Genomic DNA, 72,089 nt, shown 5'->3' on the forward strand with positions numbered 1-72,089 from the left:
CAGTGATCTGTGTGAGTCTTGGTTTTTAATTCTCTCTCTTTCTAGAATATCTCTCTATATAGAGTATCTCCGTATATAGAATATCTCTATCTATCTATCTATCTATCTATCTATCTATCTATCTATCTATCTATCTATCTAGAGAGGCTTGCTCTGTCACCCAGGCTGGAGTGCAGTGGTACGATCTCTGCTCACTGCAACCTCCGTCTCCCAGGTTCAAGTGATTCTCTTGTCTCAGCCTCTTGAGTATCTGGGACTGCAGGTAGCTAGGACTACAGGCACGTGCCATCACGCCTGGATAATTTTTGTGTTTTTAGTAGAGACAGGGTTTCACCATGTTGTCCAGGCTGGTCTTGAACTCCTGACCTCAGGCGATCTGCCTACCTCAGTCTCCCAAAGTGTTGGGATTACAGGCATGAGCCACTGTGCCCAGCCTTAGGTTTTTAATTCTCTCAGGCATATGCTGAGAAAGTAGTGATGTGGGCAACATTAAGTCAGATCCTATCACTTTCTTGTGATGGATCCCATCACGCTTGAATAAAATTCAAGCTGCCCCCATGCCTGGGCTTCTCCTGCCCGACTACCTTCATTCCCCCACCCTCTCCTCTTTTTCCTCTACTCCAGCCACCTGGCCTCCCTGCTGCCCCCACAGCCATGCACATGCCTACCTCTGGGCCTTTGCACTGGCTGTTCTCTCTGCCTGTAAACCAGCTGGCCTCAAGTTCCCAAGGGGCTGAGCCTCCCGCTTTAATTCAGGTCTCTGTTCAAATGTCACCTTCCCAGAGAAATCCTCCCTGACATCCTTGTTCAAAGCAGTAAGGCTTCCACCCAACGATGCCCCATCCCCTTGTCTTTAGCTACCCTCCCCCTTTCCCTCCCTTCCTCCCTCCCTCCCTCCCTCCCTCCTTTCCTTCCTTCCTTCCTTCCTTCCTTCCTTCCTTCCTTCCTTCCTTCCTTCCTTCCTTCCTTCCTTCATTTCTTTCTTTTATTTGAGATGGGGTCTCACTCTGTTGCCCTGGCTGGACTGCAGTGGCACAGTCATAGCTCACTGCATCTTCCTCTACCTCCTGGGCTCAAACAATCCTTCCATCTCAGCCTCCCACTAGTTGGAACTACAGACACACTGAAGCTCTTTTCTTCCTGGCACTCCCTTCCATCTGAAGGTGTCATTTACGTATTTGTTTTTCTGTGTATTGTCTGTCTCACCCCCTAGAATGTCAGCATCGGGTGAATCCTTGCATCTCCAGGCCTGGCCCAATGCCTGGCCTGAGGGACCCACTCATTAAATATTAGGATGAACTGTTTTAATTTGTTGATATTTGACTGGTTTTGATCTTTAAAAATGGCAATTTCAAGTGTTCCTACCTAATCTTGAACGAATACATGAATGAACGAACAAACGCATTTTTCTTCTCTGTGCCTCTGCCCTCTTGGCTACAAGGTGGGGTCAGTGATCGCAGGATGAAAGCCCCGGGGTAACAGGAATGTCAGACCCAGGGGCAGGGACTAGAGGCCAGCCCCCCAGCGTGGCTGCTGCTGCCCCTCTGTGCCAGAGAAGGGGGCGGCCGGGCGTCTGGGAGGCCCTGCGGCTGGAGATACGGGCATGATGAATGGATGGTGGAATAGGTCCTAGGAGGAGAGGGAATGGATGGGAATGACACTATTTAGCTGAGGAATGACCTCCTGACACTCTTCAAATAAATGCGGGCTTGTTATAGAGATGGGGAGGCAGCTGCCACCGCCGCCGCCTGTGATTCTGGTATACAAGAACAAAACAGACTGGCAGTGCGTGTGCATGCGTGTGTGTGTGTCAGGGTGTGTGGGTGTGTGTATGAATCTGTGTGCATGTGAGGCTGTGTGTCTGTGTCAATCTGTGTGTGAATGCTTTGATCTATGTGTGTCTCTGTTTGTCTCCTTTGTATGTCTGTGTACGTGTGTCTGTGTGTTCTTTATGTGGATGTGGAAGAATGTTGTAAGGGTGTCTGTGTGTGTGTGTGTGTCTATCTTTATGTGTACGTGTGTGTGTCTGATTGTCTGTCTGGCTTTCTGAGTCTGTTTATCTGTGTTTGTTTGTGTGTATGTTTATATTCATGTGTCTGTCTTTGTGTGTGCCTGTCTTTGTATGTGTATATCTGTGTGTCTCTGTGTGTGTCTCTGTGTGTGCCTGTCTGTCTCTGTGTGTGTGTCTGTCTGTATTTGTGTGTGCCTGTGTATCTGTCTTTGGCGTGCCTGAACATCAGAGCCACGTGGATTCATGAAGGAAGCTTCCCTGCACCTCCAGAGCTGTCCACTTTCCATTTAAGTTCCAACCATGAAACCTTCACTGGCTGAGCATCTGCTATGCACCAGGCACTGCACTCGGAGAGTAAAACCAGAAACAGAGCACCTGGGGGTAAAGAACTCACTGTGCCCCTTGGATTCAGGCGAACACATAAAGGGAATGATGGGCAGTAATTAACCACTAACTGGGTGTCTCAAGAACTTCCTGTGGCTGTTTGAAAATCTCATTTCCGCTTCTATGAAGTGAGTTACTACCATTATTTCCACTTTGTATAGGGAGAAGCTGAGGCACAGAGAGGGCAAGTCACTTGTCCAAGGACACACAGCAAGTTGGTGAGATGGGGAATTGGTTAACCTCTAGGACTCAAGTTCTTTTTTATTTACACTGGAGACCTTTATTGATTGACAGTAAAAGCAATCATTTGGGAGAATTAATTTTTTTCCCTAATTTCCAAGCATCTCCTGGTTTTAAAGGACAGTTAAAAAATACTCCAACCTACCCCTATGTCAGGTCATACTAAGTCACCCATCCCGAGGGCTGCCTGGGTGCCCACTACTCACAGACAGGAGGGATGAGAGACCAGAGGGCTGGGGAGGCCAGGGGAAGGGCCCCAGCGTACCACTGCCCAGGCAGCATCTCTAACAGGTGATGCTGGGGAGGAGTGCCAGGTGGAACATGTCAAGAAGGCCCTTTGAGAAGGATGACCAGACCTGACCAAGTGCTTAGGCCAGGGGGATTTAATCAGGTGCAGGCAGGAGCTCAGGAGGATGAGCAAAGGGCCTTGTCTCTCACAGTATGGTCCGAGGACAACCTCCACCAGTGTCACCTGGGATACGGGTTAAAGATGCAAATTCCTGCTGTAGGCCTACAGAAGCAACTTCTACAGAAGCAGTTTATCTCGACGTAGGACCCATGAATCTGAATCTTTTTAAAGGGCTTCAGATAATTCTCTCCCTCTCTCTCTCTCTCTCTCTCTTTTTTTTTTTTTTTGAGAGAGTCTTACTCTATTGTCCATGTTGGAGTGCAGTGGCGGCATCTCAGCTAACTGCAACCTCCGCCTCCTGGGTTCAAGCAATTCTCCCGCTTCAGCCTCCTAAGTAGCTGGGATTACAGGCATGCGCCACCATGCCCAGCTAATTTTTGTATTTTTAGTAGAGGCAGGGTTTCACCATGTTGGCTGGCCTCAAGCAATCTGCCTGCCTCAGCCTTCCAAAGTGCTGGGATTACAGGCGTGAGCCACCGCACCTGGCCTTCAGATGATTCTTACACTCACTTGTGTTTCAAAACCACACACATTTGGGTTGCAAGGTGAACCTGGAGGGGAGTAGGTAGTGCCAGATCACAGATAGCCTTGAACATTGTGCTACACTTGGACTTTGTTCTAACGGCCATAGGGAGCCATCAGAGGTGTTTGAGCAGGGGAGGAACTGGTTTATTTCTCCGGTGGCACAGTGAAGGCTGATTGTAAGGAAATAAGATAACAGGCAGAGAGAACTGATATAAGACATTGTATAATAACCCACATAAGAAATAGTAAGGCCTGAATTTGGGCAGGGAAGTCTGGGGAAGGAGCAGAATGTCACTAAGCAGCTTATTTGTGACATTGACGAAGTTGTGGAATGTCCTCCTTGCATAGAGGCCAGGCTGGGGGGCAAACGTCTTGACATTCCAATGTAGAGCTCTCTTCTAGGTTTAGATTTATGCTCTGAATTTCAGCAAACCAGAGAAGGCTTCCTGGAGGAGGTGATGTCACCACCAGACCTCAGTGAGTGGCAAACCCAGGGAGAAAAGAAATGGGATTCGGGGAGAAATGGTCTAGTGTTCAAAGCCACTCCATCCTAAGGGGCTTCCTGCATCCAGGGCATTGCTGATTTCTCCACAGAGAGTTCCAGGGACCCCTCCTGGGTGTGTGTCCTCCATCAAGACGTGGAGAAAGTTGATTAGTGTGGGAGGCAGCCAGGACTGGCGTTTCTAATTAACACGCAGGCAGGGAGAATGCCTCTTCTTCCAGAATCTGTATTCAGCTGATTGAATATCAGGGCTGGGGCTAAACTATGAATCGTGTGTCAAAAAATAAAGCCTGCGCTCTCAGCTCGTTAAAGGAACAGCATCCCATTTTCAGTCCTCTGCTTCTCCAACAGTCTGCCTGGACAGGGAGGAGGACCCATGCGATGGAGACCCCTGGAGCTGGGTGTGGGGCCTGGGGGCGGCTCCAGGCAGGGATGAGAAGGGAGAGGCATTTGGGGGATGGAGAGATCAGGCTCGTATGGAGAAACCCCAGAGGAGGATGGAGGAGAACCCCAGATGGGTTTTTGGGAGCTACTAGGTTCAGAAGGAGAAGGAAAAGAAACAGGCCATAAAAAGAAAAAGGCAGCTTGCTATGGCAGGGGAGAGAGAGAGGGGCGAGCAAACACAGGTTCATTAATCTGTAGTTCGTCTGCCTTTTCTGTTAGGAGGATGAACTTGATGAGTTAATTAAGTCGCAGTCTGTAAAACCAGTTTATTTGCATAGCAAACTCCTGGGCCAGTGTGCTGTGAGTTGAGTGTGTACCAGCAGACAATTCGGGGGAAATTACAGCCTCATTAATATGCTAATCTGGTTGCAGGCCTGGAACGGAGTTTTGGGTTGGTGGTGCTCGGGGGTGGTGGGTGTTTGGTTGCTTAGCAACCCTTTTCTCCAGGTAACCCTTCTCTGGCTTGCCCTTGATATCCCCAAAGGATTGCAATGTGGAAGACGAGGTAAGCAGGGAAAGCATTCTGTTGTCACAGAACAGTGAGCAAAATAAAAGGCAAACACACACACACATTCACACGCACAGCCACATTATGCCGGTGTCTCTACAAACAGACTCGGGGAGGGGGCAGGGGAGGCTGTGTGGGTGCAATAGACAGACACCAACATGCAAAAGCACAGTGTGTGGAGTCTGTGGCAATAGACACAGAGATGGTAACACCCTCCTACACACACACACACGCACATATACTTGCGTGTGCATGCAAACACAATTGGTGCACAGGTTTTGTTTAACAAATAAACCTGCACAATGGGATACTCAGCCTCTGCAATAATGCATACTGTTTGTACTATTCCCCATCACACACACACACACACACACACACACACACTCAGAACCTGTGTGTGAAATCTTTCCCAATAACACAATAGATACAAACGCGCTCAACATAGTCATATGCAGATTATGTAAATGATTAATAATCAACTGTAAAATGCAGAGACAAACACACATACACACTGCACAGAGCTTGCACAAATAGGCTCTGGAGAAAATGACAGGTAGGTGTGTGCATATGTGGACACACGGAAACATACATGCACCATATATGACACTGATGCAAATAGATATTGGGTGTAGTATGCGTGGACGTAGACACAATGCATGACAAGGTCTAGCAAGAGTCACTGGGTTCGACTCAACACACACACAGAGGCATGCAGCAGAGAGCTCACAGTTTCAGAGTACCTATCCCTTTTCCCTCTCCCTTGTTTCTTCTGGACTAAGCCTAGTTTTTATATTGCACATTCCTGCTGCCTCTCCACATTCCCAGGCTCAGTGACTGCCCCCATCCATGCTTTGCCCAACCCTTTGTCCCTGCCTTACCCACTTAGTTGCAGCACTATCTTGTCAGGCTCATGCGTATCTGACAGGCAGCACCAAAGATAGCCAAGTTTCCCCAGAAAGATCAATGTATGGGACTCAAGGGTGTTAACGCCCTTACCCTGCCATAAAAAAAGAACCACGCCCAGACGGTCTTACAGGTGAGTTATATAAATGTTAAGAAGCAGATAATTCTTATATTAGACTGTTCCAGAAAAAAGAAAACAAAAGGAAAGCTGTCCTACTCACAATTTTAACAATAAGCCTAGGCAACCGAATACAAGAAAAGAATCACCAGTAAGTGCAGAAATGTTTATGAAAACCTCAATGACTCACTATGGTATTCCTATCCAACTGGTAAAAATCAGAACATTCGGGCATATAATACCAAGAGCTGGTGAGGAAATGGAGAAATAAGTGTCCTGATGTGTGCTGTGGGGTATTGCCTGGAGCAGCCAGTCTGAGGAGTGGTTAGCCAGTATTTTACGATGTTAAATATTTGCAGACAGCATGCTCCAGAAATTCAATTCTTGGGTAGGAACCTCAGAGAAACTCTCAGGTACATAAGGAAACATGCATGAAACATGCATGTTCATTGCAGCAGTGTTCATACTGGCAAACAGGCAAACTGATGGTCCATCATTAGGCGAATGGATAAAGAAAACAAGGTAAAGAGAGGTGTGCAAGATCGTGCGGCAGCAGAAAGATCAAACTAGAGCTACACATAACACCATGGGTGACCACAAAAATATGATATGTGGAAAAGTGTGGAATAGAATAAAACTTGTAAAATCAATATCATTTGTGTAAATTAAAAACAATAATACTGTTTTATCAACAGTTGACTGGATGGACAAATTGCATACAGTGGAGTCCTACACAGAAATTAAAAGGAACACGGTGTTGATTTGGGTAGTGACACCGGTGAATCTCAAGAGCTTCATGCCAAGTGAAAGAAACCAGACCCCAAAGAGTCCCTATGATAGGATTCCATTTATAGGAATGTTGAGAATAGGCAAAACTGATCTACGGGACGGGAAACACATCAAAGGCTCCCTGGATTGGGGAGTGGGGGTGGGGGAGTTGACTCCAAAGAGATTCGAGGAAACTTTTTTCTGGGGTGTTGGAAATGTTCTATATCTTGATTGTGGAGGTTACATGAGTGTATACATTTATCAAAACATATCAAGCTGTACACTTAGAACAGATGCATCATTTGGATATAAATTAGTCTCAATAAAGTTTATTTAAAACAATTATTTTGTTGTAAATAATGAGATATAAGATAATACTATAAAAATTTTAATGATGGCTAACTCTATATCTATCATATGTAATCTATTCTCTCTAATCCATCAATCATCTATAATATATAATCTATCAATCACCTATAATCCATCGTCAATCTGTAGTGAGACCCCATCTGTATGAAAAATAAAAAAACTAGTCCATTGTGGTGGCACATGGCTGTAGCCCCAGTCACTTGGGAGGCTGAGGTGGGAGGAGCACTTGGGCCTAGGAGTTTGAGGCTGTAGTGAGCTATGATCTCATCACTACACTCCAGCTGGGATGACAGAGTGAGACTCTGTAAAATAAAATACAATACAATAAAATAAATCTATCTATCATCTATGATCCACCTTTCTCTCATCTATCTATCATCTATGTATCATCTATAACCTACCTATCTGACACACATAAGTGCCTGCAGTGGGAAGGAAAATGAAATTGTGAATGGGCAATTGTGTTAGATTGGATCATTGATCATCATTCCCAGCCCTTCTCTCCCTCCTTGTTATAGAATTATACTTCTCCACCTTTGCCAAGTCTTCAGTGTGTGTGTGGGGTAGTTCCCTGCCCCTTCCTTGACCTTGGACTTGGCCAACTGACTTTTGGCCAAAGGAATGTTAAAGGATGTGACACAACCAGAGGTTTTCAATGTGCTTGTGGAGTTTGCCTTGCTCTCTTAGCTTTTATGATCCGTCATGATAAGCTCATGCCCCATGCCCCAGGCAGCTGATTCCCCTTTAGTCTGGGCCCCGTGGAGCAGATCCGGGCCCTCTAGGAATCCTGGAGCTGAGGTGACCCAGCTGGGCCAGTTCAGATCATCCAAACCACAGCCAACCCACAGACTCACATGTGTGAAAAAAAACCAGGCAAACATGTTTATTGTTGTAAGTCTCTGGGGTTTTGAGGTTGTTCTGCAGCACCATTGCAGTAAAAGCTGACTAATACAAGAATAAAGGGAAAAATAATACTAGAATAAAAAGCAAAAGAGGAGCCTTGCCTGAATAAATGACAATAGCACGTGCTATGAGTTGAGGAGAGAATTATCTTTTTTTTTTTTTTTGGTGAGACGGAGATTTACTCTTGTTGCCCAGGCTGGAGTGCAATGGCGCCATCTCGGCTCACTGTATCCTCCGCCTCTCAGGTTCAAGTGATTCTCCTGCCTCAGCCTCCTGAGTAGCTAGGATTACAGGCATGTGTCACCATGCCCGGCTAATTTTGTGTTTTTAGTAGAGACGTGTTTTCACTGTGTTGCCCAGGCTGATCTCGAACTCCTGACCTCAGGTAATCCGCCCGCCTCAGCCTCCCAAAGTGCTAGGATTATAGCCGTGAGCCACTGCACCCGGCCGAGGAGAGAATTATCTTAATTCCAGCACCTAGGGTTAGAAAGGAACCAACCCACCCACTCACAAACTCCCTATGCATCTGCAGGGCACCTTACACATGCCTGTAATCCCAGCTATTTGGGAGGCTGAAGCAGGAGAAAAGCTTGAACCCAAGAGATGGTGGTTGCAGTGAGCACCACACATTCCAGCCTGGGCAACAGAAGAGTCACAAATAATAATAATAATAATAATAATAATAATACAGCCACGAACAAGTCTGCCCTCATGGGCAGAGCTTCTGTTCTAAGAAGAGAAACGGTCAATATACAAATAATGTATACAAAAAATGTTGGCAGAACAACCAGGCCCAGATTCCGACTTTCCTTATCTGAAACTGGGGAAACTCCACCTTCCTTCCTTCATCCTGGAGTGCTTAATTTTAGAATCTCCTACGGTCAGAAAGGAATTTAATTTACCTGCATTGCTCTGGTCTCCCGAAGTGACTCTGCAGTTTCTAAAAACTGCTCCTTCACACTCTCAGGGCCTGTGCCAAGGTTGTTCCTCCTGCCCAAAACACCATTCCTGTGGCTGAACTCTATTTACCCCTCAAGACTCAGATCAAATGGGCACTCAGAAGATGTTCGTTATGGTAACTTTCTGCACATGCTAGGCTTGTACTCTGCTAAGTGCTTCCCATAAATCATCTCACTTTATCTTCATAAGAACCTCATAAGATAGGTACTATTGCTGTCTCCATTTTACAGATGAGAAACTGAGGCTCAGAGAGGTTCAGCAACTTGCCCTTGGTCACACAGCTATCCAGCGATAAAAATCTATGAGTTTGGCTGGGCACGGTGGCTCATGTCTATAATCCTAGGACTTTGGGAGGCCAAGGCGGGCCGATCACGAGGTCAGGAGTTCAAGACCAGCCTGACTAACATGGTGAAACCCCGTCTCGACTAAAAATACAAAAATTAGCCAGATATGGGGGCACGTGCCTGTAATCCCAGTTACTCAGGAGGCAGGAGAATCGCTTGAACCCAGGAGGCGGAGGTTGCAGTGAGCCGAGATCACGCTACTGCACTCCAGCGTGGGTGACAGAGCGAGACTCTGTCTCAAAAAAATAAATAAATAAAAAATAAAAATAAAAAAAATCTATGAGTCTGATGCCAAAACTTTGGTCCAAAATCAAAAAACTTTGATCCTAGATGTTTTTTAGGATGTCCCTCTGTTGGGTGTCTCTGCTCTGCCAAGAGGCAGCAGGAATAAGGGAGATTGTTCTGTGATGGAAGCCTTAATGTGCTTGAACCTGAAAACATCACCTTGGGGAAGGGCTTCGTCCCTTAAGAAATTATAAATATTTCATTTTCCCTCTTCTCTCCCGCCTTGTCAGCCCCGAGATGGAGTTATCGATGGGGCCTGGGTGATGGACGGATTGGCGGGGTTCTGTATTGATGAGTTAATAGATTGGTGGCTCTTTTTTCCATTCTCTGAAAAAAAGAAGTCTTGACAGCTGTTTTCGCTGTCGTGGGGGTGGGTGGAGGCTGCCGCGGAAGGTGATAGAAAGTAAGGTCTGAGTTGGGGGCGGCATCATCAGATCAACCCTGTCAGCTCGACCTTGAACATTGATCCTGAATCCAACCACCTCCCACTCTTTCCGCTGTAGCCCCCCGGTCCAAGAACCCCTCATCTCCTGCCTGGGTCTCGGCAGAAGGCTCCTCACCGGCCTCCCTGCTCCTGTCCTCACCCCTCAACCCATCCTGCATCCAGTAGTCAGAGGCACCATTTCAAAATATAAGCCAGATCCTGCCACTGCTCTGCCCCAGACCCTCAGATGGCCCCATCGCATCCGAGGCCCAGAGCCCTTACTGCAGTGCCAGCACTCTCTGCCCTCATGCCCTCCTCTGTCCTTTCCTCTCTTTCTTCTAGCCACGGTCTGTGATGTCCTTCCGTTCCTCAAACTCTCCAAGCATGGCCTCGTCTTTGGGTGTTTGCACTGCCGTACCCTTTGCTGGAATGCTCTTCCCACGGATGCCCCTCACCCCCTAACTCATGTCCTCATTTCATGTCTCTGTCCGAATGTGCCCTGCACAGAAGCCTTCCCCAGCCACCCTGCATAAATACCCCATTCCTCTCTAGTTCCTCCTCCAGGTCTGTTTTTCTCCACAGCACTTACCACTTCTTGATGTTACTCACAGTTATTTATTTGTATATTGACTGTTTCTCTTCTTATAACAGAAGCTCTAGGAAACCCATGAGGGCAGACTTGTTCATGGCTTTATTATAATAATAATAATAATAATTATTATTATTATTATTTTGAGACTCTTCTCGTTGCCCAGGCTGGAGTGCATGATGCTCACTGCAACCTACACCTCTCGGGTTTAAGCGATTCTCCTGCCTCAGCCTCCTGAATAGCTGGAATTACAGGCATATGCCACCATGCCTGGCTAATTTTTTATATTTTAGTGGAGATGAGGTTTCAGCATGTTAGCCAGGCTGGTCTGAAACTCCTGACCTCAGGTGATCCACCCACCTCAGCCTCCCAAATTGCTGGGATTACAGGTGTGAGCCACCGCGCCCGGACAGACTCATAGACTTTTTATCACTGGATAGCTGTGTGACCAAGGGCGATTTACTTACCCACCACGCTCGGCCCATGGCTGTATTCTTATTACCTTGAACAAGGCCAGCAAATTACAGTCTGCGGATAAAGCCTGCTCACAGCTTGGTTTTGTAAATAAAGTTTTATTGGCACACAGCCCTACCTGTTCATTTCTGTATGATGTACAGCTGTGTTTGCTCTGCAGTTGCAGAGCTGAGGAGTTGTGACAGAGACAGCAGGGCTTGCAAAGCTGATAATATCTACTATCTGGCCCTTTACAGAAAAAGTTTACTGACCCTGGCTTAGAACAGTGCCTGACAGAAAGCAGGTGTTCAATATTTATTTATAGAATGAATGAATGAATATGAGAACTAGTATGTTTTAAAAACTAGACTGACCAGCGGTTAAATGACCAGGCACTCAGCCATATGCAATTTTTGACCATTGAGGAAATGTTCTTTTTCAGGAAGACTCTCCTGTCCATGAGAACTCTCTCAGTTGCAAATAACAAGAAATCTAATTTGACTTGCTTGAGCCAGAAAAGGAAATTTGTTGGTTCATGAACTGAAAAGTTTAAGGTAGACTACTTCAGGCACAGTTGGATCCAGGGGCTGGTCCTCCCAGATTCAAGGCCAGACAAAGGGAGAGTCTGCCCTCTTCCTGGGAGCGTCTGCCCTCTTCCTGGGAGCATGTCTTTGGGTTAGCTGGTTAGCTTTCAGAGCCTCAGTTTTCTTATCTGTAAAGTGGGAGGAATAGTAGCCCTGCCTCAGAAAGTAGCTGCAAGGGTGAAATGAGTCAATCCAAGTGAAGTGGGCTGGATTTTATTTTTTATTTTATTTTTATTTATTTATTTTTGAGACTGGGTCTGGCTCTGTCATTCAGGCTGGGGCTCAGTGGCAGGATCTCGGCTCACTGCAACCTCTGCCTCCCAGGCTCAAGCCATCCTCCCGCCTCAGCCTCCCGAGTAGCTAGGATTACAGGCATGCACCACCAGCCCGGCTAATTTTTTGTAGAGATGGAGTTTCACCATGTTGCCCAGGCTGGTTTAGAATGCCTGAGCTCAAGTGATCTGGCCACCTCAGCCTCCCCCAAAGTGCTGGGATTACAGGAATGAGGCGCTGTACCCAGTCTGGGCTGGATTTAAAAATGTTCACTTGTGAATCCACAGAACCTGTGAATATGTAACCTTATATGGCAAAAGGTATTTTGCAGATGTGATTATATTCAGGCTCTTGAGATGGGGAGGTGATCCTGGATTATGTGTGAGCCCAGTGTCATCACAAGGGGCCTTCTAAGAGGGAGGTAGGAGAGTCAGAGTTAGAGAAGGAGATGTGATGACAGAAGCAGAGGTCAAGAGAGAGAGAGAGAGAGAGAGAGATAAGCGAGAAGATGCTCTACTGCTGGCTTTGAAGACAGAGGAAGGGGCTACAGGCCCAGGAATGCAGGAGGCATCTAGAATCTGGAAAAGGCAAGGATATGGATTCTCCCCTAGAGCCTCCAGAATGAATGCAGCCCTACTAGCAACTTTATTTTAATCCAGTGAGACCTATGTTAGCCTTCTGACCTCTAGAACTGTAAGTTAATACATTTTGCATTGTTTTAAGCCACTAAGTTTGTGGCAATTTGTTACACCAGCAAGAAGAAGCTAACACAGCAGGTAAGGCACTTATCATTGTGTCTGGCATGTAGTAAGCCCTTTGTAGACGTGAGCTTCTATCATCATTGGTTAGATGTTACAATATTCCCCGCCTGTACCATTCAGGTTCCTCTTGGATCAGCCGAGCTATCTCAGACGGAACCCTAGGGTCATTCCCAGTCCTTGAAACTGTGTGACATACTCAGTAAGTGCCAGGATTAGGGTTGGCTTCCTAGGAGATTTGTCTGGGATCCACAGCTGACCTAGATCTGCATGGGGTCTAAAAGCCATCTCCCGAGTCTCCAGCCTGTGAGCTTTCCTTCAACTGGGCATCTCCATCACCTCCCTCCCTACCACATTATCCCCTTTAATCCCCTCCTCACTAAGCTATTTTTAAACCACTCCCTTTTCTCCTCCCTATTGATCTTCAACCTGTTACTCCCCAAACACACTTTGTGGCAGGCCGCAATACATTCACCAGGTCTTTTGTCACCATCTCTCCTTTGCTCATTGAGGTCAGCAGCAGGATTCCAGACTGGCCAAGGTATAATCTCTGGCTCCTCCAAGCAAAAGCTCTCAGTGGTTCCTTTTCCTGATGGTGGAATGTTCTCTCATCGTGACGGGCCATCCTCCTATCATTATGGCTGAAGGCTGGTCCCCAGAAACAGCTACAAAGTCCTGCGTCCTTGTGTTCATGGGATCCAGGCAAGAGATAGCTTCCGCCACCCTAGCCTCAGCAGGGGAGGAAGCTGCCTGCAGGGGCTGCCTGAACGGGATGCTGTTTACATGTAAGTTTATTTTACTTATTTCACTTTCACGTAGATGGCTCTTAGTTTGTGCCAGGCATCATGTTTTAAGTGCTGCCAACAGATTAACTTAATTTTCTTTTAATTTTAAAATTAAATAAAAATTATATATATTTATTGTGTAAAATAAGATGTTTTGAAATATGTATACTTCGTGGAATGGCTTAATTTAGCTAATGAATAGTTTACTTAATTTTCATAGCAACCTGGTGAGGTCTGTGTGATTATTCTCTCCATTTTAAAGTGGGGAAATAGATGCACAGAAAGATTAAGTAGCTTGCCCAAGGTCACACAGCTAGTCAAGGTGGAGTTGGGGTTTGAACCCAGGCAGGCTGTGTGAGAGCCACTACCCTATGTGCCTCTCAATCTATGGTAACAAGAGCTCTTTTCTTTTTTTCTCTTCTCTTCTTTCTTCTCTCGTCTCCTCTCTCCTCCCTCCTCTCTCCTCTCCTGTCCCCTCCCCTCTCTCTCTCTCTCTTTCTTTCTTTTTCTTTTCTTTTCAGAGTCTCACTCTGTCGCCCAGGCTAGAGAGCAGTGGTGCGATCTTGGCTCACTGCAAGCTCCGCCTCTGGGTCCAAATGATTCTCCCGCCTCAGCCTCCTGAGTAGCTGGGACTACAGGTGTGTGCCACCACACCTGGCTAATTTTTGTGTTTTTAGTAGAGATGGCGTTTCGCCATTTTGGCCAGGCTGGTCTCGAACTCCTGATCTCAAGTGATTCACCTGCCTCGGTCTCCCAAGTGCTGGGATTACAGCCGTGAGCCACTGTGCCCAGCTCCATTTCTATTTGTCTCCCTGCCATCATTCTTTCCTCTCTTATACTGACCCTGCCTCCTCCATCCTGGGGTGGAGTGTGACGATAAGCCCTTAATCTGGAACCAGCTGCCTGGGACTTGCATGATGTTTCTCAACCTTGTCCCTAACGCAGCTATTGTCATTTTACCACCTGCCACTGATCCCCTGATCTTTACAATGACTCCTGGAAGGAGATGCTATCATCATCATCCTCACCCCCATAGGATAGCTTGAAGAACCTGAGATGAAATCCAGGCCTGAGAGGACAGGTCACTGCTAGCCTAAGGCCACTCAGTTAGGAAGCCGCTGAGATCCCTGGCATTTTGGCTCCAGGGTGGACCTGGGCTGTGGTGTCCCTGTAGTAGGGGATGGTCACATTTCCTCAGGCTGCTGTAATAAATGCCACACACTGGGTGCCTTAGGATAACAAACATGTATTATCTCACAGTTCCAGAGGCTAGAAGTCCAAAGTCAAGGTGTGAGCAGTGCCATGCCAGCTGGGAAGACTCTAGGAGAGGATCCTTCCTGGGGTCCTCCAGTGGGATTCTGGTGGCCGCTGGCCATCCTTGGCCCTCCTTGTGGCTCCATCACTTCAAGTCTCCATCTTCACATCATGTTGCAGCTGTATCTCCTCACGTCATCTTCCCTCTGTGCAAGTCTGCCGCTACGTCTGCCTGTATGTCTATATTTCCCCTTTTTATAAGGATAAGGAGCTGGGTGTGGTGGCTCATGCCTCTAATCCCAGCACTTTGAGAGGCCAAGGCTGGCAGATCTCTTAAGAAGCTCAAGAGTTCGAGACCAGCCTGGGAAACATAACAAGACCTCTTCTCTACCAAAAAAAAAAAAAAAAAAAAAAAAAAAAAAGGGTATAACGATAAGGACACCAGCATATTGGATCAGAGCCCATACTAAGAACCTGATTTTAACTTGACTATCTCTGCAAACATCCAAATGAGGTCACATTCTGAGGTCCCATGGATCAGGACTTCAACATGCTTTTTTGGGGGATGCGCTTCAATTTATAACAGTGATGTTGTCACGTGGGGCAGACAGGAAGCTTCCAGGCACCCCTAGGACCCAGGATCTTTCCTTCCCATGAAAGGGATCGATAGAATTCTAATCACTGGAACTTTGTATTCCTTCATCAGGCAGCTTGTCTGCCACTGTGTTCCTCCATGAGACTGTAAGCTCTTTGAGGATGGGAATGTGTCTCCCCAGCGCCTAGCATTCAGCAGGCACTCAATAAACACTTGAGCAAATGAAAGAATAAATGAATGAAGTGCCACCTCCCAGTTCGTATGTCCTCCCAGGGCCAAAAGGCAAACTGATTTGTCCAAAGTCTTGAACCTGTGGCTGAGCTGTTAGAACTTCAGCGTCACAGAAGCCCCTCTGCCCAGCTGCCAGGCCAGCAACGGTGAAATTATTAGATCCCATTATGAATTGGATTTTAATCTCCTGTAAATAGTCCTGCCATTATAGTGTCATAAGAAGCAATTAGGACCCCCTCCCTTCCTTCTTGCAGCTGCAGAGACATTCTGATCTCCCCAGCAGAGTTAGGGGGGGTTGCAGGCAGGGTGGGGACTGATGCTTAAGAAACTTACCAGTTTGGGCAGATCACAACCATCCCCCCTCCCTTCGCAATCTAGTTACTTGGGGAGGAGCCTCAGGGTGGGATCTGTGAGGGGGGCAGGGGTGAGGGGGCATCTAATGGAACGAGCCCAAGGGTTGCTCTTTGGTATGAAATGAAGCTTCTAAGTCAGCGTTTCTTACGGATGGGACCCGTGCCAGGGTTTTGGAAGGATATGACCCAATATCCCATGTGATATACCAGGTGGGTGTGCAGCATGTTGCTCTTCTGTCCATGCCTTGATGACCCTATTGTCTGCTACCTTCCAGCTGACCTCACCTTCCTCTCCATCCTTCCAATCTCTTTTCCACATGGCAGCCAGAGATAGCCCCTGCCCACAGAAGCCAAAGATTTGCAGAGGGGGAAACTGAGACAGAGCATTATTCTGTACCTTTGCACAGAGTCCTGAACAGTTGGGCAAGTCAGGAAAAGGGGCACCATCTCCCTTTTCTAGTTCTTTTTTGTTCAAGCTCCTCTCCCGGAAGCCTCCACCTCTCCCTCCCCCACCTCCCACCCTTCCCGCTCAGATGGGGCCCTGCAGAGCTAGGGACGGGGCTGAATGGTGGGGACTCTTCCTGGGGAGGAGTCAAGACCCTTGAATGCAGGAGGTTCACTCTCACTTCCCCCTCTGGCTGGTGACCAGGCTTTCCTCTCTCTGGGCCTCAGTTTCCCTATCTGCAAGTAGGGAGGCAGTTTAAATGCCTGTAAGGTGGAGAGGGAGGGAGTTACTACGACTGAACCCTCCCTGCAAAAACAAAGCAGAGCTACCTTTTATTTCCCGAAGTGTTAGGGGCCCAGGACCAGCGACAGGGAGAGCTCCAGCCTCCCAGGGAGACTGCATGGGGTTTTCTCAAACCATGGAAAAGAGGAACATTCCTCCTCCACCGCGGCCACCTGGATTTGCATCCCAAAGGCCAGCGCTCCCTGGATAGGGCCAGGCAGGGGTGAAGGGGTTAATAAACAGACTGGCCACCTCTCCCCAGAGGCCCCCACCTCCAGGTGGGGCTGCTCTGACTAGCAGAATGAGTTTGGAGGGCTCCATCTGGTCTCCAGTGGGTCTTGCCTGCAGGACTTAGAGTGACTGACAGGTCACAGCAGGCCTGGCTCTGGCTGTGGGATGGTGACCAGGGGAAGGCAGCAGGGAGTTCTGAGCAGATCTAGGGCTGGCCAGGATATCACGTGGAAAGAGATTCTAGGTGCAAGCAGGCAACTCTGAAAATGGACTTTTAGAACTAAATCTTAGACCACACTTATCAAGGACTCTTGCTCATTCATTCATTCATTCAACAAACACGCATTTAGCACCTACTATGTGTCAGGTGCTGTGTGAGGCACTGGGAATACATCAGGGGACGAGAGACAAAAGCCCTGACACTCTAATGGCCTTCCTGTGTTCTCCTCATGGTGTGGCTTCTTTCCGTCATCATTACGTTTGGGAAATGTGATTGTTTTCTCATTGCTGTCTAGTATTCCATTATATGAATAAACCATATTTGATTTATTTATTCTGTCATGGATGGCATTAAAAGGAAAACCTTAGACAAATGAAAGTTAACAGAGTTTAACAGACCAAAGAACGATTTGTGAATCGGAACAGGTTGATAGAGACTTTGGTGCTGCCTCATAGTTGAACAAGATTTAGGGACAGAAAAAGGAGAGTTACATACAGAAAATGGAAGTGGGGCAGAGAAACAGTCAGATTGGTTCTACAGCTTGGCATTTGCCTTATTCGAACACGGTTTGAACAGTGGGTGCCTTTAATGGGCCCAAACTTGGTGTCTAGGACAAGACTAGGATACAGTCTGTTTATACACCAAGTTGGGTTGGTTCACTATGCACGAAGAGACCTTTAGGTGGAATTTAAAATATATAAGAAGGCAAGTTTAAGCTGTCTTCACCTAATTTAGCAAGGGGTTTTGGGTGGTTTCCTATGTTGGGCTGTCTGTCCATCCTTGACTATCTTGTCTTTCTGCCCACATCGCTCCCTCTACCCATACCCCTGCTTTCCCTAAAACTCCCTGAGGACAGAGATTGGCTGATCAATGGTTATCCATTGACTGGAGCAAAATTGTCAGAGATGTTTGAATCAGAGCAACTCCATCTTGAATAGGGGCTGGGTAAAATAAGGCTGAGACCTACTGGGCTGTATTCCCAGGAGGTTAAAGCATTCTAAGTCATAGAATGAGATAGGAGGTCAGCACAAGATACAGGTCACAAAGACCTTGCTCATAAGACAGCATGTGGTAAAGAAGCCAGCCAAAACCCATCAAAACCAAGATGGCGACAAAAGTGACCTCTGGTCATCTTCGTTGCTCATTATACGCTAATTATAATACATTAGGATGCTGTAAGACACTCCCACCGGTGCCATGACAGTTTACAAATGCCATGGCAATGTAACAAAGGTACCTTATATGATCTAAAAAGAGGAGGAGCCCTCGCTTCTGGGAATTGCCCACCCCTTTCCCAGAAAACTTATGAATAATCCACCCCATGTTCAGGATATAATTAAGAAATAACTATAAAAATAGCCAACCAGTAGCCCTCGGGGCTGTTCTGCCTATGAAAAAGGCATTCTTTTCCTCTCTCTCTCTCTCTTTCTTTCGTCTCACTCTGTCACCCAGGCTGGAGTGCAGTGGCACGATCTCGGCTCACTGCAACCTTTGCCTCCCAGGCTCAAGAGATTCTCCTGCCTCAGACTCCCGAGCAGCTGGGATTACAGGCGTGTGCTATCATACCCAGTTAATTTTTGTATTTTTAGTAGAGATGGGGTATCGCCATGTTGGCCAAGCCGGTCTAGAACTCCTGACCTCAAGTGATCCACCCACCTCGGCCTCCCAAAGTGCTGGGATTACAGGCGTGAACCACTGCGCCTAGTCCATTCTTTTATCTCTTTACTTTCTTAGTAAACTTGCTTTCACTTTATGGATTCGCATTGAATTCTTTCTTGCGCAAGATCCAAGAACCCTCTCTTGGGGTCTGGATCGGGTCCCCTTTCCAGTAGCAGAATGGGGTTCCCTTTAGGCCGGGCTGTGCTTTCCATTTGCCACAGTCTCCTCCACTCCCTATTGCCCCATACTCTCCAAAGTCATTCTTTTGCTTTTCCTGCCTGGCACCTGAGGTTACAAGGGGTCTTTAATCCCTGGTGGGGCAGCCAGTGGTGTGGGAGGTTTCCAGGCTGAATACTTCCCCATGCCCTCTGCATCCACCCACTGTGCCCGGTTCAGGGCCCAGCGCACAGAGGGCAGGTTCCTATGCAGTTCCCAGGCCCAATCTCTCCCAGCGTGGAGCAGGAAGAGAAGGGGGATCTAAACAACAGAAGGAGGGGCATAATTATATAGGAAGAGGCAGCGATAAAACGATAATGGGCGCGTTTTGACCCGGGTTAACCAGTTCTGGAGCTGTGAAGTAACTCTAAAACGCGTGATGGAGGCCAAGGGGCCGCCGCCCGGGCTGCAGCTGAAACGGCGCTTTCACAAACAAGACGTAAATTGGATGCAAACATCTAATTAACCTTCTCCCTCAGTTCCCTCCGCAGAGGGGGAGGTGGGCCTCCTAGGGCTCCCAGCGCCTGTCCTCCCTGGAGGAATGGATTTGGGGGAAGGGAGGAGGAGGGGAGGCAGGCGCGAGGGGAGGAAGCCAGGCGTTTTCTTTCTTTTTTCTTTTCTTTCTTTCTTTAACCGGCTCCCCTCCGGGTAGGGGCTGAGCTAAACCTCCAGCACGCTTGGTTTTCTCAGGCTTCATCTGAGACCTGCATTCCTGTTTAATAAGCCCCAACACGCTCCGCAAACTCGCATTATTCACCAGGGCCAGGTATGTGGCCCTAGAATTAGGGGGAAATGGAGAGTTTAGGGGGTTGTTGTGGTCTTTTTCCTCTTTGGTGGGGGATGCGGTACTGCAAAGCCTACTTCTTGTGAAAATTCTCCCGGCCTCTGAGTTCTCAGGACACCGAGCAACCCCGGCCATCCGACGCAGCAGGTGCAAGAGTGCATTCACAGCGGCCGCAGCAGGAGCTGGGGCCAGTCGCCACCTCTGAGAGTTGTGTGACCTGGGGAGCCTTAATTAGCTTCTTGGTACTTCATTTATTCACTCAACAAATATTTATTGAGCACCTACTGTGTACTAGGCTGCGTTCTTGCCCATTTAGAAGCTAAAAGTAGGTGCTGAGAATACAGTGATAAACAAAACAGATTTTCCCCCAAATCCAAACAAACAACGGCCTCTCCCACCCAAAAATCAAAGCTCTGTCCTCCTGGGTCTTTAGGAGTGTGGGCAGTGGGCATCCACATTTTATTCTCTCTCTGTGGGAGAAAGATAATAAAGGAGAAGGTAGCATGGTGTCTGAGAGCTTGAATGTTGAAGTTTGAATCCGAGTTCTACTTAAAAGCTGTGTGACCTAGTGCAAGTTCTACATTCTCTATGCTCAGTTTCTCTTCTTTCCTTTCCCTCCCTTCCTCCCTCCCTCCCTCTCTCTCTCTCCCTTCCTCCCCCTATCCCTTCTTCCCTTGCCCTTTTTTTTTTTCTCTTTTTTGAGATGGAGTCTTGCTCTGTTGCCCAGGCTGGAGTGCAGTGGCAAAATCTCGGCTCATTGCAACCTCTGTCTCTTGAGTTCAAGGGATTCCCTTGCCTCAGCCTCCCAAGTAGCTGAGACTACAGGCACGCACCACTATGCCTGGCTAATTTTTGTATTTTTAGGAGAGACAGGGTTTCACCATGTTGGCCAGGATGGTCTCGAACTTCTGACCTCAGGAGATCCACCTGCCTCGGCCTCCCAAAGTGCTGGGATTACAGGCGTGAGCCACCACACCCGGCCTCTTTTCTTTTTTCTTTCTTTCTTTTTTTTTTTTTTTTTTTTTGAGACAGGGTCTTGCTTGGTTACCCAGGCTAAAGTGCAGTGATGTAATCACTGCTCACTGCAGCTTCCACCTTCTGGACTCACGCAATCCTCCTGCTTCAGCCTCCCAAGTAGTCGAGATCACACTCAGTTAATTTTTGAATTTTTTTTTGTAGAGACAAGGTCTTATCATGTTGTCCAGGCTGGTCTCCATCTCCTGGGCTCAAGCAATCCTCTGGCCTCGGCCTCCCAAAGTGCTGGGATTACAGATGTGAGCCACTGTGCCTGGCCATGATATTCTTGTTTTTCTTTAATTTTTAAATACTGATATATGGAAAGCCTGAAAAAAATAGTGCAAAACCCTTATGACCTTAAATGTTACCATTTGCATTGCTCTCTCTCTCTCTCTCTCTCTCTCTCTCTCTCTATATATATATATATATATATATATATATATATATACACACATACACATACACACACACACACATAATCTTTTATTAAACCTTTGTAAGGGTAAGTTGCAGACTTGGTGTCCCTTTACCCCTAAGCACTTCAGCATCTGTTTTCCAAAAATGAAGACGTTCCCTTATGTACTGTACAGTACAATGATCAAAACCAGGAGATTAACACTGATACAATACTATGATCTAATCTACAGACCTTATTCAGATCTCTCCATATGTCCCGATAATGTCCTTTATAGCAAACTGTCTTGCTGGATTGCACGTTGCCTTCAGTTGTCATGTCCCTGTAGACTCTTTTAATCTGGATCCAGTTCCTCAGGCTTCAGGTTTTATGACATTGACGTTTCTGAAGCATCCAGTCCAGTTGTTCTGTAAGATGTCCTTCAATCTGAGTGTGTCTGATATTTTCGTGTGATTTGATTCAGGTGGTGCATTTTGGCAGGAATCCCATGCTGGTGATACTGTGTTCTTCTTGGTGCATCGTGTCAGGAGCCACATGGTGTCACCTGTTCCAGAGTGATGTGAGCCTGGAGCACTTGCTCAAGATGGTGCCTGCTAGGTTTTCCTACTGTATATTTATGGTTTTTCCTTCTGTAATTTACAACTGCATTGTCGGGGAGGTGCTTTGAGATTATGTAAATGTCTGGTTACTCCTCGGATGTTGACTCATTTGTTTTAGCATAGTTTGATGATTCTTGCCTGAATCAATGATGATGATGATATTTCCTAAACACAGTTCTCTAACTCCAGTCTTTTTTCTACATTTATTAGTTGGCTTTCTACTGTAAAGAAGAAAATTCCTTACTTTTAAATTTACATATGTCAGTGTAGGCTCATGAACTCTTATTCAATAGATAATCATCCTTTACTATGACTATTTATTTAGTCAACATTTCTTTTTTGAGACAGAGTCTTACTCTGTCAGTCAGGCTAGAGTACAATAGCATGATCATAGCTCACTGCAACCTCAAACTCCTGGGCTCAGGCAATCCTCTTGCCTTAGCCTCCCAGGTAGCTGGAAGTACAGGTGCAAACTATCATGCCTGGCTAATTTTTAAATTAATTTGTAGAGATGGGGTCTTTCTATATTGTCCAGGTTGATCTTAAGTTCCTGGCTTCAAGAGATCCTCCTGCCTTGGCCTCCCATAGTGCTGGGATTATTGACATGAGCCGCCGTGCCTGGCAGATGACTCCAGTTGGTTCCTCCACTTGTTCTAGATTTGGCCAATGGGAATTGCTTCAGGTTGGCTCCTGTGCCTTTTTTGATGTGTCCTCACCACTCTTTGAGCACCTCTTTTTTTTTTTTTTTTTTTTTGAGACGGAGTCTCGCTCTGTCGCCCAGGCTGGAGTGCAGTGGCCGGATCTCAGCTCACTGCAAGCTCCGCCTCCCGGGTTCACGCCATTCTCTTGCCTCAGCCTCCCGAGTAGCTGGGACTACAGGCGCCTGCCACCTCGCCCGGCTAGTTTTTTCTATTTTTTTTAGTAGAGACAGGGTTTCACCGTGTTAGCCAGGATGGTCTCGATCTCCTGACCTCGTGATCCGCCCATCTCGGCCTCCCAAAGTGCTGGGATTACAGGCTTGAGCCACCGCGCCCGGCCGAGCACCTCTTTACTGTCTTGCACAGGCAGGTGTTTCAGACTCTCCTTGTGCTGTTCCTGTTACAGCCCTGTAATCAGCCATTTACCCAAGGAGCCCTGGTTCCTTCTAGTGGGGAATAGTATGTAGATGCCATGATCTGGGTTCCAGGTGTGCTCATTGCTACTGGGGTGTTACTGCATGTGGGCCCTTTTAGCACACCTAGCTGGGTGCCTCAGTTTCTTCATCTGTTAAATGGGAAACAGTCATCCCTACCTCCTAGACTGTATGCAGATTAAATGAGCCAGTACCTGAAATGTGCTTGCAGGCCTGTCTGACATATGGACAATGCTATCCAAGTGTTTGTTAGGCAAATAAGAAATACATATAGTGTATTAGATAGTGGTAAGTACTCCAGAGAAAAATGAACCACAGGGTGCTGCAATATTGTGTAGGATGGCCAAGGAAGGTTCCACTTGGAAGATGACATTTGAGGAGAGATCTGGGGAGGTAAAGGAGTAAGCCATGCCCATATCTATGGGAAGCAGGCAGAAGAGACAGCTAGTTCAAAGAAGATGCTGAGGCAGGAACATACTCTGCCTGAAAGCAGATGCCAGCTCCCCAGACTCCAGGGAAACCACATATTTTAATTTAAAAAATTATTTATTATTATTATTATTATTATTATTATTATTATTATTATTATCTTAGAGACAAAGTCTTGCTTTATCACCTAGGCTGGAGTGCAGTGGTGCCACCATAGCTCATTGAAGCCTCAAACTCCTGGCCTCAAGCAATCCTCCCATCTGGGACTCTCAAAGAGTTGAGATTATAGGCATGAGCCACCGTGCCCAGCCTGGAAACCAAAGTTCTAATTGGAGGCACCATATTACTTGGTAGGAGGGTGATGTGGGGGAGTCTGGAAACCAAAAACTAGGCTCAGGAAACTTCAAGGGCCACATCGCTATCACAGATCAAGGGCCACGTTGCTATCACGGATCAAGGGCCCACCCATGGCTGGGACTGTTCTAGGCACTCCACTTAGATTATCTCACTTAGTCCCCATGACACCCTTGAGAGGACCTCAGTCTCATCAGCCCCATCTTACAGACGACTCACTGGAGGCGTAGGCTGAATGATTTCATTTGGCTAGAGTGCAGCTAGTAACGGGGACGGGGCAGAAGTGGACTCCAAAGTCCAGTTCCAAAAGTGGCAAAGAGGCGCGTACTTCTTTCTTACCTCTCCCCTTTTTTAGGGCCACATTGTACTGAGCATCGGCTGTGCCGGCCTCAGTTTTCCCATTTGCCAAAATAGCAGGGCCTCCTTCTTCCCTGGGTGGTGAAGGCTGGACTCAAGCCAGACTCAGAGGCGAGGTGTGCAGGGCCCGGGCTTGCTCCCTCTGAGCAGGGGCGGTGGGCTTCCCGCATGGTTTCCCTGCCGCCGCCCCTCCCCCACGGCCCTTCCGACGGCGCCCCCCTTCCCTCTTTTCACCCCATCTTCCCCAGGGGCAGCCAGCCAGCAAAAAGAGTCCCTCGGCAGCAATGATGAAGATGGATGTGTGATTGATTCGGCCCCCCTTCCCTCTGCCCTTCTGGTAGAAAATTAAAAGACCATTTGTTAAGGGGCGAAAGTCCTCAGGTGCATCCCGAGGCTGGACAATTTGTCTCTGTGAAAAGGACGCTATTATGAGAGAGGCTGGATGCAGGCGGAGGGCGGGCCCGAGGGGCGGCTTGGGAGGGGGAGGCCCGGAGGAGCGAAGGGGCTCAGGCAGGGGTGGGAGGGCGGAGGCCGAGACAATGGGGGGAAAAATAATAAATACATCGGAGCGTGCCAGCCGCGGGGCTCCTGGTTGGAGAGGCGCGAGGGACAGGGGGGCGGCTTGGAGCTGGGAGAGCTCATGTGCTTGGGCCTCGGAAGCCAATTCCTTTTTCATGACCCTTGTCCAGGACCAGAAGGGTGTCGCCAGGGAGCTCTGCCGCCCTCCATTAAGGAGGGTTTGTAAATGACCCTCTTTAAGGAGCGAGTTTCTCTTTATAGACCTCGGTGCAGATCGGGGAGAGAGGAGGGGGGCCCTGAGTGAGCCCCCTCCGCCCTCTTGGGGGTCATTAAGTGATTAGAAAGAAGGGGCCAGTTCTCCAGCCGCCATTCAGATGAGGAGATGCATTTGTCACCGGGAGCTATTATTTATTGTTTTTTTTTTTTTTTTTTTTTTAAAGGTTGCATTAGGCCCCTCCTGCCATCTCCTGGCTCCCTTTGTGTGTTCTGACTTCCTTCTGGGGCTGCCTCCTCTTGCATCCCACAGGCAAGGTGCCCTGTTCCTCTTGCACCCACTCTGATCCCACTCCCCATCTTCTCTCAGCCTCTCTGTCCACCCTAACAACGCACCCACCCCATCCCCTCGCTCGGCTCCTTTCTGATGGCCTCTCACCCTCCTGGAGGCTCTTGGCACTTGATACCTGACCTCCATCAGTATATTACCATGAGGACCCTGCCCCACCAGCGTGGACCCCCACACCCTTTCTTGCCACAGGGTATTTATCAAGGTCTTCGTCTTCTACGCTAGAGGATAGTGGCTGCAATTTATGCCTTGCTCTTTTCCAATGCCTAGCACAGTGCCTGGTGCAGAACAGGTGCCCAGTGATGGTGTGTTTGCAAGCTCCCCTTGCAAGATTTCATTTGCTTCTTCTGGGAATCAGAAAACATTATCCCCATTGGATGGATGGAAAAACCGAGGCTCACAGAAGGAGGCTGAGTTGCATGGATTGTTAGGGGCAGAGTTGGGATTTGAAGCTGGGTCTTGACCCTTCTGATGGAGAAAAAGACATTTGAAGGAATGAAGGTCCATCCAGCCCTGTGATTCTAGAAAGCTCTTTGCTTTGGGAAAGAGAAATCTGAAGCTAACCAGGGGCCAGAGGAACTAATGTCTCCATGTTCTCATCCAAGAGGATAAAACAAGGTGGCCTTTACACCCAGATACTCTGGAGGCCAGGGTGGGAGGATTGCTTGAGCCCAGGAGTTTGAGGCTGCAGTGACTCCGTGTCTAAAAATAAAAATAAAAATAAATAAAAGATACTAACCTGAAAATGTCTCTTCCCTGCCATGGCACACTGCATGGGCAGCTGGTCCTGCTGACTTCACCTCCTCTAGCCGCCCCCGCATTTTTTCATTCCTCCCTTGCATTTCCAGTGCCTTACTCAGGCTGGTTCCCTTGCCTGGAAGCTATTCTCCCTCTCTTTGTCCAGCCTTGTGTTTCCCAACTTTGCCTGCACATTAGAATCATGTGGGCACGTTTTTAAAGATCAACCCTGAAGCCCCACTGCAGACCAATTGAAGGTGATTCTTTGGGGGTAGGACCTGGGTGTGAGTATTTTTAAGAGCACCCTGGTGATTTTGAAGCCCTGGGAGGATTGAGAAGCTGTGGCCCAGCCAATTCCTATTCCTGTTTCAGACCAGAGCCCAAGGGCCACTTCCTGACCCCCAGGCTGGGTCAGGTCACCCTGAATTGCCTCAAGGCCTGCTCAGCCTCCACTTCCTCATCTCTTTGTAATCACAAGCATATTTGATTTACACGTCTCTCTGACATTTGCCTGCAAAAGGGCAGGGACCTCTCTGTTCAGTTCATAGCTGCATCCTCATCGCCCAGAACGTCACGCGGGAGGTGCCCAGCACGGTTTTGTTGAATGAAGGAGGAAACCTTGAGAGAAATGAGTGGCATTGAACCAGGGCCTGGGAACAGAATCTAAAAGGGGCTTTTATGTGCTTCACCAATGTGCCCTTTTCTGCTCAGAGGCTGGGGTGTGGGTGTTCTTGATGAGATGCTCAAATACGGTCTGGCCTTCAAAGTCCTTCCCAGGTACCCCTCAGGACATCGGCTCCCCTCCACTCCACTGCACCTCCCCTGCTTCTCCATCCCTCGGCTTGTCCCTGTCATGGTTCACCCCTCCAGGCTGCCCCAGCTGCCCCTCATCCCCAGAGTGCAAGGTGGGGACCGCCCCCAGGAAAGAAGCTTCCACGCAGTAGGTGTTCAATGGATTTCTACCGAATGAATAAACAGGATTTGGAACAGGAATCTTGGGGGCATGTGTAGTTTGAAAAAGCATGTTCAATATTATGTCTTTGTATATTTGGAAGGTGAAAGAGAACAACCTAAGCAGGGAAGTGGAAAAATGAACATCACTGGCCTGGGAATCTGACTGCCCAGGTTTTAATCCATGCCCTACCATCTATGTGCTGTGTTACTACGGACAAGTTACTTAATATCTCTGTGCTGCAGGTTTCTCATCATGAAACCGAGGTACTTGCTGTACAGTGTTACTATTATTATATAATACTATGGGTGTTAGATATACTATTTAAGCATAGTATATGTATGTTACATGTAATACATTGTAATTATCATATTGTCATGATTAAATGAATAAAGCTCTTGGAACAATGGCTGCACGTATGAGTGCTCAATAAATAGCATCTGTAATTTTTATTATTTGTAATATAAACTAAGGCTCAGGAACATTGTCTGAGTCTTCAGGGAGGACTCCTGCCTTTAATTACTTAGTGACCCTCCAGCTTGGAGAGGGGTACCTTGGAATGGTGGGGAGAGGGAATCAGAGCCTGACTCCTCCCTGGGGAGAGCTGTAGATTTATCCAAAAGGCTATGGGTGAAAAAAGGGCTTCGTCACAGCCCCTCTTTGAGGATCAGGCCTGGGCTCCATCCTACCCAGGCTCCTCTGACCTGGCCGTTGCTGGGAATGAGCAGGGGAAACAGGGTCTGAAGAGATGGCCACTAAAAATGCAAAAATGAGCCAGGCATGGTGGCACACGCCTGCAATCCCAGCTACTCAGGAGGCTGAGGCATGAGAATAGCTTGAATCTGGGAGGTGGAGGTTACAGTGAGCTGAGATCTCACCACTGCACTCCAGCCTGGGCATCAGAGCAAGACTCTTTATTAAACAAGCAAACAAAACATCAAAAAGTTAGTAGGAAGGCAGGAGCTTCATACAAAGCTAAACGTATTTAATACAAACCATTGTCCCTTATTCTGAGATTTTGTCCTTCCTACTGGTTTTGTTTTGCTTTTTTTGGTGTTAAAATGTCTATCCTATTTTTAAATTATAATGATAAGAGCTGGAATTTTTTTTTTTTTTTTTTAACATTTTCAATCTTGGTGAGATGAAGCATTCACAAACTTATAATGGTTCCTTATTTTGGGGGTGGGGGAAGAATTTACTAGTACTGTAAAGTCCAAGTGAATCAATGATAGCATGATTCATTTAGTTAGCTTGGTTCCTATCTCCATACAAGAGGTGGGGTAATCTTATAAATACAGGAATCAGATTATGTTGCTCTCCTGCCTAAAGCTCTTCCATCTTTCTCAAACTAGAACTCAATGTATGGCTCTAGTCTATGAGACCCTCTATCATCTCTGGCCGCTGTTGTTCTCCAAATGCACCGGATGCACTCCTACCTCAGGGCCTTTGCCCTTGCTGCTCCCCACGCCTGGCATGTTCTTCCCCCAGAAAGCTGCAGGACTCCTTCCTTTACTTTGTCCAGGTCTCAGACTCAACATCGCCTCAGAGAGGCTTTTGCTGACTCCTCTACAGAAGACAGCCCCTGCCCCATCTTCCTGATTGCTTTTGATCCAGCATCCTATTTTTCCCCTCCTACCACTTAGTTATCTGGAATTATTGAATACATTTGTTTACTTGCTTCCTGTTTGCTTCCCACTAAAATGTCAGCTCCCCAAGGGCAGATACCTCATCTATTTTGTTTGCCATCTTTTAAATTTATATTTATTTATTTATTTTTTAGATGGGGTCTTGTTCTATTGCCCAGGCTGGGATGCAGTGGCACAATCTTGGCTCACAGCAACCTCTGCCTCCTGGGTTCAAGCGATTCTCCCGCCTCAGCCTCCTGAGTAGCTGGAACTATAGGCGCCCACCACCATGCCTGGCTAATTTTTGTATTTTTAGTATAGATGGGGTTTCACCATGTTGGCCTGGCTTGTTTGCCACCTTTTGTTTGACTTCTGAACACCTAAAGCCCGCAGCCCAGGGTTGGGTAGATAACAGGTGCCCAAGACACTGCAGTCAGAGGATCTCGTGGAAGATCCTGAGGTTGCTTCCAAGACTCCCTCCTTTGAAACTCCTCCTGAATGGAGGCATAAAGGGTCATGGTGGTGTGTCCCACCCACACATGCCCCCCTTATGCATTGTGAGACTAAGCCAGAGCCGCTCCTCGGTGCCAGCCCGTGGTAGGCACCGGGGTGTGTATTACTATCGATGAGATAGTTAGATATGGTGCACGGACAGGTGGCCAGTGAAGGCCCAGTCTATGAGTTCTGGGAGCAGGACGTGGGACCCAGTGGGCTGGTCTGAAGCTCCCTTGCCCTTGGATCCATTTCCTGTCTTCACCGGCCCAGGGCTATACCATGGGAGATGGAAGAGAAGGTGACGCCTGCAGGCCATGATTCCAGGCTCCTGGGTTACCCGGGTTTGGCCAAGAGGAGGCACTGTCAAAGGATTGAGGGCAGAGGGTGAGAGAAACCAGGAGACTTCTCTCCATCTCTCTCTACCGTGGGTGGCTTCTCTAGCCACCATTGCATCTCCTCTGCAACTCCCTCTCCTGCTGAAAAGCTGCCAGCTATGGCTCTAGTTTCTTCTTCTCCTCCTTCTCCTTCTGCTTCTTCTTCTTCTTGTTTTTGAGACAGAGTCTCGTTCTGTCTCCCAGGCTGGAGTGCAGTGGCATGATCTTGGCTCACTGCAACCTCTTCCTCCCAGGGTCAAGTGATTCTCCTGTCTCAGCCTCCTGAGTAGCTGGGACTACAGGTGCGTGCCACCACGCACAGCTAATTTTTGTACTTTTAGTAAAGACAGGGTTTCACCATGTTGGCCAGGCTGGTCTCAAACTCCTGACCTCAAGTGATCTGCCCACTTTGGCCTACCAAAATGCTGGGATTACTGGCATGAGCCACCACACCTGGCCTTGGTTCTAGTTTTTTCTGAGGTTCTGGTGATACCACCCCTTTTCTGTGTTCCTTAGATTTGAGTGGGCAGAAGCAGCCTCCCACTCTTGCCAATCTCCAGGTGTCTCCTCTCTGTTCCCTGTTGGGCTTTCTGCCTCTTCAAAGTAACCAATTTCCTGCCTTCGTTTTCTCTGTGGGAAATACCTGAAGAGGCTTCTGATGTCCTCACTGGCCCCTGACTGATGCAGATGGAGCTGTGGGAGCCCAGCACACCTGGCGGAAACCTGGAGAGGCTCCCTGGAGGCACCTGTACCTGCGTCGAGACCTGCTGGACCTTGGCAGCAAAACTTCCTGTTTGGATCTTTCCTGAACTTAGCCCCATCACATCACACAGCAGTCCCACGCGTCAAGGTGTCAACACTATTGATGATTCTTTGTTGTGTGGGGCTGTCTCATGCAGAGTAGGATGTTTGGCAGCATCCCTGGCCACTAGATAATGCCAAGAGCACCCCCACCTCCTAGCTGTGGCAATCCAAATATCTCAACATTGCTAAGTGTCCCCTGTGGGCCAAAGTGCCCCAGTTGAGAACCACTTCCTGATATCTATGGAGAACACAGAGTGGTTCTTGATCCTGGTGACACCCAAGAATTGTGTGGGCAGCTTTTAAAAATACCAGTGGCGGAGCTTCATTCTGGCTGGCTGATTCTGATGACATAAGAATCTCTGGGGTGGGGGGCACCTTGGGCATTGGGGTGTTTTATGCACAGGCAGAGTTGAGAGGCACTGGGCCAACCCAGTGAGATGCCACTTCTATCTTGATTATTTCCTGATTCATAGGGAAGGAGACTGAGTCTCAGACAGCACAAGTGTAGCAAAGTCTCACACCAAGTGATGAAGCCGCACAAAGACCCAGATATTGCCACAATGCCTTTGTTAAACCAAATAACAAATGTAAAGAAAAAAAAATCCACTTCTCCCACTCAAACAAACACATGCGTAAACTCACACCAATACAAAAACAGCAACTACTGCTTTGCAAGTTTTGCCAACCTTTGTTTCTACAGAGGACAGGGACTCCAAGGGCTACTTTCCCTCCCGGGGCGCTGCTTCCATCTTTCCAACCCATTTTATGCTCCAGAATAGCATCTGTGTCCTGCTTTCTCTCCCGGGACCCTCGAAGCGTGCCAATGGTCTGGAGGCGTTGCCAGCCTGCACATCTGTGATGCTAATGGCACTGGGATGGTCTTAGCTCTCCCACCTCCTTAGGTCCTGTTATCGGCCAGACACCTCCAGGCTAGGACTCCTTCTCAGCCCTTCCTCCCTGTGGATTTAAGCCAGGGCTTCTTCTTAGAGCAGGAAGTTTCCTAGCTTATGTCAAATGCCCGAGTTACCTTTTTTTTTTGTTCTCTTTGCAGTGGGCATTTTTATATTCTCAGGGCACATAAGTTCTGTCCCATTAACCTAAATCAGTTAATAAGGTTATTTGCTTCTTTAAATGATTCCCCTTCTTTGGAAAGTCTTCCTGGGTCATTTCAGATCAAGAATTGGCAAGCTATGGCTCCTGGACCAGCCGTCTATTCTTGTAAATAACATTTTAGCATCACATAGCCACAGGCATTTGCTTACGTGTTGTGTGTGGCCACTTTTGAGGCTCAACGGCAGAGCTGAACAACTGCAGTGGAGACTGTATGGCCTGCAGAGCCTAAAATATTTGCTTTCTGTTCCTTCACAGAAAAACTTTACAGACCCCTGTTGTAAGACAGCAACGTGGGGTGCAGAGGAGGTTTTCACCTGGGAATTCTGGGTACTGGTCCCAGTTCCATCAGCTCACTGGGAAACCTTGGGGCAAGTCACGCTTCTTCTCTGTTTGCTTTTTTTTTTTCTTAGAGACAGGGTCTGACTGTGTCTCTCAGGCTGGAGTGCAGTGGCACAATCATAGCTTACTGTGGCCTCAAACTCCTGGGCTCAGTTGATCCTCCTGACTTAGCCTCCTGAGTAGCTGGGATTACAGGAACACGCTACCACACCCACGGAATTACTTTTTTTTTTTTTTTTTTTTTTTTGACAGAGACGAGGTCTCACTATGTTACCCAAACTGGTCTCAAACTCCTGGCCTCAAGCCATCCTTCTGACTCAGCCTCCCACAGCGCTGGCATTACAGGTGTGAGCCACTGTGCTCGGCCTGCATTTGTTCTAATTGGCTCTACCTCCACATTGGATCCCAAATGAAATATTTCTCTTCATCCCTACTGCCACTACTCTGGTCCAAGCTACTATCTTCTCTCACCTGTACTAAGGCATCAGCCTCCTCATTGGGCTCCTGGCCTTCCCTCTGCCCCAGTTCTTCCCTGCCGCACTGCCAGAGGGATCCTTGTAAATTATCAATCAGATCTCATCACTCCCAGCTCAAGCCCCTCACACCCCATTGTCTTCCCACAGCTTCCAAGGCCAGGTCCTGTCGACTTTCTGCTGCCTTCCTGATCTTACCCTCATGCCACCCCATTGCTCCCTGTGTGCCAGCCACACTGGTCCTCTGGCAACCCCTCAAACCCACCAGCCCCCTCCTACCTCAGGGCCTTTGCACATGCTGTTCCCTCTACCAAGAACGACTCACACTTGCACTTTGTCCAGGTCTCTGCTCCAATGTTGCCTGGCCCCCTTAGATGCTCCTCAACCATCTTCCAAAATACTTAAGTTATTTAGTTACTTGTATATCGCCTGGCTTCTCTAATTATAAACTCCATGAGGGTCAGGGATCGTGTCTGTCTAGAAAGATCACCACCAAATCCTCAAAATAGGGAACAGTGGCCCAGGTATGCATGTGCTCAAGAAATACTTATAGGAGGGCTGGACACAGTGGCTCATGCCTGTAATCCCAGCACTTTGGGAGGCTGACAGGAAAATTGCTTGAGCCCAGGAGTTTGAGACCAGCCTGGGTAATATAATAAGACCATGTCTCTCCAAAAATAAACAAGAAAAAAGATTATCTGGGCATGGAGACATGTGCTGTAGTACTAGCTACTGGGAAGGCTGGGGTGGGAGGATGGTTTGAGCTCAGGAGTTTGAGGTTACAAGGAGCTAGGGTAGCACTACTGCACACTAGCCTGGGCGACAGAGTTAGACTCTGTCTCTAAAAAAAGAAAGAAAGGAATACCTTCAGGAATGAATGAATGAATGCATGCTTATTTTGCAAGATTGCCAGGAAGATATAAATAATGCATGTAAATCATTTAGCACCCTACTTGGTACCATAGGTATTCACTGAAAGGCAATGCCTATTTGTTCTAGAAAAGACAGAGAGTTTGTCCAGCACCAAGGCTGTGCCTTCTCAGATAGGCTCCTTTCCTGCTCTTGCCTTAGGTCTGAAGGTTTCCTAAGGCTGCCTCTGTTCTCCTCTCTTTTTGCATCTCTGCTTCCTGGAGGTGTGGTTGGTGGGTCTCCAGCCCCTGCCCCTCTCCCTGTCTCTCTCTCTCTCTTCCCCCTGTCAGGTGTTTTGCCCATCTTGGGTCCTAATTGAGATGGCAAATTCCAGGGACAGGGCTTACAGCCAACTCTGCCAGCCTCCTCTGCCAGGAGCAGGAGGAAGAAAACAAAACCCCGGCACTGCGGCGTGCAAGCCCCTCTCTCTCCAGCAGGAGAGGAGCCTCGAGCCTGGCCCGTTCGGTCCACTCCATCGTGGGAGCCCAGACTGACCAAAGGCACGAGTCCCAGCTCCTCTGTGCTCCCAGCCAAGAAGCACCTGATGTCCCTTTGCCGTCCCCTCGTACCCCGTGCCAAGCTAAGGGGGCAGTTTTCTGCTAAATGGAGACCAGGTGGTTTCTAAGGCAATTAGAACCCCTGAGCTGGCGCTGGGCATTGGTGTGGGGGAGTGCCTGCTTCCCAGCTCTCTTCACTGGCTTTATTTGTTTGCTTTGGATTAGAGAGGCTTGTGCAAAACCTAGCCTTGTTTCTGTCCTGTTTCCATTCCCCCAAGGCTGGGAAACTGACATTTGCAGCTCCCCTGTGAACTGGAGGCAGCCGGTGTACTGGAGCACCTCATTCATAAAATGGGAGACGAAGTCCTGCCTTTCACAGTTGTTGTGAATGTATTTTGTAAAGTACTTCCTGCACAAATGTATTTGAGTCACTTATGCAACAGAGGTCTGCAGACAGAACATTGTGGGTAGAGGGGACAGCAGATGCAAAGATCTTAAAGTGGGAAAGAGCACGGTGTTTAGAGGTTTGAAGGAGGCAGCTCATGCCCATGTTTATGGAGGGAGCTCTCAAATGTGCATTTGGAAAGAAGCAAAAGCTTAAAGAGGATGGAAGCTTTCTTAAGATTCAAGAGCAACTTGCTTTGTTGGCTCACTTAGTAGAGGTGCTGGCCTGGATGCCAGACCTACAGAAAATTTGATGTCTACTTCCGGTCTCCACAGTCCAGTTGGGAGACACTAACCAGAAACAGAAAGATTACAGCGAACTCTCTACTCTGATAATCAATCATGCACGTGCAAGAGCAACACTCAGACCTGGATCCCAGCCCTGCCACTTGGTAGCTGTGCAGCCTCAGGCAAGTTACTTAACCTCTCTGGGCTCACTGTTCTCATCTATAGACTGGGAAATAGAGGGCTATTGTGAAACTTCAGTCACGTACCGCATTTAGAGCAGCTCAGTACAGTACCCCGCACATCGTGAGAACTCAGTTTCCTTTGGTGTTATTGTTACGCACAGTAATGATGACATCTCCCACTTCATGTACCAGCCTTGGCCTGCTATTTCCAGATGGCAAAGCACTTTTCAAGTACACACTCCCATGCAGACCACAAACAAGTTCATGTTAAATTCCCTGGGATCCTCCAGCCAGAACAACGAGGGAGCTTGATGTCCCCTGGTTGAGGTGGCCTTGAACCTGACCAGAGGCATGGGTAGGATTTGGATTGGCAGAGGGATAGGGAGGGTATTCCAGGTGAGGGGAGCCACATGAGCAAGGACGCAGTGGTGGGAAAGTTAGAGTGTGCAGGGGAGAGTGGGGAGATAGGCCCAGCGAGGGTAGAGGATCACTGCTAAGGGAGCCTGAAGAAAGGTGCCCCTAACTCTGTGCTAAATTCTCTCCTCCTCATGGGTCCTGCCTAGACAAGCCCTGAGCTCTTAGCATCTCCTTGAATATATTTGGAACTTCTGGCAGCTGCTTTACTACTCAGGACACTCCTTTCCCCTTTCCACTGCTCCCTCTCCCCACCTCTCCCTTCTTCCCTCCCTCCTTTCCTTCCTCCCATCCTTCTTTCCATGTATCTATCCTCCTATTCATCCATCTTCTTTTATTCTTTTTGTTATTAATCAACTGTGCATATTTGTATCAATTTATTCAACAATTCATCTATCCACTTATCCTCTTCTTTTCCTTTTTCCCTCTCTTCTTTTCTACCTTTTTGTTATTGTTGTTGAGACAAGGTCTCACCCTGTTGCCCAGGCTGAAGTGCAGTGGCACAATCTTGGCTCACTGCAGCCTCTGCCTCCTGGGTTCAAGCGATTCTTGTGCCTCAGCCTCCTGAGTAACTGGGACTACAGGCACATGCTGCCATGCCTGGTGAATTTTTGTATTTTTAGTAGCGATGGGGGTTTTGCCATGTTGGCCAGGCTGATCTCAAACTCCTAACCTCAAGAGATCCACCTGCTTTGGCCTCCCAAAGTGCTGGGATTACAGGTGTGAGCCACCATGCCTGGCCCATTTCTTTCTTCTTTTCTTCCTTCCCCCTCCATCCATAAATCCTTTAGTAGCCTTTTGCAATCTCCCCTCCTTTCCTTCCCTCTATCTTTCATCGTTTCCATTCATCCATCTATCCTTCATTCATCTGTTTGTCCATCCATCTATCCATCCATCCATCCATCTATCCATCCATCCATGAATCTATCCATCCATCCATCCATTTGTCCATTTGTTCATCCCTCTGTTTGTCCATTCATTCATCCACCCACCCATCCACCTAATTATACATACGTTTATTTACATATTCATTTTATTCATGTACTTCTCATTTGGAAGAATTTTCATCAAGTGAATCTTGGTGGAAGACAGGGTCAAACCTTCCATGTGGAGGCCAGAGGGACTAGCCACCCTTCTCTTCACACCTGGCACTCAGGACCCATCTGTGTGGCCTGGGCTCGGTCAATTAATTGCTCACACTCAGGACTTTGAATCTTGAGAGAGGGAGCCTGAGAAATGGGAATGGGTTAGCGTTCGCTTTCATGGTTGAGATGTCTGGTGTCTGGTGGCAATGGTGTCCAGTGTGGATGTCACTGTAAGGGTCTGGCAGCAATGGTCTAGAGTGTTCCAAGGGAGCTGGGCACATCAGCATCCTCACAGACTCTTTCTGGAATGCCTTCCTGGTTGTTTCCTGGGGCCAGCCTCCCTTGCCTTGCCCCATTTCCTGAGCCTGGTTCTCCTCCCTTCCTGGTGATTTCTGGAAGTTGCTCAATAGTTGTCCAATAATTTGCTTTCTGATTAAGCTAGGCATAGTGATTTTCTGTTGTTTATGACCACCAGTTATTTATCCACCAGTTATTTATTCCATTCTCCAACTATATAAATCATCCATCCATCCATCCATCCATCCATCCATCCATCCATCCATCTGATTAATTCACTTCTGTCACTCATTCATTTATATATTTCTTCAATATTCATCCATCTACATGCCAGGCTCTGCAGGCACAGAAGCAAAATTCAAAGATGAGTCTCACAAGACTCATAGTAGGTACTCAATAAATGTTTGTCAATGAATTACATGATAGACTCAAAGCCTCTATTGAACATTGTTGATCTCACCTAGGTTTCCTGAGGCCATCTGATGGCTAACAGTATGTTTTCCCTCTAAGACAGTTGCTTGGAGGAGTAGGGTCATGGGTATAGGATGAGAAAGAGAACATATGAATCAGTACTAGTTCCTCTCTTCATTCACCCTACCGGTTTATGACTTCCATTTTCTCCCGCAAATCCTGGGGCCCTGACAAGCTATCAGCTCTTGTTTCCTCCTTATTATCCTCTTGGAGCCTTGACCAGCCAGTGGCTCAAATAGCATCATCTTCCCTCAAGCCATGAGCTTGCTCAAGGCAGTGTGCTGGGCCCCTGATTTCAGTGCCACAGAATGATCTGGTTTGATGGGTAGGAAAGACTGCAAGAAAAACCAATCTGTGGCTTTTGTATCATTCTTTGGGAAACCCAGATGGGACTGGGGGTATTGCCTAACCTAAACCCTAGCTAGTGTTTGGTTGAAAATTGAAATCCTACCAACCTGCTTGGAAAAACTATTGCTACTTCTCAACCTCAGCAGCAGGCTGAGCTCACTCATCTCAAGACCTAAAGATACCATCAATCCAAAAATCAGGGCTGGAACATGCCCAGAATGGTATGTCTCATTCCATATGAGGTGGGAGGTGAACCTGTGGCTCCAGGAGATGGTTTTCACTGTCATGTGCAGGATGTTACCTGACCCCGAATTTCATGGTGAGTAAGTCATTCCCTTTTTCAGTCCTCTAAATTCCATCAAAGGGAAAGTGCCTGTTTGGTATTCCTTGGTCTTCAACACCATTCCAATATCAGCTACTCTCCCTTTCTTTCCCTCCCTCCTTCCTTCCCTTCCCTTCCCTTCCGTCTTGCTCTGTTACCCAGGCTGGAGTACAGTGGTGTGATCATGGCTCACTGCAGCCTCAATCTACTGGGCTTCTCCCACCTCAGTCTCCCAAGTAGCTGGGACTACAGGCACACACCACCACACCTAGCTAATTAAAAAAATTTTTTTTTGGGGGGGCGGGGGAGATGGAGTCTCACCATGTTGCCCAAGCTGGTCTTGATCTCCTAGGCTTAAGTTATCCTCCTGCCTCAGCCTCCCAAAGTGATGGAATTTCAGGCATGAGCCACTATGTCTGGCCTATTCTCCCTTTTCAACAAGAGATATTAGGCCCAGGTGTGGTTCCTTTAGCAGACAACAGGGACTAGCTAGAATTTAAATAATAGTGTTTTCTTTTTGTTGTATATCTTTTTTTGCGGTTACCTTCTTATTATGACATTTAGGCAACTTTGCATTTAAGGTTAGGATGAAAAGTTTCCTTCTAAAATATATTTAAGTAGAAAACAGAATCAATTTATTTATTTATTTATTTATGAGATGGAGTTTCGCTCTGTCGCCCAGGCTGGAGTGCAGTGGCACGATCTTGGCTCACTGCCACCTCTGCCTCATGGTGATGTGGTTTGGCTGTGTCCCCACCCAAATCTCATCTTGAATTCCCACATATTACGTGGGAAACCTGGTGGGAAGTGATTGAATCATGGGGGCAGGTTTTTCCTGTGCTGTTCTCATGATAGTAAATAAGTGTCATGAGATCTAATGGTTTTATAAGGGGAAATTTCCCTGCACAAGCTCTCTCTCTTTGCCTGCTGCCATTCATGTAAGACATGAACTGTTCCTCCTTGCCTTCCGCCATGATTGTGAGGCTTCCCCAGCCACATGGAACTGTAAGTCCAGTAAATCTCTTTCTTTCATATGTTGCCCAGTGTCAGGTATGTCTTTATTAGCAGTGTGAAAACGAACTAATACAGTAAATTGGTACCAGGAATGGGGTGCTACTGAAAAGATACCCGAAAATGTGGACATGACTTTGGAACTGGGTAACAGGCAGATGCTGGAATAGTTTGGAGGGCTCACAAGAAGACAGAAAAATGTGGGAAAGTTTGGAGCTCCCTAGAGACTTGTTGAATAGCACTGACCAAAATGCTGACAATGATATGTACAATGAAATCCAGGCTGAGGTAGTCTCAGATGGAGATGAGGAACTTGTTGGGAACTGGAGTAAAGGTGATTGTTGCTATGTTTTAGCAAAGAGACTGGCAGCATTTTCCCCCTGTCCTAGAGATTTGTGGAATTTGAACTTGAGAAAGATGATTTATGGTATCAGACAGAAGAAATTTCTAAGCAGCAAAGTGTTCAAGAGATGACTTGGGTGCTGTTAAAGACATTCAGTTTTAAAAGGGAAACAGAGCATAAAAGTTTGGAAAATTTGCAGCCTGACAATGTGATAGAAAAGAAAATCTTATTTTCCAAAGAGAAATTCAAGCTGGCTGCAGAAATTTGCATAAGTAATGAAGACCCAAATGTTAATCTCCAAGACAATGGGGAAAATGTCTCTAGAGCATGTCAGAGGTCTTCATAGCAGCCCCTCCCATCACAGGCCCAGAGGGCTAGGAGGAAAAAGCGATTTCATGAGTTGGGCCCAGGGTCCCCCTGCTGTGTGCAGCCTATGGACTTGGTGCCCTCCATCTCAGTCACTTCAGCTGTGGCTGAAAGAGGCCAACGTAGAGCTCAGGCCATGGCTTCAGAGGGTGCAAGCCCCAAGCCTTGGTAGCTTCAACGTGGTGTTGAGCTTGCCAGTGCACAGAAGTCAGGAACTGGGGTTTGGGAACCTCTGCCTAGATTTCAGAGGATGTATGGAAATACCTGAATGTTGAGGCAGAGGTTTGCTGCAGGGGCAGAGCTGTCATGGAGAACCTCTGCTAGGGCAGTGCAGAGGGAAATGTGGGGTTGGAGCCCCCACACGGAGTTCCTACTGGGGCACCAGCTGGTGGAGTTGTGAGAAGAGGGCCACTATCCTCCAGACTCCAGAATGGTAGATACACTGACAGCTTGCACCATGCACCTGGAAAAGCTGTAGACACGCAACGCCAGCTTGTGAAAGCAGCCAGGAGGGAGGCTGTACCCTGCAAAGCCACAAGAGCAGAGCTGCCCAAGACCATGGGAACCCACCTTTTGTGTCAGTGTGACTGGATGTGAGACATGGAGTCAAAGGAGATCATTTTGGAGCTTTAAGATTTGACTGCCCCACTGGATTTTGGACTTGCATGGGGCCTGTAGCCCCTTTGTTTTGGCCAATGTCTCCCATTTGGAATGGCTGTATTTACCCAATGCCTGTACCTCCATTGTATCTAGGAAGTAACAATCTTGCTTTTGATTTTACAGGCTCATAGGCTGAAGGCTCAAGGCACTGTCTTGGATGTGACTGTGAACTGTGGACTTTTGAGTTAATGCTGAAATGAGGTGAGACTTTGGGGGACTATTGGGAGGGCATGATTGATTTTGAAATGTGAGGACATGAGATTTGGGGGGGGCCAGGAGTAGAAGACATGATTTGGCTCTGTCCCCACCCAAATCTCATTGTTAATTGGGAGGAACCTGGTGAGAGGTGATGGAATCATGGGGACATGTCTTTCCCATGATGTTCTTGTGATAGTGAATAAGTCTTACGAGATTTGATGGTTTTGTAAGGGTAAGTTTCCCCACCCAGTCTCTCTCTTTGCCTGCTGCCATCCATGTAAGACGTGACTTGCTCCTCTTTGCCTTCTGCCATAATTATGAGGCCTCCCTAGCCACGTGGAACTGTAAGTCCATTAAACCTCTTTCTTTTGTAAATTGTCCAGTCTTGGGTATGTCTGTATCAGCAGTGTGAAAATGGACTAATACACATGGGCTCAAGTGATTCTCGTGCCTCAGCCTCCCAAGTAGCTGGGACTACACGCACACAAGACCATGCCTGGCTGTTTTTAAAATTTTTAGTAGAGAAGGGTTTTCACCATGGTGGTCTTGAACTCTTTACCTCAAGTGACCCACCCACCTCAGCCTCCCAAAGTGCTGGGATTATAGGTGTGAGCCACCACCCTGGCCCAGAATCAACTTAAATAAGCATATTAAATGAATTGTATTACAAGTGCTATTTGAATCTGGCAAGAATCATGCTTGGGACATTTGAAAAGAACATGAGTTTGAGAGACCCTTCTTTTTACCCAACCTCAGGAATGTGGTGATTGCTCCCACTTATATAGCACTCACTGTGTGCTGGGCACATTTCCATGGCTTTTAATACCTAAAGCTGAGGACATCCTAACCTACTATGTGGTAACTGAAATTACTAGCCCCATTTAACAGATGAGGAAATGAGGCTCAGAGAGGTTAAGCAATTTTCCCCGAATCTCACAGCTAGCAAATGGCCAACTCAGGACTTGAACGGGGCTGTTCTGGGATTAAGAGAATATAGCTTTAGGGGCTGTGCAGGCAGGTACTTCGTTATAGTTCTAGAAGAGGAAGACATGAAACATTGAGATACGTTCTGCATGCCTCCTGCCCCATGACCACACTTGGGTTATTTTCTAATTGGTTTGACCCAGGATCTTAGCAATTCAGGAAGTAAAATAGCTCACTGAGCTGTTAAAACCTGGCCTGTGCTCCGACCACCAAAAATTCTATGCCGTTCCCCAGTGGGATGATGGCATCCACTGATTTGCTGTCCCGTATGTTCCCATCTGCCTTTGCCATTCCCTTTCACTAAATCCTAGGCTGGGGAAGCGCTCCCCAGAACCCCCTAACCCTGTAACCCCCTGTTCCCCAGCTAGTGAGTCTGGGAAGGTGGGCCAGGCCTGCGATGGTCCTGCCGCTGTCCACACATTCCAGCCCTGCCTCTTTGTCTCTCTACCCTTGGGACCAATGTCTCATTCCCCAGGGTGTCAAGGGGAAAATTAATCACCCGGGGGAGATCAGTCAGCCTGCTGACTTGGCAGGGGAAAGACAAAGAGAAATAGGGTGTTTCACGGATTGGTTGGGTCCCCCATTAAGGGATGGAAAAATGCTTGCTTTGCTATTACAAATGGCCAACATTCAGGCGGGCAACTCCCGTCCCCGCTCACCTCGGGAAATCGCTGCCAATGCGGTTCTGGAGAAGGTGGCTGTCTCCTTCCCTCCAGGTCAGATCCCAGCTTCTCTGCGTGCCTTCGGGGGCGATGCCTGCTTTCCCTCTCCAGCCGGGCCTCTAGCGCTCTTGGTCTGGCACCTCTCAATCCAGAAGATGGGCTCCAGTCCTTTTGGCATCATACCTTTGGCATCTGTAAAAGCGACACTTCAGCCATGGAGGAGAGGCACCCTGTGTAGTGGTTATGGGCATAGACTCGTATGATTTGGGTTGAGAGGAGCCTGTGTGACCTTAGCAGGTCGCTGAATTTTTCTGTGTTGCAATGTACCCTTTTGGGTGATGGGACTGATAATAGTGTCCCTTGTGCCAGTCGTGGGGCTACTGCCCTCAATTTTCTACTCCTTGCTCTGTTCAGTGTCACCAGGGGCTGACCTGTAGACTGTATGGTCCTGACTCCCCTTGTATCAGCTGTGCTCAGCCAATGGGAGGTCTGTTGGGTGGAGGAAGGGAAAGGCCAGGGTATTTCTCCCTTTCTGTCCTGACCTGGGCCACCTCTCCATCTGGAACCCCTTCCTCCATCCCCCGGCTGTGGTTCCAGCTTCCATGGGCCCCACCGCTGGGCTCTGAGAATATCACTGCCACCCCTGTCCCTCCAGCCTAGGGGTGGAAGTGCTGGCTCGGGACCACTTCCTTGCTTTCACTTTCCTCTGTTTTCATACTTAGAGTGGTGTGTGTTTTCCAGGTTTGATCCTGATGGCCACGCTGTCTCATAGGGCTGTTCTGGGATTAAATGAGCTGTGTACTTAGAACACGTAGAGCACCTTGAAAAGTACTCTGTGCAGAGTAGGTGCTATGTAAGGGCTTGTTAAGTAAAATGAGAACGGCTCACGTTTACTGAGCATTTCACACCATGGCAGGCATTTGCCTGTATTGCATTATCTCATTTAATTACCGCAGGTAGACATTTGGATGATCTCCTGTTTATAAGTAAGCAGACTGTGGCTCAGAGAGGCTCAGGGACCTGCTGGTTTCCACAGCTTGTACTCAGCAAAATCTGAACTTCAACCCAGGTCTGTCCACCTGACGCTGCTTCCCTAAACCCATATCCAGGTTGTTTTACAACTTGTAAAGCCTTTCCTGTCCACTTATGCCATATAACAGCATTGTAGGGTAGACATAATGTTAGCCCCAGATTATAGATGAGAAAATTGAGACTAAGAGAGGGGCTTAGGAGCTTGTTCAAGATCGCACAGCCAGTTTATGCTGGAACCAAGATTTGAATGTGGATTCTCATGTCTGGGCTTACTCTGCTGAAGAGGACCACTAGCTGCTTCCAAGATCTCACTGGAGCCTCTTCCTCAAGGAAGACTTCCCTGGTTCACAATGGCCAGATAACTGTCTCCTTTCAGAGCCAGCTTGCTGTGACATTGCTTTCAGTCTTCCTCATTTCCCAGGAGCCGCATGTCTTTGGTTTTCACGTGGGAGTGTGTTAGGGAGGTTGTAAATTATCCCACGCATGGTCAATCTTTCTACTTCTACTTCCATCTTTCTACCAAATCTCTGACCCTCCAATCTCTGTTTCAGCATTCACGTTGCTGTTTCCACAAGGCAAAACCACAGCAAATCTCTTCTAAGTCTGACCTGCCTCAGACCTTTCTAATAACCTCATTTTTTTAATTAAAAAAATTTGTGAGACCAAGTCTTGCTCTGTTGCCCAGGTTGGAGTGCAATGGCATGATCTCAGCTCATTGCAACTGCCGTCTCCTGGGTTCAAGCAATTTTTGTGCCTCAGCCTCCCAATTAGCTGGAATTACAGGCACTCACCACCACATCCGGCTAATTTTTGTATTTTTTGTAGAGACGGGGTTTCACCATGTTGGCCAGGCTGGTCTTGAACTCCCGACCTCAAGTGATCTGCCCACCTCAGCCTCCCAAAGTGCTGGGATTACAGGTGTTTTCTGATCATCTCTTTACACCCTCCCCGCAACATCTCATGGTGCATGAGCTTCTGAAGCAGAGGGGTTGGGGGCGGTCTCCAAGCTCATCACTGACACGCTGTGTGACCATGGGCAAGTCATAAACCTCTCTGTGCCATGGCCACTTCTTTGGCAATAACAGTACCTCCCTCCCAGGGCTGCTATGAGGATTAACATATGTGATATACTCCATCTGCGTTCGCTGCTATTATGGGGCTGGTGTGGGATGGTTGATCCCCTGCCCTGTTTCTGTGCACCCAGAGCCCCCTTCTTGCCCTATCAGGGTCGTCAGGGTCTGACCTTCCCCATGGCTTCCCCCAGGCCTGAGTGCAGGGCTGCGGGTTGGAGGCGTAAATCCTAGATGGCGAGGCCTGACTGCAGGCTGTGTGACCTTGGGCAAACCGAGTCATATCTGTGGGTCTCAGTAGTCTCAGCTTCAAGTTGAGTTGTCTAATCTCTGTCCCGGTTCTGCTTCAGAGGGCTGTGGTGACATTGAGATGAGAAAACAAAATCTAGGCACTGTCATTGTTAGCTACAATAACTCACCGCTGTTCTGTGGTTTGTAGGTTGCCCCGACAAACCATAGACAACCTACAAACCACAGAACAGCTGTGAGTTCAGCACAGTTGCCCATTTCACAGATTGGCAAACTGAGGCTCAGAATAGCTAAGCACTTTTGCAAGGTCGAACATCTCACCATCATTGTGTTCTTGTAGGTTAATGTCATTGCCTTGGTTAATCCTTTCTTTCCTACCTTTCTCTTTGTCTTTTTCTCTTTTTCAGGTGTGAAAAGTGAGAAGCAGATAATGATCAGGGCTGTAAGCTTTCTGTTTTCAGGTTCTGTTTTTTATTTTTTTCCTTCACTCCTCAATCCAAATCCTGAAAACCATCTTTAAGAATAAAAATGGTTGACCTAGTTCAAAATGGCCAAGAGTGGCTCTGTCCTATAGGGTCACATGTGCCTATTTAACTTTAAATGAATTAAAATGAAAAGTTCAGTCCTTTGGTTGCACTCCCCACATTTTGAATGCCCAAAGCCACATGTGGCTTGTGGGTACTGTGTTGGACTGCATAAATATAGAACATTTCTACTGTTGCAGACAGCTAACTGGCAGTGTGGCCAGAGTAGCGTTTCTCAGCCCCAGCAGCATCGGTATTTCGGGCTGGATAATTATCTGCCATGGGAGCAGCATCCCTGACCTCTACCCAGTAGATTCCAGCAGCACCTGTCCCTGATTGTGACAACCAAAAATATCTCCAGACATTACCAAATGTCCCTTAGAGGGACAAAATTGCTCTTGGTTGAGAGTTGCTGGTTTAGGTGATTAAAAAAGAAATCATTTCCTTGCTTAGAACTAAAGGAAATGGGCATATTAAAGTAACAAGAGGGATTGAGGTTTTAACATCAAGAACTTCCTTACTGAGGTCAGGCATGGTGGCTCATACCTATAATCTCAGCACTTTGGGAGACTGAGGCAAGAGGATTGCTTGAGGCAAGAAGTTCAAGACCAGCTTGGGTTACAAAGCAAGACCCCAACTCTATTTAAAAAAAAAAAAGCCAGGTATGGTGGTGCATGTGCCTGTGGTCCCAGCTACTCAGGAGGCTGAGGCAGGAGGATCACTTGAGCTTAGAAGTTTGAGGCTGCAGTGAGCTGAGCTATGATTGTGCCACTGCACTCCAGCCTGGGTGACAGAGCGAGACCCTGTCTAGGAAAAAACAAAACAAAAACAAAAACAAAAAAACAAAAGAACTTCCTTGTGCAGATGGTGGTGACAACATGGACTTGGGAGTCTGCTATACATTTATTCAAAGCCCCACTCTGCCACCTTCTTCCTGGGTTACTTTAGGCAAGTCGGTTGACTTCTCTGAGCCTCAGTTTTCTTGGCTGTAAGATGGAGGTTAATTGTAACAGTTTCTGCTTCCCAAGAATGTAGGGAAGAGAAAATCAGGTAATGCACTGAAAGTGCCAGGGTAGGCACCCAGGAAACGTGGCTTCCCCTTTTTTGTGGGGGCAAGGGCTTTGCCTGCAGATAGAAAATCCCGTGACGCTGCTCCCAGGAAGCAGCAGATGGGAGAGATCACAACTTTGGGCCCCCTAAGCCTGGAGCCTGGCAGACCCTATCCCCAAGCTTCAGGGGGATGCTCTGGGGACCCTGCCTTCAGGCTGGGTCCAGCTGGGGGTGAGTGTGGCTAATGGGACCAAAGCTGCAGGGATGCAAGGAAAGTGGGGGGCTGGGGGCCGCTCCGTCCAGAAACATCCATCAAAACAGATGAAGGGGCCAGGCAGCTCAATCCAGGAGGAGTGCAAGCCAGGAGCGAGAAAAATTGATGCCTGCAGGAGACCAAAGAGAGCCAGGAGAGTGGCCCCCAGACCCTGCTCCTTCCACAGGTGATAAGATTGATGGGCAGACAAAGGAGGCAGGCTGAGTGATAGATAATTTCAAATCGGTGGTAAACACGGCTGTGGGGACTCGTAGCTTTTCTAACAAGTGTGACACCCGTGTGGAGGGGAGATGAGGTGACTGATTAGGAAAGAAGACAGTCGGAGACCCTTCTGAGTAGCAGCTGGGCTTGGCGGAGCTGCCTTGAGTGGGAAGCACGTGGGAATGAAGCCCCAGACGGATGGAAATGTGCACAGACCTGGCAGCTCCAGCATATCAGCCTTTGTGATTTTCATTCATTAGCTCAACAAATATTTACTGAGCACATATTAGGTGCCGTGGGCTGGGTAAAATGTTGTGGATACAGCCACTGTGAGTGAGACAGACACAGCCACATCCCCAAGGAGCTTCTATTCTTGTGGGAGAGACGCGCAGTGAAGAGCTAAAGGAATTAATGAACACATTAATGTTTAGGTTGTTATGGCTTCTGCGTGAATCCATTTGCTTTGCTATAAAGGAACACCTGAGACTGAGTAATTTACTAAGAAAAGAGGTTTATTTTGGCTCGTACAGGAAGCATGGTGAGGCCTCAGGAAGCTTCCAATCATGGTGGAAGGTGAAGAGAGAGCCAGCACGTCACATAGCGAGAGAAAGAGAGAGCAAGAGAGAGAGAAAGAGAGAGTGAGTGGGAGGTCCCAGCCTCCTTTAAAGATCCAGATCTCACAGGAACAAACTGAGCAAGAACTTGCTCATCACCAAGGGGATGGTGCTAAGCCATTCACAAGGATCTCGCCCTCATGATTCAACACCTCCACCTCCAACATTGGGGATCACAGTTCAACATGCCATTTGGAGGGGCATATATCTGAACCATATCAACTTCTGTGAGGGACATAGGACAAGTAGGGGACAAAAGAGAGTGATGGAGGAGTTACTTTGGTGGGTGTGGGGAGGGACTCAGCCTCCCTGAGTGGGGCTGAGAAATCAGCATTGCAAAAGAGCCAGTCATTCAAAGAGCTCGGGGAGGCTGGGCGTGGTGGCTATGCCTGTAATCCCAGCACTTTGGGAAGCCAAGGCATGCGGATCTCTTGAGGTCAGGAGTTCGAGACCAGCCTGGCCAACATGGCGAAACTCTGTCTCTATTAAAAATACAAACATTAGCCTGGTGTGGTGGTGCATGCCTGTAATCCCAGCCACTTGGTAGGCTGAGGCAGGAGAATCGCTTGAACCTAGGAGGCAGAGGTTGCAGAGAGCCGAGATTGTGCCATTGCACTCCAGCCTGGGCGACAGAGACTCTGTCTCAAAACAAACAGACAAACACCAAAGGGAGTGGGAAGAGGAGTGTTCCAGATGGAGGGGCAGCTGGTGAAAAGGCCCTGAAGTGGAAATGAGCGTGGTGTGTGTTATGGTTTAAATTGTGTCCCTCAAAAACATGTTGAAATCTTAACTTCTGGTACCTGTGAATGGCATCTGATTTGGAAATAAGGATTTTGCAATGGAATCCAGTTAAAATGAGGTCACTAGGATGGGCCCTAATCCAATACGATTGCTGTTCTTATAAGACGAGGAGAGAGACTAAAGAGAGAGATACTAAGGAGACAGAGAGAGGATGATGTGAGGACCCTAGGGAGAAGCCATGTGACGACAGAGGCAGAGATGGGAGTGATGTGTCTATAAGCTGAGGAACAGGCAGGACCGTGGGGTGCACCAGAAGCTAAGAGAAAGACCTGGAGCAGATTCTCCTTTAGGGCCTTGAAGGCGAGGGCAGCCCTGCTGACACCTTGATTTCAGGCTTCTAGTCTCTGGAACTGTAGAAGAAGACATTTTTGTTTTTTAAGCCATTTAGCTTTGGTTCTTTGTTACAGCAGCCCTAGAAAACTAGCATAGCATATTTGAGGAGGAAAAAGAAGACCAGGTGGCTGGGGAAGAGGGGAAAATCAGTTTTAAGGCCAGATGTGGTGGTGAACATCTGTAGTTCCAGCTACTTGGGAGGCTGAGGTGGGAGGATCGCTTGAGTCAGGAGTTCAAGTCCAGTCTGGACAACATAGTGAGACCCCCATCTCTTACAAAAAACATTGGTTCCCTATGGGGCAGTGTGAGTGAGGATTATTTCCCCCGTTTTTCAAATGAGGGACCTGAGGTCCAGGGAAGAGCTGTGATTGCTTGTGATCTCAGTGGCCCCCAATGGTATTTGTGCCCTTGGGTAGTTTTCTCCCATGTTGAGTCTGGGCTGCCCTATGTGACTGGGAGAATACAGCATAAGTGATGTGTGACTTTCAAAGTTAGGTCAAAAAAGGCACTGCTGCTTCTGCCTTGGGTTGCTCTCCCTGGAGGAAGCCAGCCGCCATAATGTTGTGAGGACACTCAAGCAGCCTGTGGGGAGGTCCTCTCCCAGCCAATAGCCAGCACCAACTTGCCCAGCCAGGAAAGCGTGCCATCTTGAAAGTGGATCATCAGTCCCAGTGGAGTCTTCAGCTGACTTCAGCCTCAGCTGACATCTGACTGTAACATCTTGAAAGGCCCCAAGCCTCACTTTTTTTATTTTTTTATTTTTATTTTTTGAGATGAAGTCTCACTCTGTCATCCAGGCTGGAGTGCAGTGGTGCGATCTTGGCTCACTGCAACCTCCGTCTCCCGGGTTCAAGCGATTCTCCTGACTCAGCCTCCTGAGTAGCTGGGACTACAGGTGCCCGCCACCATGCCCGGCTAATTTTTATATTTTTAATAGAGACGAGGTTTCACCATGTTGGCCAGGATGGTCTTGATCTCCTGACCTCGTGATCCACCCACCTCGGCCTCTCAAAGTGCTGGGATTATGGGCATGAGCCACCGCGCCTGGCCCCGAGCCTAACTTTGTTATTCTCAAATACCCACAGAAACTGAGAGAGAATAAATTGTTATTGTAAGCTGCTAAGTTTTGGGGTGACTTGTCATGCAGCAATAGAAAACAAATATACAGCCCCAAAGCCAGTAAGCGGCAGGGTCAGGAAGAGAATCTGGGTCTTCCGGTGCAGGGTCTGTGTGCTTTCTCCTATTTTTTGCTCCAGGCTCAGGATTCTTCTAGTAAAACCTCTCATTTCTCTCTTTCTTCTTCTGATAACCTGGGATCTGGTAAGAGATGAGGAAGGAATAGAGAGCTATGGCAGCTGGGCTGGGTTGATGGGGCTTTCTGTGTCCAGGTCCTGTGAGGATACCATCCAGGATGTCAAAGAAGACACAGGGAATCCCAGAACCAGGGTTCCAAGGCTCCTGTTGGACTGTGGTGACCACAAGCATCAGTATTTTGAGCTCTGTTCGTTTCTGAAAGTTCTGCTTCAACTCCCTACCACCTCTGGTCATTTTCAGCAAATGTAGAATAGTGACACCAGTAGCTATTCTGCATGGGATGCTGAGGATTGGGAGAGGGATGCCTCTCCCTTGTCCTTGAGGAACTTGTGGTCCTTCTGGGGGCAATTTGGTCACTTACAGAGAAATAAGAAGGAACTAAAGACTGCCCCTGGTATATTGGTTAATTACAGATGCATAACAAATTGGCAGCTTAACACAACGACAAACACTGATTATCTTCTGTGAGCCAGAAATTTGGAAGTAGCCCAGCGGGGTGGTTCCAGTTCAGGGTGTCTCATGAGTTTGCTTACGTTGTCACCTGGGGCTACAGCCATCTGAAGGCTTGACTGGGGCCAGAGGGTCTATCTACTTTCAAGGTGTCTCACTCACATGGCTAGCAAGTTGGCTCCTTTCCATGTGGACCTCCCCATAGGGCTGCTTGAGTTTCCTAAAACATGGTGGCTGGCTTTTCTGAGTGAGTGAATCAACAAAGAAAGAGAGAGCAATGAAGAAGCCATAATGTCTTTTACGACCTAACCGGGAAAGTCGCAATCTGTCATTTCCACAATATCCTCCTGTTTATACAGGTGGGGATAGTGTGGAATGGGACTACATGAGGGCATGAGCACTAGGAGGCAGAGACCATTGGGGGCCATTGTGAAATTGTGAAATACATTGTGAAATACAAAGATATTTCAGAATTCAGCAGTGGATGGATGAGGGAAACATTGCAAGAGGAGTGACAGAGAGTCCTAAAATTGTGCCACGTAGGGGGCCAAGTCCCTTGCGAAAATTCTTTGGTGTGGAAAGATCTAATCCATGCATTTCAAGAAGTTCTTCATCCTCAACATTAGAGTGCCCTTAAGCACCGATTCCTGACACGGGAATGCTGAACGTTGGTCAAATGATAATCAGTTGGGGTTTTCGGGATCTGATTTGGGGCCACACAGATTTGGGTTCAAATTTCAACTCTATCACTGGCTGTGTGATCTTGAGATAGTTGCTTAACCTCTCTGAATCCAAGTTTCCTCATTGGTTAGAAGGGGAAAAATAACTGCCCTCTTTGGCAGGGTTGTTGAAAGGCTTAAATGAGATTGTACAGAAGAAATACCTAGCACAGCATACACCCTCTGCAAATGATGGTGACTGTTAGGCTGTTTCCTTCTTTGTGCTCCGTGAGGGGCTGAAGATTCCTTGTGGACAGGCTGCTCTTCTCCCTGGTCCTGCATGCCCCATGGACCTTTGAGCTGTCGCTTATGCCATTTTCCCTGCCAAGGATGAATTCCCCACTTCTTAAGCCCTGTACAAGTCTCAGCCATAATTTAAGGCTCAGCATATAGCCTTACCCCCTGTGAAAGAACTTCCCAAGTCGCCCAAAGGGCCCTAGAGCCAGGAGGGCTGGCTGCAAATATAACCCCTCTCAAAGAAGTGGCCAGGCCACCATTTGATGGACACATAGATAGTTTCCTCAACAGCAAACTTATAAGGTAACTTCTCTTGTTACGTCTGTTTGACAGATGGAAAAACAGAGGTCATGTAACTTACTCAAGATCACACAGCTTAGGGGTGCGCCTGAGATTTAAACCCAAGTTTTTCTGTTCTCTTAACTGCCACTCTGTTATTTCTAAGAGCAAAGCTTACGGTCAATTCCTTGAAGACAGATGCTCCCTTTGACCTTTGTTCGGTTCATTCCTTTATACCTCCCAGAGCTCCTAACACAGAAAGAGGCACCTGGAAGCAGCTACTTACCATCGGCCAGTTCATTCAGTTGCGTAGTCGAATGCCATTCATTCAATTGCGTTAGATCAGTAGTTCTCAAAGCGTGGTTCCTAGCTTAGTAGCATCACCTGGGGACTCGGAAGAAATTAGAATTCTCATGTCAGACCCCAAACCTGCGGAATCAGAAACTCTGAGGGAGGAAACCAGCACTCTGTGTTTTCATGAGTCCTGCAGGGGCTTCTGATGCAGGCCTAAGTTCAAGAGCCCCTGTTCTAGGGAATGACTCTCCTCACATGCCCCACACTCTGCCACAAAGGTGATCCGCTGCTTCAGTGGAACAGTGTCTGTCTTCAACCCATGCAGGGACAATTTCAGGCGCTGGGCAGCATTTGTTCATCTTTAAGCTTTTCTCCTCCAAGTCTCTCTTTTGCAAACCTTGACCCCGGTCCCTGCTTGCCAGCCAGACAGCTCTCACAACCACAAAACAAATGACCGAGTGGCAGCAGCTATTGACAGGGAACCCGGTTGCCCTCTATCATGCTTAGTTCGGTAGTTTGTTTGGGAGGTTGTGGTTTGATTACCTGTGTGCCTGTGGCTGAAGTTTTGTATTACAGGAGTGTAATATCCTCCTATTTCCTGTTGGAAACACCACTCCTGCTTTGCATAGTGGGATTAAGTGCCATAATGTTGCACGGAGTTCTGAGAAGCCACCATAACTTCTGCTGTGTGCATTTAAGACTTCTGTATTAGAATCTTTCCCTCCCTCCCTCCCTCCCTTCCTTTCTTCTTTCCTTCTTTCTTTCCTTTCCTCCATCTCACTTGCATCCCACAGTTCCTTATTGAACACGTTTTTGTTTTAGGCAAATTAAATTAAGCTCTTACAAAAACCTTAAAGGATTTATTTTATACTCCTTGTTTAACAGGGAGCAAAACTGAGGTTTAGAAATGCTAAAATGGTTTGCTTGAGGATGCACAGGAACGCTCAAGGAGGAGTCATGGATTAAAAACAGGATGGCCGGGTGCGGTGGCTCACACCTATATCTCAGCATTTTGGAAGGCTGAGGCGGGTAGATCACCTGAGGTTGGGAGTTTGAGACCAGCCTGACCAACATAGTGAAACCCTGTCTCTACTAAAAATACAAAAAATTAGCCGGGCATGGTGGTGGGTGCCTGTAGTCTCAGCTACTTGGGAGGCTGAGGCAGGAGAATCACTTGAACCTGGGAGGCAGAGGTTGCAGTGAGCAAACATCGCCCCACTGCACTCCAGCCTGGTACCAGAGCAAGACTCTGTCTCAAATAAATAAATAAATAAATAAATAAATAAATAAATAAAAGTAGGATGTCTGACTCTACTGCCCAGGGAGAAGAGAAACCAGCTCTCTGAAACTGGGGGATGTGGGGTGGGGTTATCTAAAAAGTTGCAACCCTAAAGTCTGCTCCTGTGGAGAGAGGAGAAGAACTGACTTTCTATGAATAGGCACCATGTGGCAGACACTGCGCCCCACAGTCTATGTTGGTTACAGGGTCATCAAGAGGGTGCCATGGGATTCAGTGGGTCTGATCACTCCCATTTTGCAGATGGAGAAGTTGAGGCTCTTAGAAGTTAAGTCCTGGTTGGGTGTAGTGGCTCACGCCTATAATCCCAGCACTTTGGGAGGTCGAGGTGGGTGGATCATGAGGTCAGGAGATGGAGACTACCCTGGCTAACACGGTGAAACCCCATCTCGACTAAAAATACGAAAAATTAGCTGGGCATGGTGGCAGGGGCCTGTAGTCCCAGCTACCCGGATGCTAAGGCAGGAGAATGGCATGAACCAGGGAGGCAGAGCTTGCAGTGAGCCAAGATTGTGCCACTGCACTCCAGCCTGGGCAACAGTGTGAGACTCTGTCTCGAAAAAAGAAAAAAAAAAAAAAAAGAAGTTAAATCCCTTGTGGGTTACACAGCAGTAAGGTGGCAGAGCTGAGATTTGAACACAGATTTCTAACTTGATCCAATTCCCTTTCCATGGTGTCACAGATCTTAGCATGAGGTCAGCTTTCCTGAACTGATCTATGAACACGTACAGAGCACAGAGAAGCAAAATCCCTCACAGTCCAGAGAGAAAAGTCAATCCCATCCTAGTCCTTCCCAATGACTCTCATGATGATAATGATAAGCACCATCCAATGGGTGTCTGCTTAGATCCGGGGGCTTTACTCTCCATGTGGTCCTCATGGAACCCTGTGAGATAGGTATCATCATCCCCGCTTTACGGATGAGGAGGACAATGAGGCCCAGGAAGGTTAAGTAATTGCCCAAGTTCTCACAGTGAGTCTGTGGCTGGACTTCAGTTGGATCTGCTGCTGGCTCCAGAGCCCGTGCTCTTTCTAGGGCTACTGTATCAGTCAGCTAATGCTGGGGAATAAACTGCCCCCACATGCAGAAGCTTTACACAACAATCTCTTATTATATTTCACTTCCCTGTGGGTTTAGCTCATCCCAGCTGGGCTTTCTCAAGCTTCTGAGGGTTGGCCTAGAGGCTGTATGCTAGGTTGGGCTTGGCTGGGGCACCTCAGTTGGGCCAGCTATGTCCGTATCTCTCTCATCTTCTTCCTTCAACCAGAAGGAATGTCCTTTTCATGGCGATGCCAGAAGTACAAGAGAACAGGTAGCAACACACAAGGCTTCTTAAGGTCTGTACTTAGAACTGGGACGCTATTGTTTCTGCAGCATTTGATTAAATACAACCAGCCATGCGGCTGAACCCAGGTTCAAGGGACAAGAAAACGGACTCCTTCTTACAAGGAAAAACTGCAAATGACAAACAACATGCATATAAGGCAATATAAAGAGTTGGAACTAATGAAATAATTGGCTCTAACTGCTCAGTATCTTAAGTCTGGATAGGGAGAACACTGATCCATAGCAAACAAGAGTGCACCAGGGGAGACCCCAAGAGGTGAACATTCTCCTGTTTGAGTCTGAAAGGTGCAGGCATTTAGAGGAGGTGATCTCAGAGGAATTTTGGAAAGAGAACAGTTCTGAGTAGTTATTGAGGGATGGCGAGGCAGAAAGGAGGAAGGAAATGCATTCAGTGAGGCAGGAGACTGAAAGTAGCTTGCAGGCTCTTGGAGGCCAGAGATCATTTTACTCATTTTGTAGTTTTTGGATGGTGAGCTGTGCCTGGCACATAATAGGTGCTCAATAAGGAGGAGTGAAGACATGGGGAGGGTGAAGGGTAAGTGAGGAGGTCATTTTGGGGTGTGGGCTTCCGCTTCCTTAGGAATTTTTGGGAACTTAGTAGACTCTCTGGGCTGGTTTAGGGACAATCTAGGCCAGAGAAAGGAAAGGACCATGTGACATGGCAGGGTGTGTGTGAGTGTGCATGTGCGCTCCGGCTCTGTCTTTAGCAGTGGCACCAACAAACGTTGCCACGTGTATTGTCTATCTTCTTCTACTAGCTCGTAAGCAGCAGAAGGGCAGGGATTTTTGAAATGTTGTTTGTTGCTTTCCTCTCAGAACCTAGAACAGTACCTGGTCCATAGTAGATGCTCAATAAGTATCTGTTGAATGAATGAAGGGGTGCATACAAATCGCAGTTTACAGGGTAGGGATTATTACTATCCCCATCTTGTAGATGAGGACACTGAGGCTTAGCATTTCAGTGACTGAGATGGTAAAGGCAGGCTGGCAGACTGTCAAAGTCCAAGGTTTACTCTCTACTCTAAACTGCCCCTAATTTCACAAGTGGCCTGTTAACTGGAACTGCAGACAAAAAGCAAGAAAAGAAATTATCTTTTAATCCCATGCTGCGATTGCTTTCTGAGATTTCAGAGCAGGCCTCATCTATATGCAGAGGTCTTGTGCAGGCTTATTTTCTTGTTGGACATACAAGGAGAGGCCACCAACCATTTATTCCAGGAAAACAGGGGTTTGGGGCTCAGATGTTGGGAGGTGCCCGGGGTCTGCCCCCCACGTTGCATCTACCCAGGTCCATCTGTGGAAGCATTAGGCAGGCAATAGCTCAAGTTCTTTACACTGAGCCCTTTGTTGGGAACTGTGGGGCTTGGCTGTGTTGTGAGACAGAGGTGCCCAGGACACCAGAGCAGAGTCCACACGTGACTCATGTAAGACCCCATCTTGGGGCACAGCTTTTGCAGGTGAGTTAGTGCAAGTGGGTGTCTGGGGGACAGAATCATCACACTTCATTCCTTACAATATCCCTTAGCTCATAATAATACTAGCCACCCTGGGCCTCGGTTTCCTTCTGTGTATAATGGGAGTAAGTCTCCACTTCACAAGGTCACGGAGGGATTGGATGGTTTGGTGCTCAGAGGGCACCTAGAGCACAGCCTGCATGTACAAGAGCCTGGATGCGTTAGTGCTTCTCATGATCACTCTGTCCTGTGCATTTCTTGCTTAACCCACACGGCAGCTTCATGAGCCACGTGCTATCATTTTGCACATGACCGTGATCAGTAACAGTCATAGGCATCCCATTCATCATAGCACAAACTCATCCTCATTGAATGCTTACCCTCTGCCACGTGTGCTGTGCTAAGTCCTGTACATGGACCGACTCGTCGAATCTGACAACCTTACTATTCCCATTTTTACAAATGAGGAAATTGAGGCACAGAGGGTTTTGATGACTTGTCTACTGTTGTACATCAAGCCTGTGACTCGGCCCCGTGCACATGCCTCCGGCTTCCCTTCTCTGCTGTTGTCCTCCTTCCTGGGACATAGCCCTCAGGGGTAACTGAGCAGGCCCTTTGCCCACTGCTGGGCCCCAGAAAGGAGACAGTCTAGCCCATGTGCTGACCCAGGCCTCCCTCCCCAGGTCCCACCCTCTCTGCCCTTCCAGTGTCCTTGACCCTGTGCAGCGAGGGTCACTGCCTCATCTGTATGGCTCCCACAGAAAGCCAGCGACGGCTCCCAATGCATCATGGAGTGGCAGTCACGCCAGAGCCAGGGTGTCATTTCCATCCATCTTTCTCCAACCGCTCCCTGTCACGAAGCAAGGGAGGTCGGGGTGTGGGGGGAGGAAGAGGAGAAGATGGATGGGGTGGGGGCTGAGAGGCAGGGATGGGAGCGGGAAGGGAGGAGGGAGCAGAGGAGGAGGAGATGAATGGAGGGGAAGGAGCAAAGAGGAAAAGAAGGAAGAAAGGCCCCAGGGAGAGAGATCGCTGAGCAAGGGAGGTGAGGAAAGAAAAAATGAGAAGGGAGAAGAGGAGGCTGTGAGCTAGAAGGAAGCGGCCGGCAAGAGAACTAGGAGAGGGAGGCAGAGGCACGAGGGGACGGGAGAGAGAAGCAGAGAAGGGTGAGGAGGGACGCTGGGTAAAGAGAAGTGTGGGAAGTAAGGGAAGGTGGAAAGGCGGCAGGAACTGGAGGCAGGGAGGCAAGGAGGAGAGGCGACTTGGACTGCCCCAGCCTCTTTGTTTATTTGTTTTCTCAATTCCAGTAGCCTCTTCCTGCTCTGCAGCCCTGGGCAAAGTCTAAATCAAAGCACAGGTGAGAGGGGAGCTCCTAGCAGATGGGCCTGCAGGGCTGGGCCCTGAGCTGTCCCCAGACCCCAGAGAGGGGCCTGACAAATGGAGGGACCTCAACTAGGGCTGCTCAATGTCACTGCTCCGTGAGGTCTCTCTTTCTCAGCCAGGCTTGTGGGGTTCTTTGCATGATGGTCTCGGGATTCCAAAAAGTAGCAAGTTAGGGAAAGCTCTAATGCACAAGCACGTTGTAAGCCTCCACTCACGTCACATTTACTAATGTTTCATTGGCCAAAGCAAGCCACGTGGCCAAGTCTAGGTTCAAGGGAGAGAGAAATGGGGGAGCGACATCCTCAGTCCCCACTGGTCTTGGGCCAAGCTGGCTTGGGCTCTCATGAGGGCATTGCCCCTTGAGAGGGTGAGTCTATGACTTCATCTGGATCATCTGCCATGCTCCTACTCCCTTTTGAAAACCCTATCCATTCCTCAACCTCTCCTTGTTCAGGAGATCTCCTCTGATTCCTTCTGCCCAGGCAGGGGTCCACTTTGACCTCAGGATTTAGTACTTAGCTTGTAGTTGTGGGGAGGTATCCCAAACTGAAATGAACACAAGGTTCAAACTGATATGAGCCAGGCAGGTAACATACATGAAGGTGGCTGGTCAGGTTCACCTTAGGGCAACAGGGAATGGTGGTGACGGGGGCAAACTGGAGAGTGCACATATCTCCCAACAGAGTCCCAGGAGGAAACAGATGACATCATCAAATTAGGATAATCCAAAAGGGTTTATATACAAAGGGACACATTACAAAGATGTGGGGGCCTTGAAGGCAACCTAAAGAAATAGATCCTCCTCTCTTGGGAGTGGTGGGGGAGTAGCAGAGGAGCCATTACCACCCTTAGGCCAAAGGGATGAGAAGCGAGCGGGAAGGGAGGGAGCCAGGAAACTGAGTAACTAAACGTCCTAACCTCACACTCTTCCCACCCTCCAGTTTCCTACTGGTTCCTCCCATTGGCTGAATCCAACCATAAATCAGAGGGAAGGGAGCCTATTGGTGAATCCATGTTACTCCATCTCCCAGGACAAGGACTGGGTAGAAAAAATAGAGAACGAAAAGGAGGACAAGCCGATTATACCTGGGATAGTGTGTCCCACCTGAAGATGCTAACATTTACTATATTTTAAATACCGTCATCTAAGCACACTCTAAAATTCCTCCCTTGACCCACTAGTTTGAGATGATTTTCTATCCCCTGTCCAACACACACTCCATGAATTAGTCAAAGCTTCCCTGCTGTGTTCTAACCTTCTTGAAGACAAGGATTCAGTGTTGCATGCTTTCTCTAATCTCCACAACACCTTACACATAGTAAGGTGCTTAACACAGGGGATAGTGGATTTCTAGAATTAGTGAATTTAACATTAGTAGCTTCAACTGAGTAACCTGGAGTCTTTGCACAACACAAGTAGTAATTTATTTTGTCAAGGCAGGAATTTAAATCTCACATGCATACGTGAGCATCATTCAGCTATAGAATGAAACTAGCAACTACCCAGAAATCACATTTCATTACCTCTATTTTCTGCTTGGTAAATCTGGTTAATGGATCCAAACTTTCTTTGTGAAAAATCACTTCAAAAAATAAACTAACTTCAAGTCACTGATAAGGCAAGTGTATCAGTTAGCTTTCGCTCTGTAACAAGTAGCCTCAAAATGTGGTGGCCTAAACCAACATCAATTTTATTTTGCTCTTGATTCCGTGGGTTGGCTGGGATAGTTAGAATGGCTTTCCTGTTCTGGAGTGGCTTAACTGGGGCTGAATAGTCTAGGATGGCCTCACTCACACATCCGGCAGGTGGTAGGCCATTTGATCCAGGGTACTTCAGCTAGGGCTGCTCACTCATCACTGATCCATGTGGTCTCTCATCCTCCAGCAGGCTTGCCTGGACTTCTTTGCATAATGGTCTCAGGATTCCAAAAAGCAGCAAGATAGGGAAAAGCCCTAATGCACAAGTGCTGTTTAAACCTCTGCTCACTTCATATTTACTAACGTCTCATTGGCCAAAGCAAGCCACATGGCTGAGTTCAGATTCAAGGGAGAGTGGGGGGAAACGACCTCCACCTCTTGGTGGGAAGGAAGCAAAGATTCTGTGGCCATTGCTGCAAATGACTATAAGGAATGAGCACAAGAGAAGGGATCTAAATTTGCTGCTCCAGGGACACTGGCCTCTTGAATCCTCTGAGCATATCAAGCTCTTTCCTGCCTCAAGGTCTTTGCTCTTGTCTTCTGTTGCCTCGCAATACTCTTCCTATATCCCTTGAAAAAGCTGATTTTGTCTCATATTTCAGCTGCAATGTCAGCTTCTCAGAGAGTCCTTTCTGACCCCCTTTTCTCAATATGCCTCCTTTAATATTATCAATCAAAGCGTCTTATCCTCCACCAGTTGCATGGAGTTAATAAAACTGTTTTTTTTTTGTTGTTTGTTTTGAGACAGAGTCTCACTGTGTCACTCAGGCTGGAGTGCAATGGTGTGATCTCGGCTCACCGCAACCTCCACCTCCTGAGTTCAAGCGAATCTCATACCTCAGCCTCCCAAGTAGCTGGGACTACAGGAGTGCACCACCATGCCCAGCTACTTTTTGTACTTTTAGTAGAGACAGGGTTTCACCACGTTGCCCAGGCGGTCTCAAACTCCCGACTTCAGTGATCCACCCACCTCAACCTCCCAAAGTGCTGGGATTACAGGTGTGAGCCACTGTGTCCAGTCATTAAAGACTTATTTATTTTTCGTATCTCCATCCTTCCACCTTACCATCAGCTTCATGGGGTTGGGAACTTTGTCTAGTGCAGTCTCCACAGTGCCTTGCACACAGTAGGTGCTTGACAAATGTTAGATGAGTGAAAGGAATGATTCAAAGAAAGAAAAATAACAGTAAGTGATGTTGCTTTTATAGTTATAGAATCATTAAGGATATAAAAGGGAATGTTGATTTTTTTTCTTATTCTTAACTGCACATTATGGGAGAAACAGGCTATAGTGTGAGCTTGGGAGTTTGTAATGCCTCCCTTTCCGCCACTGTAGGATATGATTCTTGGGGGTATGTTTTTTGGGTCTTCCCTCCACACTTCTGAGGGTTTGAGACTAGGCAGCCCTGGTTGTTGGGGAGAGACGATCTTCAAAAGTGTATCAGTTAGCTTACGATGTGTAACAAATTTCCCGTGAATGTAAGGTTTTTAAACTACAACTAATTATTATTGCTCACTATTTTATGGGTCAACTGAGTGTTTTCTCCTGGCCATGGCTGGGATTTCTCGTATATCTCTGGACAGCTGTGGTCCAGTTTTGCTGACCTGGCTTGGTTCTTTCACATCTGGTGCCTTGCTGGAGCCATGGGACTGGTCTGTGATTGGTCTATGTTGTCTCTCTCATCCTCCAGTAGGCTGGTCTGGGTTTCTTCATATGCTGATGGCAAGACTCTGAGAGGGAGAGAAAAAGCTATAAGGCCTCTTGAGACCTCAGCTTGGATCTGGTTGAACATCACTCTCTCCACATTCTGTTGGCCAAAGCAAGTCACGAAGCAGCCCAGAGAGGGCCAACGGTCTCCATTTTTGATCAGAAGAGCAACGACATATTGAGAAGGGAAGGGAGACATGGAGTGGGGAGAAATGAAGGCACTTTTGCAAACAGTTTGCAGTACATAGGGGTTGGGATGGCCTCTAGGGCAGGGCTGTTCCCTGGTTGAAGTGTTGGTGCTGTCCAAGCCCTCTGTTGGTCAGTACCTGGCTTTTAGCTCTCTACATGAATCTTTCTTAGAGCATCTGTCTCAGTATGCTGTCATTATGCATTTGTCTATCTCTCACAAGGACTGTGAGTTCTGCCAGCCAGGCAGAGGCCCCAGCTTATCACCCATGTATCATTGTCAATATTCTTCAATGGCTCTACATTGCATTAGAATTAAATTCAAACTCCTGCCCTCAGCCCACAAGGTCCTCCCTTGGCCTCGCCTCTTCCTGCCTCCCCTTCTTCCTCCTGTGCCCACCCACTCTCTCACCACTCATCTCTTTCCAATGCTGTGCTAGGGTCAACCTCATTCCTGTCTCAGGACCTTTGCACTTGCTGTTCCCTTGAATGGGTCATATCTCCCTGGCTCCTGGCAGGGAGAGCTCTATGTTTTCCTGTAGGGCTCAGTTCAAATGCCATTCCTTGAGAGAGGCCCTCCCTGGCCACTCAGATCCCCCTTGTTATTATTTTCTTTTTATCATAGCACCTGTTTCTTTCCATCACAGCATAATTTACATTTTTATTTATCTATGCATTGTTTGTTTCCTGTCTGCCTCTCCTTTCTAGACTGTCAGCTCCATGAGGCCAAGGACTTCATCTGTCCTAATTCCTGGTAGTACCCTTGGTGCCAAGAAGAGCACCTAGGACATAAGTAAACATAGTTTAAATGATAGATGGATGGATGACTTTTTTTTTTAGTTTTTTTGTTAATTATTAAAACTATTAATGCACTTAGGGTTGAAAGACCAGGGGTGCACCCCAACTCTGTTTCTGTTTCTTCCTCCCAGGAGGCTACTATGTCAAACATTATATGTATATATTTATTATTATATTTTAAGTTCTAGGGTACATGTGCACAACGTGCAGGTTTGTTACATATGTATACATGGATGGATGGATGACTTCTACATGTTTTCCTAACATACCAGGTGTTTTGGTGGTTAAAACCTTTACTTCTAGAGTCTAACAGACCAAAGTTCGAATCCTGGCTTTGCCACTTGCTTGCTGTGTGACTTTAGGCGAATTTCTTAACCTCTCCTGGTCTCCATTTCTTTCTAATTGTTTTCAAATGGAAAGAATAATAGTTCGTTCCTCGTAGGGTGGTGGAAGGAGTCAATGAGATAATCACAGAAGACACTTAGCATAGGACCAAGCACTGCAATATTAGTAATCACATTGTCTTACTTAGTTCTCACACTCACTACCCTGTGAAGTAGGTATTACACTGTTTCCATTTCACAGATGGGGAGACTGAGGCTTGGGAAGTAAGAGTTGTGGTTACAGGGTCAAGAGGGCAGTTTGGGGATTGATAGTAGCATTTGCCACAGAGTTGGGGTGCACCAAGTAGTTGTTCTCTTCTCTCCGCCAGCCAGTGCCTGGGTGGGTGATGGGGCCAGTAGAAAGCAGGACAGGAGGGAGTAGAGGAGGAGACTGGGGGCAGCTGGAGACCTCAGAGGTTGGGAGCGTCAAGCTTGGAGCTGGAGCCCTAGTTCTGCCACTTTGTAGCTGTGTGTCCTTGTGTAGTGACTTCACCTCTCTGAGCCTCATGTTTTCATCCATAAGGCAGACGTAATAACAAACCTCCTAAGGCCAGGCAGGGGAGGGACCAGCTCAGTAACTGTGAGAGGTCCTGTCCCCACCCTGGTTTTGCAGCCAGGAGATGCAGCATCCGAAGGAGGAGGAAGAGAAGCGCCTTCCCCATTGCAGCCTGGGCTTCTGCATCCTGAAGTTAAGGCATTTGGGGCACTGCGAAGAGCAACTTGAGCAATTTGCCTGTGTTGTCTCTGCTGGGTGACGTCCTGGAGAGAATGGAGGGAAGCAGGGACCCTGGCTTTTCTTCCCTTCTCCACCTTGCCTGGTGCTGGTAACCATTCAATACGGGACCATTTCTCCAAAAGTGAGTTTCTCAGCCCTCCAGAAGCACACATGGGCTTGGTCTCCATGCAGAAGTTTCAGGCACCATCCCAGGGGCCAAACTCTGGAATGGGAATTAACTGAGTCTCTACCCTCCTCTGGGGTCTCAGGAACCCCAGGGGCCTGAGGGGCGAGTGATGGAGATTCTTTCTGGAGCAGGGATGTCCCAGGGGATGATATGATAGAAAGAGCCCTGGATTGGGATTTTTTTTTTTTAATTTCCCATGTAGATTTGGGGAATTATAAATAATACTGAATGAACATATTTGTGCATTGGTCTTTTAACTTCTGAGGATTTTTTTTTTAAGAGATAATTTGCAGGACAGGGTTTCCCACATGGAATGGGGTGCTATTATTCCCTGTTGACCCATTTATTCTTCCTCCTCTTTTTCCTCTTTTTTTTTTTTGAGACAAGGTTTTATTCCCGTCGCCCAGGCTGGAGTGCAGTGGTATGATCTCAGCTCACTACAACCTCTGCTTCCTGGGCTTAAGCGATCCTCCTGCCTCAGCCTCCCGAGTAGCTGGGACTACAGGCACATGCCATCACGCCCAGCTAATTTTTGTATTTTTAGTAGAGATGGGGTTTCACCATGTTGGCCAGACTGGTTTTGAACTTCTGACCTCAAGTGATCTGCCTGCTTCTGTCTCTCTAGTTGCTGGGATTACAGGTGTGAGCCTCGGAGCCCAGTCTCTCCCTCCTCTTCTGTCCTGCTCTGTGCTCTGGGAAGCTGACTCGTATATTTTATGGGCTCCCTTGCTGTCTGGCTTACGTTGGGTTTGGCTAGTGGGAGGGCACCATTGGAGGGCAGGAGGAGAGAGAGGTTGGGGTGTTTCTTCCTGCTTCCCTCCCTGATTCTGCAGTGTGCCTTGGACCATGGTTGACCCTCCAGACTATCCCTTCTGTGGCCTCTCCTCCTGCACTGGGCTTTATCAGGGCCATTTCATCCCTCTGCCCCTTCAGCACTGGGCAGTGGGTGATGGTAGGCTGGGGAACAACAGCTACCCATTGTTGCTAGTCTCTGAGTCCCTCTACCTTTCTTGTTGGTTCTGTTAACCCTCCTCGCATCTCTGTAAATAGTCCTTTCATTAAAATATTTTTATTTGAACCATCTGGGGATGAATTCCATCTCTTTCTAAGACTCTGACTGAGCTGGCATGGTGGCTCATGCCTGTAACCCCAACACTTTGGGAACTGAGGCAGGAGGATTACTTGAGCCCAGGAGTTCGAGACCAACCTGGGCAACTTGGAGAGATCCTATCCCTCCAAAAAAATAAAATAAAATAAAAAATAGCTGGATGTAGTGGTGTCTGCCTATGGTCCCAGCTACTCAGGAGGCTGAGGTGAGACTATTGCTTGCGCCCAGGAGGTCAAGGCTGCAATGAGCCATGGTTGTGCCACTGTACTCCAGCCTTGGTGACAGAGTGAGACCCCCTCTCCAAAAATAAAATAAAATAAAATAAAATAAAATAAAATTTAAAAGACCCTGACTGATACATGGTTTACTGCACTGAAGGACACATCTGTGATCATATTTACAAGTGGATTTCCACAAGTTTGTGCCAACTGATCCTGCTGTTAATGAAGTTTACTTGCACCATTGATCAGCAACATCCTAAGTATTGGTTGTTATGGATTTTAAAAGTCCCATAAATTTGTACAAATAAAAACAAAATAAAATGAAACATTGCTTTCACTGATATTAATGCCTTAAAAAAATAGTGTAGGAGTCAGAAGTGACACCTCCAAGTGTAAATTTGTTCACTAGTGTCCATTTTGACCCCAGAGGACAGTTAGCAATGCCTGGAGACATTTTTGGTTGTCTCCAAAATGGGGGAGGGGGAAGGTGCTACTGGCACTTCGTGAGTAGAGGCCAGGGATGCTGCTAAACACCCTACAGTTCACAGGACAGCCCCACAACAAAAAATATCTGGCCCCAAATGTGCAGAGGTTGAGAAACCCTCGGCTACCCTTAGCCCAGATCTCAGTAGATAGTAGGACATATTTACCCCATGAATAGACACATGCCAGTTATTCGTCTTTCCTTTGCTGAGATCATCTGGTCACATTCTTTGGCCAGGGGTCTGAGATTTGGCAAAGCCGGCTCCAGGCTCAGCTTGGCCGTTCACTTGTTTTGTGATCTGGGCTGATGTTTCACATCAGCTCAGTAAAGCCTTTTCTCCTTGTCCTGTACCCACACTGAGTTTTGGTGAAGACCAAATGGGGTATTGGGCAGGAAACAATTTGGAAAAGTATAAGGTGCCTTACCAATCAAAGCAGGCTATACTTTCTGAACAACTACTATGTGCTGGGGGTTCAGATCAGGAATTCACTGTCCTAAAACTGAGGTCAGTAGCCATATGGTGGCGTATGGCTACAGGGCTGTTCTCCCTGAGAAGCATCCTCAGAGTGGGCTGGGAAGGCCTCCTGAAGGAAGGATGACTCATGCTTGAACTTGAGTTTGTATGGTAAGATTTGCAGGAGTCAGATTTCCTGGGGTCAAATCCCACGCCAGGCACTACCACCCAATGGCTATGTTACTTCAGTCAAGTGACCCAGTCTACTCAACTGAAAATAGAAAATAAAGTAATAGCTCTGTTTCAGTTATCTATTGCTGCATAAGAAAACACCACAAACCTTAGTGGCTGAAAACAACAATGATTTATTATTTTTCACAATTCTGTAGGTTGACCAGGCTCAGCTGGGAGACTCTTCAATGTGGTGTCTGCTGGCGTCACTTGTGTGGCTGCATTTATGTGGTAGCTGGACTGCATGGGGAGGTCCAAGAAGGTTTTACTTAAGTGTCTGGTGCCTGCCTTAATGCTCCTCCATGTGACCTCTTACACCTCATGGTTGACTTGGGCTTCCTCACAACATGGTGGTCTTAGGGTAGTCAGGCTTCTTACACGGAACCTGGCTTCAAAGAGGTGAAAGTAGACTCTACCACTCCTCTTCAGACTTGAAAAATCTCAGAACATCTTTTCTGCTTCATTGTAGGGGTCAAAGCAAGTCACAAGGTAAGACTAGATTCAAGGAAAACAGAACGTGTGTACAGGAAGGGAAGAAGTCCATGCTGGCTACCTCTGGAAATAATCTACCATGGTATCTGTCTCATAGGATTGTTGTTGAACAATGTCATATATGGGGTGTACTTTGTTAACTCCCTGAAAATATAAGTTAATTTATTGTTGAAGGGTGTTTCAGGAGATGGGGTACAGGTAGTAAGTTTGTCCTATATTCTCAAAGCTGCTGGTTTGGATGGGACATTCCCCAGGTCATTTAGTTTCTTCCCCTCTCTCCATGTGTTACCTGAGTTATCTCAGACTTAAGTTTTCAGAGGTAACAATACTAGTAATGCTAACTCTTACAGAATACTTTCTATGTACCAAATGTTTTACCTATATTACTGTTATTAGTTTTGAGACAGAGTCTTGCTCTATTGTCAAGACTGGAGTGCAATGGTGCTATCTCGGCTCACTGCAACATTTCCCTCCTAGGTTCAAGCAATTTTCGTCCTCAGCCTCCCGAGTAGCTGGGATTACAGGTGCCCACCACCATGCCCGGCTAATTTTTGTATATTTAGTAGAGACAGGTTTTCACCATGTTGGCCGGGCTGGTCTTGAAATGATCTGCCTTCCTCGGCCTCCCAAAGTGCTGGGATTGGGTGTGAGCCACTGTGCCCGGCCCCTTTACCTATATTGAACATATTTAATTCTCACAACAACCCTTTGAGGTAGGTCCTATTATTACCCCATGTTACAGAAAAGGAAACTGAGTCACCAAGCGATGAAGTGATTTGTCCAAGGTTACACAGGTAGGAAACAGCAGAGCTCAGGATTTGAACCCAGGCCATGCTTAACCATTGTATTAGTTATCTATTTCTGTGTAACAGATGACCACAAACTCAATGTCTGTAAATAATAAACATTTATTATCTCACAGTTTCTGTGGATCAGGAATCAGGAGCAGCTTAGCTGGGGCCTCTGGCTCAGGGACTCTCACAGGCTCCAATCAAGGTGTCAGCCTGGGCAACAGTCATTTCAAGGGTCACTGGGGGAAACTCTGCTTCCAAGCTTGCTCATGGGACTGTTGGGAGATTTCAGATTCTTACCAGCTTTTGACTGGAGACATTGTTCCTTGCCTCAGGGGGCTTTTCTAGGGCCGCCCACAATATGGCAGCTTGCTTCTCTTAAAGCCACGGGTCTCAGAGAGGGAGCACACAAGTCATAACCTTTTTCCAACTGAATCTTAGAGGTGACATCACATTTCTTTTACCATAGTCTCTTCATTAGAGGTGAGTCACTAGGTCCAGCCCACTTTCAAGGGATGAGAACTACACAAGGGAATGAATACTGGAAGGTGGGGAACTTTGGGGCCATCTTAAGGCAGGCATCTTATGGTGGCCATCTTGAAGGTGGCCATCTTAGAGGCTGTGTACCACAACCACTGTACTCAACTCCTGAAACACCGCAGCTGTCCTCAGGAATAATCGACAGTTGCTTAAATGTTCTGGCTGCTTTAGTATATTTATTACAGTATCCTAAAAGGCCAGGGCAGATGCCCTGAGTGTCCCACAGAGTTCCCCTGGCCTCGGTCTCTGTCCTCCAGGAAGTAATAAGCAAATACAGAGGTTGTTGATTCAGGTGTGGATGGATTGGGTGCTAGTGAGAGACTCCCAGAGAGGGGTAGATGTCATTTGAAAAATTAGTAGCATTTGGAAAAAGAGCTGAGCCTGTTGTTTTCCTCACACAAACTATGGAGTAGAAAGATGAACAGAATCTCCTTGGTTTGTGGGGATGCATAGATGGAAGGGCAGAAATTCTCAACTGTTGGTGGGTGGGCATTCTTAGACTCTTGGGGAGGGGAAAGAGGAGGATTTTGTGTTATGAAAAGGCTGAGAAATGCACATCTAACCCTAATTCTTTAAAGTGTCGCCCTGGATTCCTCTTACTTCAGATTAAGGTGATTTTTCCCAGTTCAGAGAGAGGTGACCCTTGGTCAATGCAGTTCTGGTCACTTCTTGAGCCCCTGAACACCTGCATCCTCAGAGCTGGGGCCTCCTCTGTGGGGTGGGCTGGATAATGGTGGAGGGAAGGAGGTGGTTGTGCTGGGGAAATATGCCGGAATGATTGGAGACAGCCATGCCTGGGAGGTAGGTCTCCAGATGGTGGGGACGCTGGTTCCTGTTTCTGCATTTTCCTGTGAAAAGGCCTTCCTGTATCAGTGCCTTCGTACACTGCCCTAGTGCAGACAGAGATCCACAGTGGTTTATCCGCTTTGCAATCTTCCTCCCCACCCCTCAGCAAACCTTCAATATTTCACCAAAACAAAAGACTAAGACCATATGGATCCGGCCTCTGTTAATGTCCTTACTACCAGGCTCACTTCTCTCCCAGATCTATTTCAGAGGAGCCCAGCAGAAGCAGGGGATGTGAGCATGAGATCTTTCCCTATAGCCCAGTTGAGCCACCAGGAAAGGCCAAAATCCTTCACCCTTTCCCCTTTTCTTCCCATCACTAGTGTCTGCACCACTCACCAGTGAGGGCGGTGAGCCAGGTAAGTGGCTGGAAGAGTGGAGAGGGGCAACCTCACCCAGGATGGGGCTGGGAAGGAAGGAGTGAAGTGGTGTAGGGTGCAAAGAGCTTAGACCAGAATTAGGACCAGTGTTCGGAATTTTCCTTACAAAAGGGAGAGGAGTCTTGAAATGGTCTCTTTTTCCCACTGGCTAGATTATAGGAAGGCTGTTTGTGGATCAAGTTGCTTAAGCCAGCACTATTGAAATTTTCTCTATCCTTGGGAAAGGTGGGAGTAAAGTGGGGATGGAAACAGCAACAGCAGGGGCTGCAGGTAATAACAATAATGACAACAACCACAACTGCTACTGTCTCGAGCACAGAGCATGTGCAGGGCATGCAATCCTCGAGCCATACCACAGGGAGTGACTGTGCTGCTCGATGTCCCCAGCTACAACTGCGGAAACTGAGTGACAGGAAACAGAAATGACTTGCTCAAGGTCACATAACTTCGAAGTGTCAGAGGAAAAAGCCACACGTTGTCCTGTTTGACTCCAGTGTGAACACGGCCAACCACTGAGCTGTACCTCCTATGTCCTACGTTTTGGTGAGATTGGTAAATTTGTTCACAAAGCTGTGTTCTTTTGTAAAAATATAAACTCAGCCCTTGCTGTTTCTGCTGAAGGCTGGGCACTTCCACATAATTCCACACTTTCCCCACGACAGTCCTTGGCATGCTCTATTTTAGGTCTCAGGGCAACAGGTTCTCTTCTCCATGTCAGTATCCTCAGCACAGAACGGGCCAGGTAAAAATGCCGTGGACCTGCAGCCAGGTTGTGCACAGAGGCGCACATAGTTGGTGCCAGAGAAATATTTGTTCAAGGAGTAGAATGGAAGGCACCTGCTTCTGTCTTGAGCTGCTGTCTTCAGCTGGGGACATTTTTGTCTCCACCTTTTTTTTTTTTGGGCAGGGTCTCAGTCTGTTGCCCAGGCTGGAGCTGGGACTACAGGTGCACACCACCATGCCTGGCTAATTAAAAATTTTTTTTTTTTTGTAGGGATATGATCTTGCTATGTTTTTCAGGCTGATCTTGAACTCCTGAGCTCAAGTGATCCTCCTGCCTCAGTCTCCCAAAGCACTGGGACTATAGACGTGAATTAGCATGTCTGGCCTTTCTTTACATTTGAACATAGGTTGTTTGACATGATGGAGTCATCTTACTTGGTGAGGGTGGACATTCTACATTGGTCCTAGTTTTGGTCCAAGCTCTTTGCACCCTGCACTGCACTCCCTCCTTCCCAGTCCCATCCTGGGTGAGGCTGCCCCTCCCACCTCCCCCAGCCACTTACCGGTGTCACTGCTGTCATAGGTGAGTGGTGCAGACTCTGGTGATGGGAAGAAAAGGGGAAAAGATTAAGGATTTTTGTGTTTCCTGGTGGCTCAACTGGGCTATAGGGAGAGATCTCACATTCATATCCCCAGCTCCTGCTGGGCTGCTCTGAGAATAGATCTGGGAGAGAAGTGAACCAAGGTGGTAAGGACAGCAATAGAGGCCAGATCCACAAGGTCTTAGTCTTTCATTTTGGTGAAATATTGAACGTTTGCTGAGAGAGAGGGAAGAGGATAAGCCACTGTGGGTCTCTGTCTGCACTAGAGCAGTGTATACGAAGGCACTGAAACAACACGCACATGCACACGTACTTGCGTACTCATACACACACGTGCGCACACACACACACACTTATTTTTCTCTACTGGATTGTAAACTCCAGATACTCCATATAGATATCTGATCATATGTCTCTTATAGGGACAGCAACACAAAATATTTGAAACGAAAATGGCCCCAGAGGATGGGGAATGTGTGGTTGCTTTTCAGACCGACCACAGACATATTCTAGAGAAGTTTTCCCCTGTAGGCAATATTTTCTTATGTCCTCCCACCTATGACTACCATCTCCTTCCTCTCCATCACCACCTGTACAAGGCAGAAGCAATCAGTGTTCAGCTGGTTTACATGCTCCTCCCTCCATAGAAACACACACGCACACACACACACACACACAGTATTTCCACTCTACATGCATGCATGCACACATGCACTCATACAAAGGAACACACACAGACACAGAGCATACACAACTCACCTGGACACATGCATCCAAACACTTGTAAACACGGAGTCGAGGTACACAAAGACACAGGCTACCCATACAGGCCTATATATACACAAACACCACACACAGTGGCCACACTTAACACACACACACACTTGCTACAAGTAATCCTCATGTGACTAATCACTCCTTCCTGTGTGTGTGTGCATCCCAGCATCCCCCTGGCAGGCACACGCCGGCCAGCCACCACTTGAATTAGCACCAAAGGATTATGGGACCCTGGGCCATTAATCTAGGTGACAAACAGGACTCAGAAGGCATATTTGCACCCCGAAATTGAAAAGATTAGGCCATATTTGTCAAGGATTGGTAGGGCTTTATCGCCTCCACGGCAGATGCTGTTAAATATTCATGAGCTGCATAAGTGGGAGAAACCCTAGCTAGACCTGACGACTTTCAGCTGTAGAGGGAGAGGAGGGGGAGATTTATCTGAACTGAGCAAGGGATGAAAGGTATGGGATCATGTACCCTCAGTTGCTGGGCACAACACGCCACTGTTGGGGGAGGAGCTCGGGTGGGGCCTCTTGGGCTTCTTTGTGAGGAAGAGGAGGAGGCTCTGGGCTGGGCCAGACCAGGCAGGGGTGATGGTGGGGTGGCAGGAGATTGTTCCTCCCTGGACTCTTATCTTGCTGTATCATGGGTAATTGCTTACTTGGCTGCTGCCTCCAGTAGATGGGGAGCTCCCCAAGGGGTGCACCTGTGACTTCCACAGCTCCCTACCTCCCCAGTGTCCAGCCCCATCCTCGGTGCATACTCGGCAGGCATTTAATGGTGAAGAAAAATACCTCTTTATCTTCAAAGTGCCCCATCAAAGAAGGAGGTGTAGAAGGTCTCACCTCTCATCCCGGGGCTGTTTCTGAGATTGTCCTGGAAGCCAGTCTTGGTATATGGGTGCACTGCAGGGATTAAGAAAGGGAGTGTGGAGTAAGACACCCCCAGGCACAATCCCTGGATCCATTACTTCCTAGTTTTCAAAGCTTGAACAAGTCACTTAATGCCCCCATGCCTCCACTTCATCTGGAAAATGGATTTGATAACAATAGCACTGACCTTCTTAGGCTATTGGAGGATTAAGTCAACCTATTGGTGCCTGGCATATAGCAAGTGCTCAATAAATGGCAGCCAATATTGCAGGAAGACTGTGACTTACAGAAGCGTCATTCTGTGCCAGTCACCATGTTCAGTTGGTCCAAGCTCAATGGGGAACCTGGGTATCAGGCAAAAATTAGATGATGCAACTATGCTGCCCAATTAGGTAGATATTAGCATTTAATTTAAAGTTAAATTAATTAAAATTTAAAATTCAGTTCCTCAGTCATACTAGCCACATTCCAAGTGCTCAAGAGCCACAGTGGCTACCATATTGGATGGCACAGGTTCAGAACACTTCCATCACTGCAGAAAGTTTCATGGACAACATTGCATGTAGTCTTCTCCAGCTCAGAAGAGTGAAGATTCTAGTGAACTGCTTGACCCAGTTTTTCTGGACTTAATTTGAACCTTGGAGGATAAATATGTCAAATATGTTTGGCAAATTCTGGGTTAAACAAAGAGAAATTGATCCCTGGGTTATGGCTGTTGTGAACAGAATATATAGAATTCTACCTGTGATTGGCCACAGAGCATTTCCCTAGCTCAGAGCATGTCCTGGGAGGAAAGTTCCCTTTAATGCACTTTGGGAAACATAGTGATAACCCTAATTTCCCAGAAGGTGCTGTTGGCTGACTATAACTAAAAATAGGCAAAAGTTTTCAGGAGCATTTATACTTGCATATTTCATTCTAATTAGTTGTGTGTGGGTGTGTGTGCGTGCGCACGTGTGGTATCAGTCTTCCCTACTGTCATGAGCTCTTCAAGGGTTCTAAGTTATCTCTACATTCTACCAGCACAGCGTCAGGCACACAGAATATCATTCATTCATTCATTCATTCATTCAATGAACATCTATTGAGCACTTACAGCAGACACTGTCGGGGCCTTTGCTTCTACTTGGAGAAGGAGGTTTACTCTTAGCCCAAGGACTTTCTTTTTGGTGATGGGAGCAGGCTGGCTGGGCAAACAGCTTCAACCAATGGCAGACCAATGCTTAGCCTTTCTCATCCTGGGGGCAGGGAATAACTGAGCTGCGTGTTCTCTGTCTGTCTCTCTGAGCTTTCTGGTGGGGTTAAACTTCAGATGTCCAAGGTGGAAACTGGCTCTGTAACATACCTTTTATTGGCATCTTCTCTTTTTCCTTACGTCTCCACCCCCATTTGAGTTGGGACCACCTCCCAGATAAACCACTAGCATTTCAACATTCCCAACGA

Source organism: Theropithecus gelada, chromosome 11, assembly GCF_003255815.1.
Source record: "Theropithecus gelada isolate Dixy chromosome 11, Tgel_1.0, whole genome shotgun sequence".
In the NCBI taxonomy this organism is placed as follows: domain Eukaryota; kingdom Metazoa; phylum Chordata; class Mammalia; order Primates; family Cercopithecidae; genus Theropithecus; species Theropithecus gelada.